Here is a 72,089-nt window from a genome sequence, read left to right on the forward strand (position 1 = left end):
TTGTAGGAATGTTTTGGCTTTGCTTGGTTTTGTTTTGCATGCTTCAGTTGTATAGTTGGCGTCGGCTGTTGCATCTTTTAAGCAGGTATACAACAAGGGAATATAAAGGCATGGAATATTTTGGATTTTTGAGACATATATTAGTGTTTACTAAACCTAAGTGTACTAAACCTTTTAAATGAAAGTTATTAATATTTTATCGGTAGTTTAGAAAAAAGTTATTAAGAATATTTAGGAAAATATGTTGAAATTGAAAGTGTATTGAACTTTTTATTATTCAAATTTGGAAACCAGTTTAATGTTTTTCTTTGTTGTAAAAGCAAAATTTAATTTCAGAGCATCTCCAGATGGATTCGAACAAAAATAGAAAAATAGAGAATTGGTAAGTTTTTTTTTAATTGGCTTTCTTTCAACTAGAATATTTACGTTTTTATGACCTTTTTATCATCAAAATTACAGGTTTTTAATACCTTATTTTAGTATTTCTTTAATCATTTTTTTTTGAAAACCAATGTAATAGTTTTAATGTAAAAAACAAATATTTAATTTCAGAATAACCCCTTAAAAATTTGGAAAAATTTTTAGTACCCCTTTGCTTGTAATTTAATAGTGAATTGGTAAGGATTCTTTAACTTTCTTTTAACCCTGGACAGTCATCCTTATTTTTTGTACATTAACGTCATATGGATAATTTTCAAAAGAGAACTTTCGCTTTAAAAAAAGAGAACATTTTAACTAAAAAGAGTTTACAATAAAAAAATTCTTTATTAAATAATGAATAATTTTATTGATGTTAAACAACGAAATAAATATATAATAAAACAATAAAAAACAAAAAGAATCACATTTTCTTAAAAAATAAACAAAATAAATTCAAAAATAAAACACACATGTTCCTATGATCTCGCCCACAATTGACGACGACAACGTATTGGCGTATTTACGTCGTACGTTCAATTACATATATTTCTGATTTTAACGCCGTACGTCGAAACGTCGCAATTGTGTTCCGGCCTTTAATTTGTCAACAGATTTAACCCAGTAAACAATTAGTGGCGAATAATTGTGGCGAATTCCTACTAAATAAATAAAATTCCATCAATCTAGGATTTTTTGTTGAAATAGAGTACATAAAGAGCACTGTTGGACATAAAAATACGGCACCAAAAAAAGAGATACAAACACAAAAAGAGAACATGTTCTCTTTAAAAGAGATGTAATGGACAGTGTTGCCAACTCCCCAAGGCCAAAAAGCACCAAAAATATATTATAAATTCTAACATACCACCTTCCACCACAAAATCGAAAACTAAATGCTCTACTAAACAAAAACAAAAAAACTTCCGAAGATGTATTATAGAACTTTTGTGAATTGAATTTTAAGAAGTTAAGGTGGGTATTAAGATCGAGTTTAGCTGCTAAAATAGTCATTTTTCACAATAATAATAATTCATTTTAAGGAATACAAACTTTGTGAAAATTTACTTTTGGCTATTCCCCATCAAGTTATAATAAAATTTTCAGCAAATATGCCTTTTTTACTGATATAGTTTTCACTTTAGCGGCAAAACTCGAACTTAGTACTAACCATTATGAACCGCTATTCAAGTATACACTTTGATCAGTTTTAGTGCTTTCGTCTAATTCATTTTGGTCAGTGATGTTTTTCAACTTTCAAAATATTTATATATGGAAGGAGTCTATTACTTATTTCAGTTGTGCGTGCTTTTGTGAATTTAATACAAAAGTTTTTAATTACATCTTTACCAAATTCAAAAATTCGACACTCATCGCTCGACTTTCCTACAGAATACCCTAAATAACAATATTAATTAAAAAATAATCAATACCAACTTCATAACAATCAAATTCTATATTTGGCAATAAATTTGAGTTTCTTCGGCTCTTGAAAGTCTAATCAAAATGTTTGTATTAATTAAACTTAATACTGTTCAAAATAAAAAAAAGCACCAAAAGCACTAAATGAAAATGCCAGAAAGCACCAAGTTGGTGCTTTTTTTGAAAAGGCACCAAAAAGGCAATTTGGTGCTTTTTAGAAATCGAAAAGCACTAAATTTGGTGCTAAAAGCACCAAATTGGCAACACTGGTAATGGACAGCCTAACGTCATCAGTCGTCATTTTGACTACGGCTCATTTCAAGACGCTATAATTTTCTCCGTGAGCGAAAAAGTGAACCAAACATGAATTTATTTTCTTATTCAATTTGGTTTTAATTAGTATAAAACAACAATTCATAAAACGGTCGTATTAGTATAACTTATATTTACCATTTCCCAATAGACTAAAATGCCTTCAGAAAACAGTATTTTATAAAAACACGAAATTCCTTTTTTTCCATTTTTTTTTTTCGTAATAACAAAAGTTGCTTCACAAAAGACGCTCTATCTCACAAACTAACATAATTGACTTACAGACGTCAAATTTTGACACGAACCATTTGTAGGTTGGTACTATATAAAAATAATATGCATTTAATACTAGCGACGCCATCTATGTGTCAGACCGGGGACTTATCAGTCAACCTGTTAGAAATAAAATTTTGACAAAATTCTCTTTAGATATAATTTTGAGAAAAATTTCTGAGGAAATAAATTTTTGAGAACATTTTCTATAGAAATTAAATTTTGAGAAAATTTTTGTTGAAAATAAAATTTTTAAAAATTTTCTATAGAAATAAAATTTTGCAAAATAATATTTGTTCTGTTTGTTACTTTTTTGGTCAAATTTTCTTCAACTTTTGGTAGATGATTTTTAATTCGAGTGGTAACCGTGCCCGCGTTACGTCTATTGGCTTTGCGTTCTCTATATTCACTTTTCCATGTGACCTAGCTCTTGTCGTCAGTTAATTTGCCTTTAGGTTTCCTCTTATTCCGGCATCTTTCCGCACCCATATGATGCTGATTCTGCCGTATTCTAGGTATTCGTTGATCTTGCTTTTGCATACCTTACATCACCGGTAATGAACTTGAGCTTTTTTTTTCAAATTTCAGGGCAATGGCGCAATTATTCAAAGCTTTAACGTGATTACGACAACTGATTCAGAATATATACTTTATATGGCCGGAAACTAATATTCCGATGTGTTACAAACGGAATCTCAACCTTATTATACGAGTACCCTCTCACCATTCTATGGTATGGTGGCTATAATAAGAAATTCAATAGAGACTTCCTTGCATTCCAAATACAACTCTCCACACGCAAAGAAAAAAACGTTTGGAGACGTGTACCGAAAACGTTTTTCTTTTGTTAGAGTTTTTTGATAGCTTCGAAAATTTTAAACTTTTATCACCAAAAAAATCGTTTGTTATAAAATTTTTATTTTTTCAATAAAAAAATTATTTTTGAACCAACAACACAGTCCATTTCGTTTATATCAAACACTGTTCTTTTCTGACTTTAATAAGTCTTTAATAAGTCTTTAATAATAATAGTATGTATTGTTGAACATCTTTTCGAAATCTTCCGACCATATCTGGAATATATTAAAAACAAAAAAAAAAAAAAAACAACAAATAAAAAACTTTTTGGTGTTCGGTCGAAGCAGGGATCGAACCCACGACACTTGGCATGCAAGTCGGACGTAGCAACTACTGCTCCACGGTGCCCAACTAAATTTATGCGTGTGTCAAATAAAGTTCGTTTCTATTGATGACAATAACAGCTACGTAGCCCAGTGGATAGTGTGTTGGTTTACACATTGCATGGCCCGTGGTTCGATTGTTTTTTTTTTTTTTTTTGATTTAGTCTTTATGAAATTGTTTTTACATCCTGGAAAAGAATAAACGTTTATCACAAAAAGTATATACTTTTCTTCCAAATAAACTTCCTTACAGCGAAAAGCAAATGAGAAACGAACTTTGTTTGTCTAAAATTTCGTTTGGGAAGAAAGAATTATTTTTTGCGTGCACACTGAAAAAACAGTGAACCCACCGGGAAGAAAAATTTCGGTTAATTTTAGAAAATTTTGAATATTTTTAGAAAATTTTAACTAAACAGTATAACAAACGCTGGTATCACGCCGATGTCATAAAAATAAGTAAATATTTTTCGACAAATTCAAGAAAATTTATTAGACATAATGAAGTTTTTTCACTTGTTAAAGAAAATTTTGTAGTTTGAAGGAAAAAATTGGAGTTCAAAATTGCAAGAATGTCTTTAGTGACATACGAAGTTCATGATGAATGCATTTGTAGTAAAATTTACAAATTTAAAGAAATATTGAACTATTTTGTGGAAGACACGAATTTAGTTAATCTTTATCCTTCATTTGTATATATTTTTTTCCTCGGGTTTAGTTAATTTAACTAACGTACACAAAAACTTATTAGAGTAGAGGAAACTTTCTCCAAACATAATAATTCCATGAACTAAACGAATGTTAAATTGGCTTTAGTGAAATAGAGAGTTCACTTTTTTTTGAGTGCAGTTTACTGGAAATTGATTTACCACGAATTTTATGCAACAACGTAGTCTTTTTATTTTACAATTATTTATCGTAAAAATAAAATTTTAATGCATTTTAATTTAACCAAAGAAGCTATCGACTGTATTACCAACAAAGTGCGCAGCAGTACCCAATAAATTTCCGGCTGCACCAAAGATACCAGTTGGTCCTTTCTGAGGCACCACGACTTGTTGGGGAACCACGACTTATGAGGGAACCATGACTTGTTGTGGGTACGTGACTTCTTGCGGGTATTATTGAACGGTCACAGTGCCAGTGTGATAGGTGGTTCCTTGAGCTGAAAAATAGCACAAACGAGCTTCTCTAACATATGTTCCAAACATATTTTGCAGGAAGCACATATATTATTGTATATTGCCGAAACATTACTATGTTTGTTTTATGTAAACATATTATATGTTTGGAAGCATTTTGAGCTCAAAAATATTATATGCTTGGAAGAATTTTCTCCCAAAGTAGATTGTGCTAAAAAACTATTTCTGCCTAATTACATTTTCCGTCACATCTTTATCACTTCCACGAGATTTTTTAGTTCTTTTTTGTAATACAAACAATGTTGAAGAAATTATACAATTTTATAAATTTGTTAAACATTACCTTTCGCCTGGACGGAGAATCGAAACGAGGACAACACAGTTTGTACTCTAACACACTATACACTGGGCTATGTAGCTGTTATTGTCATCAATAGAAAATTATCGTTATAAGTTATATTTATATAGCATAGTTTGCGGCGCCCACGAGCCGGAGCAAACAAAGCATTATTCAGCAGAAACATACACTTGTTTGCCACGTGGAGCAATGGTTAGCATGTCCGTTTTGCACAGCCAAGGGTCATGGGTTCAATCCCTGCTCCGATCAAATTTTATGTTTTTACATTTATTTTTACATATATTCCAAAAATTCCGAAAAGATGTTCGACATATTACTATATTAAATGTTTACAATGAAACTTCGAAATGTGTGTTATTAAAGATTTAAAGTCAGAAAAGAACAGTGATTCATATAGACGAAATGGCCTGAGCTTTTGGATATTATTTTTTTATTGCAAAAATAACAATTTTATAACAAAAAATGTTTTTGGTATAAAAGTTTGAAATTTTCGAAGAAATTCAATAACTCTAACAAAAGAAGAACGTAAAGTCGAGTATAAATAATTTTACAATATACACATAAATTTAATTAGGCGTGAACTATTTTGTTACTAGCATATGAAGAACATATTTTTCTAACAGTGTATATATAGCCATATAAATCGATCTCCCAAGATTTAAATTCGGAAGCCTCATGAAGGAACACATTTCATCTGATCCGGTTGAAATTTGGCCCTCTAATAACCATGTGAAATGTGATTCATGAGGGTTCATAATTTTATAATATATTTATTTCATTTATACTTTATTTCCTGATAAACAAAACTATACATTCAGATAAATTATATACACCCTCAAAAAAATCGCTTCTTTAACATATGCTCCAAACATATTTTGCAGGAAGCACATATATTATTGGATACACAGAAAAAAATATCACCAAAATATTTCCAATTAAAAAGTTAATTGAAGTTGAAAATTTTTCAATTAATAAATTAATTGATACAATTAACTTTTTAATCATGATAGAAACATTAAGTTAATTAAGTCAATGATTGAAATTTTTAAAATGTTTAATTAAAAAATTAATTGATACAATTAACTTTTTAATCAAATTCGGAAGACTAATTCAGTTTAAAAAAGTGCTGATTTTTTTTTTACTTTTTTAATTAAAAATGTATTTCAAACAATCATTTGTTAATCCAAATAAAAACTCTAAGCCAATCTAACTATGTAATTAAAAATAGTTACCTCTTTTAATTAATAAATTAATTGCGTTTTGCAATCAACATCAATTAAATTTTTAATTGAATCAATTAAAAAATTAATTGAATTTTGCTGAAAAAATCAATTAATTTTTTAATCAACAATTTTTTCTATGCCCAATTAAAACTGTGATTGATACTATCATTTTCGTGATTGAAGACATTTCAATTAAAAAATTAATTGGATCAATTAATTTGGTGATTGAATCAGAGAAAAAATTTTTTGTGTGTACTGCCGAAACATTAATATGTTTCTTTTATGTGAACATATTATATGTTTGGCAGCATTTTGAGTCCAAAAATATTATATGCTTGGAAGAATTTTTCCCAAAGACGATTGTGCTCATTGCCTCACATACTCGTAATTTTCACTTCCATGAAATATTTTAGTTCCTGGCACCTTTTTCTGTAATACAAATAATGTTGAAGAAATTATTCACTTTTATAAATTTTTTAAATTTTACCTTTCGCCTGCACGGAAAATCGTACCGAGGACCATACAGTTTGTAAGCCAACACACTATCTACTGGATTACGTAGCTGTTATAGTCACCAGTAGATAATTATCGTTATAAGTTACATTTATATAGCATAGTTTGCAGCGCCCACGATCCCATGCAAACAAAACATTGTTTAACAGAAACATACATTTGTTTTCCACGTGGAGCAGTGGTTAGCATGTCTGCCTTGCATGCAAAGGGTCGTGGGTTCAATCCCTGCTCCGACCGAACACTTTGTTTTTAATTTACACATTTATATTTATACTATATTAAATTTTTATAATGAAACTTCGAAATGTGGGTTATTAAAGATTTATTGTCAGTAACAGTGCTTGATATAAACGAAATTGACTGATTTTTGGATAAAATATTATTTTTATTGTAAAAATAACAATTTTGTAACAAAAAACTGTTTTTGGTACAAAACTTGTTCCGGGTAACATTTCTAGCACATGCGAGACACCAGGCATCACGTTTCCAATTCCTTATGCCCATTTTAAAGAATTGCTTTGCTTAGCCGACAACTTGGGTCGACTGATCCTCATTTGTGCCGTTTGAATCAACTTTCTATCTCAAATCGTTTTGGAGATATTCGCAAAAACTTTTTTTTAAAAAATGCCAATTTATTTAAAAATTTTGAATTTCAAAAAACTGAATGTTGTGCCAATTTGTGCTAGGTTAGTACTCATTTGTGCTTTCTATCTCAAATCGTTTTGGAGATATTCGCAAAAACTTTTTTTAAAAAATGCCAATTTATGATTGCAATTAGTCAAAATTTAAAATTTTCGAATTTCAAAAAACTGAATGTTGTGCCAATTTGTGCTAGGTTAGTACTCATTTGTGCCGTTTGAATCAACTTTCTATCTCAAACCGTTTTGGAGATATTCGCAAAAACTTTTTTTTTAAATGCTCTTCCAAGAGGCTTCGGAGTTCGGAGTACTAACCTAGCACAAATTGGCACAACATTCAGTTTTTTGAAATTCGAAAATTTCAAATTTTGACTATTTTCAATCATAAATTGGCATTTTTTAAAAAAAGTTTTTGCGAATATCTCCCAAACGGTTTGAGATAGAAAGTTGATTCAAACGGCACAAATGAGTACTAACCTAGCACAAATTGGCACAACATTCAGTTTTTTGAAATTCGAAAATTTTAAATTTTGACTATTTTCAATCATAAATTGGCATTTAAAAAAAAGTTTTTGCGAATATCTCCAAAACGGTTTGAGATTCAAACGGCACAAATGAGTACTAACCTAGCACAAATTGGCACAACATTCAGTTTTTTGAAATTCGAAAATTTTAAATTTTGACTATTTTCAATCATAAATTGGTATTTAAAAAAAAAAGTTTTTGCGAATATCTCCAAAACGGTTTGAGATAGAAAGTTGATTCAAACGACACAAATGAGTACTAACCTAGCACAAATTGGTTTTTTGAAATTCGAAAATTTAAATTTTGGCGTTTTTCAAACACATATTTTTGAACTTTTTTAAAAAATTAATTTGGCTGTTTCTACTTTCTTGGACATGCATTCCAACTTTTGCGTGTGGCTTCTCATCGCCACTTTAGTTATTTTAAGCGAAAAATATGCAATACAAGCTTGAGCATTTTACACATTTTTAATCAATATTTATATTTACAAATAAAAGCGAAGTTGAAATCAACATTAATAGCAAACATAAGATACTCTATGAAACTTTATAATTACTAAGCTGCTTAGAGTGCCTAGCATATTGAAAAATTTCATATAAATACTGGATAGAATTAAACACTAGTCGTCGTAGTCCAACTCGATACGTTTTCACATCTACTTGAAATTCACAAAATTGCAAATATGAAACTTTTCGGAGCAACTTTGGCAGTCGTATTGGGTTTGTCACAAGCCGCCATCATTACTCTGAGTAAGTTTCTACCAAAATTCCATAAAGCTTGTCCTATTTCTTTAGATAGCTCGAGATCAAACCCGCAAATTTCTGTTTGTGCTATTTTTCAGCTCAAGGAACCACCTATCCAAGCGGCACTGTGACCGTTCAACAATACCCACAACAAGTCACGTACCCACAACAAGTCGTGCTTCCCCAACAAGTCGTGGTTCCTCAGACAAGACCAACTGGAATCTTTGGTAAAGTCGGAGGTTTATTTAGTTCTACTGCGCAAGCTATTGGTCATACAGCCGATTCGATCTTTGGTTAAATTAAAATGCACTGAAACTGTAACCTTGCAATAAATAATTTTCAAACTAAAAGGACTAGACTGTATGATTTTGGATGTTTTACATTGCTCCTCTTAGAAGCTCCGCAAGCCAAATCAGGGGATCGGTTTATATGGGGGCTATATATAATTATGGACCAATTTTTGCATAGTCGTTAGAGACCATATACCAACAACATGTACCAAATGTCAACCAGATCGGATGAAATTTGCTTCTCTTGAGGCTCCGCAAGCCAAATCTGGGGATCGGTTTATATGGGGGCTATATATAATTATGGACCGATGTGAATCAATTTTTGCATGGTTGTTAGAGACCACATACTAACACCACGTACCAAATTTCAACTGGATCGGATGAAATTTGGTCTTCCAAGAGGCTTCGGAGTTCAAATCTGGGGATCGGTTTATATGGGGGCTATATATAATTATGGACCGATGTGGACCAATTTTTGCATGGTTGTTAGAGACCATATACCAACACCATGTACCAAATTTCAGACAGATCGGATGAAAAATGCTTCTCTTAGAGCCTCCGCAAGCCATATCTGGGGCCCGTTTACATGGGGGCTATACGTAAAAGTGAACCGATATGGCCCATTTGCAATACCATCCGACCTACACCAATAACAACTACTTGTGCCAAGTTTCAAGTCGATAGCTTGTTTCGTTCGGAAGTTAGCGTCAGGGATCCGGAGCGGTCCATTTTTTTCGCTCCGCTCCGCTCCCGCTCCGGAGAAAAAAAAAACCGCTCCACGCTCCGCTCCGAGAAAAAAAAATCGCTCCGCTCCGCTCCTCTTCGAGAAAATTATAGTACAAACATTGTATTATTTGTTCAATTGAGTTTTATTTTATTTAGAAAAATCGGGCGGTACATATATGGGAGCTATAGCTAAATCTGAACCGATTTCGATGATTTTTTGCACATATAGTTAGTGCTATAGAAGATTACATTTCGCGAACTTTGAGTAAGATCGGTTGATAAATAAGGGTTTTATGACCTAATTTGGCAAAATCGGGCGATACATATATATGGAACCTATATCTAAATCTGAACCGATTTCGATGAAATTTTCAGACTTAAAGGGTGATACAGAAGATTATTTTGTGCTATGTGGTTAGTAAAAAAGTGCAACGTGACCCCATTTGTCGAAATCGGGCAATACATATATATGGGAGCTATATCTAAATTTGATCCGATTTCTTCCAAATTCAATAACGTTCGTCCTTGTGCCCAAAAAAACTCCCTGTACCAAATTTTATCAAAATCGGTTAATAATTGCGACCGAAATCCTGTGAACAACAAATACATGGACAGACGGACGGATGGACGGACGGACACCAAGCGCTAGATCGACTCAGGAGGTGATTCTGAGTCGATCGGTATACATTTTGTGGGGTCTAAAATCAATATTTCTTGTAGGCACATTTTTTTTTTCAGATCAAACTTATTATACCCTAACCACTATGTGGTTTAGGGTATAATGACTTTAAAACAATGTGTTGAAACATTTTATTAATTTTGAAGATTTTTTCAGAAATATTAAATCCATTTTGACTTCATTAAAACGAAATTTGCATTCATGTTAGGATACACATTTTTATGTCGAATCACTTAGCTATAAGGATAAACAGACTTCATTGAAAAGTTTAGAGACTTTTAGACAAGGAAAAACTTTTTTTCAGAGAAATACGTCTTCTATTCTAAGCAAAATTCGTATTTTAAGCAGGTGAAATATTTGGCCTCCCGACAATATTCTTTGCGGTGCACCATCTACTATTTAATATGTGATAGAAACCAAATTTATGAAAATGGACCATCGGACCAAATTTAAAAATTAGAAATCTTTTGGACCAATTTTGTTCCGATCGGACCAAAACGGCAACGCTGATTGGAATTGAAAGTCTATACACAGAGTAGAAGTAACTACTCTCCGAAAGGTTTTATACCCTTCACCACTACTGTGGTGCAGGGTATAATAAGTTTGTGCATTTGTATGTAACGCCAAGAAGGAAAAGTCTGAGACCCATCGCTTAGTATACCGATCGTCTTAGAATTAAATTCTGAGTCGATTTAGTGATGTCCGTCTGTCTGTCTGTCTGTCTGTCTGTCTGTCTGTCTGTCCGTCTGTCTGTCTGTTGATGTATTTTTGTGTGCAAAGTACAGCTCGCAGTTTTAGTCCGATTGTCCTAAAATTTGGTATAGGGTCCTGTTTCAGCTCAAAGACGATCCCTATTGATTTTGGAAAAAATCGGTTCAGATTTAGATATAGCTGCCATATATATTTTTCACCGATTTGGTCATAATTGGCGTGTATATCAACCGATCTTCCTCAAATTCAGTACATCCGAATATTTTATGAGTCTCGAAAAACTTGCAAAATATCAGCCAAATCGGTTCAGATTTAGATATAGCTCCCATATATAGCTTTCGCCCGATTTACACTCATTTGCCCACAGAGGCCAACATTTTCCTTGTAAAATCGCCACTGTTTAGTCGAAAAGTTGTAAAAATGACTCTAATTTTCCTATGACTCTAACACTCCCTTTAAACTTACAACACTATTTTATCAACGTGCGATCACAATAAATGTCACTTCACAAATGAATTTATTTATTCTTCAACAAATTTCACACGCGGCAGACATAACGGGTTTTCTCAAAGGCATTGCTTTTGAGTGTGTGTTTTAGCAATAAAAGCACAAACAACTTTGCAACGCAACAAGTATGTCCCATTTGAAGATTTTTGTAGTTTTATTTTTTATTTTTCCAAATTTTAATTAAATCATCACTTAAAAAAGTTTTTAATAATTAAAATATGTGGAAATAATGTAATTGTTAGAGTTTTTCATATAAGGGGCGGAAAAATATGTGATGAAAATTTTCTTCAATTTGATTACTGATTTCATTAAATGAATGAAAGATTTTCATCAAAATGATGGCCAAAAATTGATGTTTCTTCATTGAGTTGATGACGGTGTTTTTCAACTGAAAACAGAAAACATCAAACTGAATACAGATTTCATAAAAACAATGTAATTTCTACATCAATTTGATGAAGATTTTTTGATGATTTTTTTCCATTAATTTGATGATGTACTTTTCTTTCAGTGTACATTCTTCAATAATGAGGCTATCATGCTGAAATTTTTCATAAACTCGTGTTTTTTCTCCATCTTCGAACTTCACCTGACTTGGTCCAGATTTTGAGATAGTTCCCATACAAACCCACCCCCGGTTTGTTGCCTAGAGCAGGGGTAGTCAACCTTTTTTACTTACCGCCACTTTTTCACCACGAGTGATAGAAAAATATTTTTACCGCCCACCTAATCCACATTGTTGTTTATTGATAAACTGCTTTTATTTATTAGGTTTTTACATTTTATTAAGTAATTTTAATTATGTTAGTGGAAAATTGAGTATTTAATGGGATCCCTGCCCAGCAAAAACTGGGAAGAACTAGTGATTCTTCCAGTAATACAGGCAATCACAAACTTAATAATTGTAGTATTACCTGGGATTTCAAAATAATACCATACCTGTGTAGACCAAACGTAATTCCTGTTATTAATACCAGTAATTAAAATAATATCTTGAGGTCCAGGTTCGAATCCTCTCTCTCTCTCTGTTTTTAAAATTATTTGTTTTACTTCTTAAATATTAATTAAATAACTTTTTCTTGAAATATATATATATATATATATATATATATATATATATATATATATATATATATATATATATATATATATATATATATATATATATATATATATATATATATATATATATATATATATATATATATATATATATATATATATATATATACATATATATATATGTATATATATATATATATATATATATATATATATATATATATATATATATATATATATATATATATATATATATATATATATGATGCATGTACGACCTAAGAGTCGTGGGTTTAATCTCAGTTTTGACTGGAAACTAAAAAGTTTTTCAGCGGGGACCATCCCCTCTCAGTAATGCTAGTCACATCTCCAAGTACTTTCACCGCGATGCTAAACGCCGTTTGTATTCGGTTATAAAAAGAAATTTCCTTGTTATTGATCTAAACATAGAATTGGGAAACACTCAGTGATAAGAAAGAAGTTCACAACGGAGGTATCACAATGGACTAAAGAAATTTAGTGAGCCTAAAATGAAGTTCCAAAAAGAGCAGTGCTCATCAGGAAAGCATCTTAAAGATGGTATTGAAGTCGGACTTTACGACAGTCACAATTTTACGACAGTCACAAACCTAAAAAAATCGAACGGACCATCATCTGCTTTTAATTCTAAAAAATACGAAATATTTTATGTTTCTCAATAAACCACAAAAAGTTAATAATGGACGCTTGTTGTTGTATTTGCTAGACGTCATTTATTTCAAAGAGGATCATTGTGCACTATAACGGACTTTGAAAATAAGATTCACACTTCTTAACCAATCCAACTGAAAGCTTTACCGACTGTATTGTTCCATGCAGACGAGATACCATTACCAACCTTTTGCAAAAAACTGGGATCATCCTCATGCGGTGCTTCTGTAGTGGTGGTAGTAGTTTCGGGAGCTGGACGGAAATTTATGGGAACACCATTGAGCTTAAAGATGGGGCCATTTGGGCCTTGTTCTATAGCTACGGCACCAGAATTAATGGGTTGGCCATTATTAGCTATAATATTGAAAAATATGGATTATCCTGTAAGGGTAACATAGAACATATTTGTGGAACATTTGACGCCAACTTACTGAGTTGTATGGTTGCAGCCTGTGACAACCCAAATATTGTGGCCAAAGCTAAGCCAGTGGAGAACTTCATAACTTTTGTTTTTGTTGTAGACTTTCAAATGAACTCGGAAAGAATCCGCAAGCGACTATTGCGACCTCCATAAATTTCCATTCAATATATATAGCACATTACACATTTTATTTTTCATTTCTTGTATGTGTTGAAGACAAAGACTATACTGATATTTGACGAATTTAGAAAGACAATAAATGCACATTTTTTGCAATTATTTGCATTGCAATATTTATCTTCTAACATATTGCATATAGTCTTTAATGTGTACATTAAAACATCTGTATTTATTTAATAAGCTATTCATAAAGCAATAATTGGCAAAACCCAACATTAGGCTTAATTTAGTGAAGTAAACACTAAAAGTCTTCTTGCAGATCGAAAGGACGCTAGCCAACGTGACATATGCTTCCTTTCAAAAAATATATGCCTACACCAAATAAAAAACGATGATTTGAAAGATTTTGAATTTCCCTTAAGGATTTTGGATTCGAACCAAAAACGCAGATTTTTTAAAAGAAAGATAGTTCAGTACATTTTATATATTACGCTCATTAGCAGATCCATAGAAAAATCATGAACGGCGTGCATGTTTCAAAACGAGTGAATCAAAATACCCGGAGAACAGACGGTGTCATTTTGAAAACTATAATATGACACCATGCGTTGTCAAAACAACAACCAGTGTTCATGATCTGAAAATGTAATGGTTACGAATTTATTAAAAACAACAAGTAAGAAAAGTCTATAGTCTGGCGGGACCGACTATATTATACCCTGAACCACTTTGTAGGTCCACATTTTCGATACCTACACTCTAAAAAATCGCTTCTGTAACATATACCCCAAACACATTTTACTTCAAGCATATGTATTTTCAGGATTGGTCCAAACAAAATGTTGTTTGTATTGTTCAAACATATTATGTTTCACCTTAGGCATACACGGGTAGAAAAAAATTTTAATGAAATTTTATTTATGTATATATATTTTTATGGCACCAATTGGTTACTTCCATTCTTTTACTTGCAGCATACTCTCTAGGTCTCTCTTCCTAAACACATATATGTTTATAGGCTATGTCTAAATTAATATATGTTTGTATCCAAGCATATTATATTTACAAACATTTTATGTCCCAAACATAACATGTTGTAACATTGTACGGTGCAGTCATAGTTGCTGCGGGCAATCAAACCAAAACATATTGCATACAGTACTTCCTATTGCTCTCATCATTTCCTATCGTTAGCACAACTCTCATTACTGGCTACAGAATTACAATAACACATCTAATATGCAAATATTCGTTGACTTTTGTATACCAACTTCACTCATAACTGTTCCAAAATGTTTTTCTATTTTTTTTGTCTTTATTACCTTTGAACAAACCAATTGATTCGAAAATATTTTTGTACACTTTTTTATTTGGAAATTTTTGGGAGAAATCTGCAAAAAGGCTTGCAGATTTAAACAAACATATTAACATATATGTCCCAATCATGTTATGCTAGTTTATGAACATTGTATGCTTGAACTCAAAAATATTGTGTTAAACAACTTGAATTCCGAACATATAATTTTTACACCCAAACATATGAAAACAGTCTTTTTCGTCCGTGTACTATATCAAAGCCGTCAAATGTGTTATGTGCTGTTATAAGAGTGTATGTTCCCATATACATATATTTAAATCAGATCCGATCTGGATAAAAATTTGTTAGACGTCTACAAAATCAATACACCTAAAATTTTAGTCGGCTAATGTCCAGGGGTGGAACACAATGTTAGTAAAAAACAAGTATATAAAGCAGTAAATTCGGCCGGGCAGAATTTTAAATACCCACCACCATGAATCAAATATGATAGTTTACTTTGAAAACTCTTCGTCGTAGTGGGTACCATTTGCTACTCGCAAACAAATCGGCTAGAAAACATAGTCTCTAGACGCCCAAGAAGTAAAAATCGAGAGATCAGTCTATATGGGGGTTATACCAAAAAATGGGCCGATATACCTCAATTTCGGCACACTTATTTGTGGTCTAAAAATACCTCTAGATTTCGAATTTCAGCAAATCGGGTAATAAATACAGTTTATAGAAGCTCAAGAAATTCAGGCAAAGCGGATGGTAAATATAGTTTCTAGAAGCCCAAGAAGCAAAATCGGGAGATCGGTCTATATGGGGGCTATACCAAAAAATTGACCGATGGGCACCATTTTCGGCACACCTTTTTATGGTCCCAAAATACCTCTAGATTTCCAATTTGAGGTAAATCGGATGGTAAATATAGTTTCTAGACGCCCAAGAAGCAAAATCTGGAGATCGGTCTATATGGGGGCTATACCAAAACTTGGACCGATACAGACCATTTTCGACACACATCCTTATGGTCCTAAAATACCTCTAGATTTTAAATTTCAGACAAATCGGATAGAAAATACTGTTTCTAGACACCTAAGAAGCAAAATCGGGAGATCGGTCTATATGGGGGCTATACCAAAACATGGACCGATACGGACCATTTTCGACACACCTCTTTATGGTCCACAAGTACCTCTGGATTTCCAATTTCAGGCAAATCTGATAAAAACTACGGTTTTTATAGGCCCAAGACCCCAAATCAGGAGGTTGGTTTATATGGGGACTATATCAAAACTTGGACCGATATAGCCCATCTTCGAACTTGACCTGCCTGCAAACGAAAAACTAATCTGTGCCAAATTTGGGGACGATAGCGCTACTATTGAAGGCTGTAGCGTGATTACAACAGACAGACAGACAGACGGACAGACGGACATGCTTATATCGTCTTAGAATTTCTCCCTGATCAAGAATATATATACTTTATATAGTCGGAAATCGATATTTCGATGTGTTACAAACGGAATGACAAACTTATTATACCCCCGTCACCATTTTATGGTGGTGGGTATAAAAAAATATGGGAAATATTTAAATCGGAGTCAATTTTGAGGCAACTTTGTACTTATGATTTATCGGTCAATAGATGTAAATTAGAATTATAGGAAAATTGGATTTTTTTTTTCCAGTGGAGCAAGTTTTCCACTTAAAAGTGGCGAGTATTTTGGCGATTTTTCTCAAATTGGAAAAACACATATATGAAAGCTTTACTAAATCTAAACCGATTTCAACTAAATTTGAAATGCATACCAAAAATGTTAATTCTACTCCCTGTGCAAAATTTCACGTAAATCGGATTACAACTTTTACTTCTGTGGTCATTTTACGAAAGATATGTATGGGAGGTATACCTAAATCTGAACCAATTTCAGCCAAAATTAGCGTGCACATCAAAAACCTTAATTCTACTCCCTGTGCAAAGTTTCAACTAAATCGGAATAAAACTTTGGTATCTGTTGTTATATGTGTCTAAATCGGGCGAAAGATATATATGGGAGCTATATCTAAATCTGAACCGATTTCAATAAAATTTGGCATACTTGACTTTAGTACCACTTTTTCTCTTTGTGCAACCAAATTGAGGTAAAACTGTGGCTTTTGGGGCCATATAAGTGCATATCGGGCAAAAGATATATATGGGAGGTATATCTAAATCTGAACCGATTTCAATAAAATTTGGCATATTTGACTACAACAATTGCTCTCATAGTGCAAAATTTCAAGCAAATAGATATATATATCTAAATCTGAACCGATTTATTCCAAAATCAATAGGGTTCTACTCTGACCCAAAACAGGAACTTGTGGCAAAAATGTTATTTCCATTCCCTGTGCACAATTTTAAGTAAATCGGAGGGAAATTTTGATCTACGGACGACAGATATATATGGGAGCTCTATCTAAATCTGAACCGATTTCAACCAAATTTGGTACGTATATTGATTATACTCCCTGTGCAAAATTTCACGTAACTCGGAGTAAAACTTTGACCTCTGGGGCCATAGGAGTGTAAATCGGGCGAAAGCCATATATGGAAGTGACATATATCTAAATCTGAACCGATTTCAAGCAACTTGGGTGTGCATATTTACAATGTTAATTCTACTCCCTGGGCAAAATTTCACGCAAATCGGAACAATATATTGGCCTCTGGGTCCATAGAAGTGTAAATCGGGCGAATGCTATATTTGAATCTGAACCGATTTGACTGATATTCTGCAAAATTGACGAGACTCACAATATATTATATTACACGAAATTAGAAGAAGATCGGTTGATAAATATGTCATCTATGACCAGATCGGTTATAAATATATATGGCAGCTATATCTAAATCTGAACCGATTTTTTCCAAAATCAATAGGGATTGTCTTTGAGCCAAAAAAGGACCCTATGCCATATTTGAGGACGATCGGACTTAAACTGCGAGCTGGACTTTGCACACAAAAATACATCAACAGACATACAGTCAGACGGACAAACAGACGGACATCGCAAAATCGATTCAGAATATAATTCTAAGCGGATTGGTATACTAAAAGATAGGTCTATGACTATTCCTTCTCGTCGTTACATACAAATGCACAAACGTATTATACCCTGTACCACATTATAAACAACACATTACCGTAACTCGAACCCCGATTTTCTGCTCCATACACGTTAAAAGTCGCCTTAGCACATTACATAACCGACGGAGTTGTCAAAGAAAAACGAAAGGCGTTCATGATATCGAGAACGCCCGTCGACGAAACCATGAATATTCCGGTTTTATTTTTCGTGACCGTTTCCGTTTCATTTTGTTACCGTACGTTCACGATTTTGAAACGTAATTTTTTCTATTAGTGTACAGTGTAGCAGAAACTCCGTCTGACCTTATCTTATGTATCTTCTACCATGGATTGCGCACAAAGTTATACTATAGACTGTCATCCACAATCGAATTACTTGAGTTGTGGTATATTAAACATGTTTAATATCCCAGCAAAAAAAAAAAAAAACGCCGCCAAAAAAGGAGTGAAAATGTTCCTTTTGGGCTTGGGCTTGTCATAGGACGGATCGTATCAACAGCCGTTGCACTGAACTTGCATCATTTTGAAGGTGTGATTCGAATTCAGTGTTTTAGATTTGAATAAACAAATTTTGTCAATTTTGCCAAATAATAATTTTCATAATTTTGTATGGTTTTTTTGATTTTTGGCCTCAAGTGTTTTCAAAAATTCGCAATTTTCTAGGATTTTTCGACAAAATTTTAATAATGACCCATTTGAAACAAAAAAAGGTAAAATTACCCATTAAAAATATGAGAACAGAGAGTTGAAAAAAATTAAATTAAAAGAACTTCGTGTGTAGTTAAAATAAAGAACTTCTTTCACCCAAAAAAAGTGAACCCACCGTGGAAGAAAATGTAGGTTTATTTTAGGAAATTTTAACTAAAATAATTTTCTACTTGCAACATGTTACAAATAAGTTAATACCTATTGTCAAATTGAACACAATTTTTTAAAAATAATTAATTTTTTTCTGTTGTTTAAGAAAATTTCATATGTTGAAAGAAACAAGTATATACAGTAGTAAGTTCGGCCGGGCCGAATCTTAAATACCCACCACCATGAATCAAATATAATAGTTCCCTTTGAAAATTTCAGGAGGGTTTGATGACAGACATTTTCCCAAGCAGATCAGTTCAACCAGTACGCTTCCCACAGATAAATGTTAAGATTTTACCTATGAAGACTAGATCAGATTCTGAATTTATAAGAACCATTTCTTGTTTGAGTTTTAGAGGAATCATAAACGTCTCTTGTAAGTGTGCTAGAAAATGATGGAAAACTGCCTTGATATGAAATCTATAATCTGTGGATTTTCATCCCAATTATTTAAATGACTACGAGAAGTACAATCTGGAAATTTTGCATTCAGTTTCAAGCAATTTTCATGATCGGTGCGCCTTTTATACCCTCGGTCTATATGGGGGCCTTACCAAATGGACCGATAAAACTAAATCATATACACTTTGTTATGGGTGCCAGTATATTTTCAATTTGTGGCAAATCGGATAAAATCTACAATTTCTAGAAACCCTACGAGTTAACTCGGGAGTTCGGTGTAATGGGGGCTATACCAAAACATGGAAAGATACATACAGTATTCAGCACATTTAATTGTAGTTCTAGAATCTAGACTCCAAATCGGAGGGCCGGTTTCTAAGGGGGCTATATCAAAAACTGTACCGATACTCAATATATTCGGCACATCCCTTTATGGTCCTAGAATACCTCTAGATTTCCAATTTCAGGCAAATTGGACAAAAACTACAGTTTTTATATGCCCAAGACCCCAAATCGGGAGGTCGAACTTGACCTGCCTGTAAACAAAAGACGAATCTGTGCCAATTTTCAGGACGATAGCGCCATTATTGAAGGCTGTAGCGTGATTACAACAGACAGACGGACATACTTATATCGTCTTAGAATTTCTCCCTGATTAAGAATATATATACTTCATATAGTCGGATATCGATATTTCGATGTGTTGCAAACGGAATGACAAACTTATTATACCCCCGTCACCATTCTATGAGGGTGGGTATAAAAATTGGATTTAATAATTGTTAAAATGTCTTTAGCACTGTTCGAAGTTCGAGACAGGTACAATTTTAGTAAAATTTACTCATTTGAGAGACTTATGAACTCACTTTAAGCATCTGCCATTTTAGGAAAATATGAACTATTTTATGTTTTAGTAAAATTGTGCACAATATTTGTATACAACTTTTTTTATTTTTAATGCACCCACAAAGAGTGACTGTTTGGTGCGGTTTATGGGCTGGCGGCATCATCGGGACGTATTTTTTCTAAAATGAGGCCGGTCAGACAGTTATTGTGAATGGTGTTCGCTATCGTGAGATGATAACGAACTTTTTATGGCCCGAATTGGAAGATATGGATGTGGACGAATTGTTGTTTCAGCGGGACGGTGCCACTTGCCACACAGCTCACGAAACAATGGCTCTTTTGCGCAACAAATTCAATGGCCGTGTTATCTCACGTAGTGGCGATGTCAATTGGCCGCCAAGATCATGTGATTTGACACCGTTGGACTTTTTTCTTTGGGGTTATTTGAAAGAAAAGGTGTACGTCGATAAGTCAGCAACAATTCAAGAGCTAAAGGATGAGATAATTCGGCACATTAACGGCATAGAACCTCCATTATTCCTCAGCGTCATCGAAAATTTGGACCATCGGATGGAGGTGTGCCACCGAGGTCGAGGCGCCCATTTGGCCGATATTTTATTCCATACATAATTGAGCAATACCAATATATAATAATAAAATAAAATTACAATAATTTCCTAAATAGTTTGTGTTTTACTCAAAATCAACATCGGGCCTTGAAATTTTAACCACCCTTTATATATTTCCCAAACATAATATGTTCTGGCGTTTGCAACTACCTGTCACACTGTACTATTTTCTTATTTAATCACATTATTTTTTTGTTTCGCTTTTACCTAGGAAAGTTATAAGGACCCAACAAGACAGACACACAAAAAATTATCACCAAAATTTTTTCAATTAAACACTTAATTGAATTTGGAAACGGATTCAATTAATATGTTAATTGATTCAATTAATTATTTAATCAAATCCGAATAAAAACCAATTAAAAAAATGATTGATATTTGTTACGTTTCCAATTAAAATATTAATTGATTCAATCAATTTGTTAATCAATTCAGAAATAATTTTCAATTACAAACGTGATGGAAATTTTTTCCGTTTCCAAATACACATGTGATTGATCCAATCACCTTTGTGATTGAAACTGAATAATTTTGAGCAATGGAAAGAGCGAAAAGAGAACAAGAGAATGGGTATTTATTCAAGAATGTATGATGGAGAGATCAGTCTGTGGAAGTAACTCGTAACGAACGGTTGGGTTTTTCGCGTAAATTGAAAAACATGATTGGCGACATTCTGTCTGCTGCATTCAAAATGTGTGCATAAATATTTTGAACGCAACAACAAATCATAAAAAAAAGAAATAAATAAAGTGTGCAACAACAAACGGCCACATGTAAAGGTTTGGAAAAAATATATGACAGAACGCATTTGAAATTACCTGTGTTTGTCTTTTGTGGTCTTGTAAAAATGGAAAACAATCTACGTTTATTGAAGGTAAGAAATTGTGAAATGTGAATACCGTTTTCCATTGAAGCCTGTTAACATTAAACGGACTAAAATAATATATTTTTTATTCATTGCTTTTAGTGACCAATTTTATATCGTGAAATTGACCAATCAATCCCATCAACTCCATCATTTTATCAAATATATAATAATATGTTTGCAACAAAAAAGTGGGTACCGTATTGATCTTTTAAAATTATAATTTTTTCACTCCTAGTTTTCTTAAAACCAAGAGCGGTATGGGTTTGTTGGAAGATTCACCTTGAAGTTGCGAATTAGCGTTGGCATTAAATTGCATTTTTGTTTTACCTGCCTTTTTCAGTTTGAACCCAAGTAGAGAGCAGTATATCTGGTATATAAACTAATGAGCTGAATTATGTAATGGTAAAAAAGTTCTTTCTTTAGGATTTAAAAATATGAAAATATCCGAAAATAATAAAAATATGTATTTTCCATTTATATATTTTTCTATTTCCAGAATTTGCAAAGTATCATCAATATAATACCAAATATTACATTGCTTTCCCATTATTTTTGTCTTTGATTGGTTCAAATTTTAATAGACGATTTTAATGTGTGGAAATTTCGGAAAGGAATTGTTACTAAAATTAAATTACCGAGCTCCTTAATACACCTTTTTATGCTAATAGACTACAACTGCAAAAGAAGATTATAAATCTGCAACCTGGAACTAAGAATTTAACTTGATATTCTATGCAGGTAATGTTTAACAAAATTAACTTTTAATTGAACAAAATTAAATTCGAATTATTCTGTTTACTTTCAGAAAAACTAATTTAGCTTACAGGCTGCTAATTTATTGGAAATCTAGGCGCATCTACATATTAGAAGGAACATGCTAACATGGTTATTATTATAAGGAAGATAATGATTTATATAATTTATTTTTTCGCCCTATAGTTGTTATTGATAGTACACTGTTAGAAAAATATGTTTTTCATATGTTCCGATATAAACAAAAAGTGTTTCGGGCACAATTTTTAAACACAATATATTTAAGTGCAAACATGCAATGTTCCTAAATTAACTCTAAATGTTTGGGACACATATGTTAGTATGTTAGAATATATTATGTTTGGGGCATGAATGTTTCATAAAAATAATATGTGTGAATGTAAACATATATACATTTACAAATTTCGAGTAAACATATATATGTTGTGATATTTTATTCAGAGAGCGACAGAGAGAGAGAAAGTATAGAGAAAGAAATAGAAATGGAAACCGGGAGGGTTGACGAAAGATATCAACATAACACAGCGAGAGAATCAAAAGAGAGCAACTTGTGTGAAATTGTTTGTATGTTGTTTCGGAAAACTGTTTTATGACAAGGCCAAAAATTTGATATGCTTAAGTCTAAATATTATTTAATTTGAATATTAGAATGAGTATTCGGAGTAAAGAGAATAGACATTTAAAAAAAAATAACAGCATGTAAAAAACTGTACACCCCTAAATAAATTTATGTGTATATTATAAAATTATTTATGTATGTTTATACTCGACTCCACGTTCTTCTTTTGTTAGAGTTTTTGGATTCCTTCCAAAATTTCAAACTTTTGTACCAAAAACAGTTTTTTATTACAAAATTTTTCCAATAAAAAAATAATATTTTATCCAAAAGCTCAGTCCATTTCGTTTATATCAAGCACTGTTTCTGACTGTTAATAACCCACATTTCGAAGTTTCATTATAAAAATTTAATATAGTATAAATATAAATGTGTAAATTAAAAAAAAAATTGGTGTACGGTCGGAGCAGGGATTGAACCCACGACCCTTTGCATGAAAGGCGGACATGCTAACCATTGCTCCACGTGGCAAACAAATGTATGTTTCTGTTAAATAATGTTTTGTTTGCATCGGCTCGTCGGCGCTGCAGACTATGCTACATAAATATAACTTATAACGATAATTGTCTATTGATGGCAATAACAGCTACGTAGCCCAGTAGATAGTGTGATGGCTTACAAACTGTATGGTCCTCGGTTCGATTCTCCGTCCAGGAGAATGGTAACAATTAAAAAAATTATAAAATTGAATAATTTCTTCAACATTATTTGTATTACAGAAAAGGGTGCCAAGAACTAAAAAATTTCGTGGAAATGAAAATTATGTGAGGGAATGAGCACAATCTTCTTTGGGGAGAATTCTTCCAAGCATATAAAATTTTTGGGGTCAAAATGCTTCCAAACATACAATATGTTCACATAAGACAAACATATTAATGTTTCGGCAGTATCCAATAATATATATGCTTCCTGCAAAATATGTTTGGAACATATGTTAGAGAAGCGATTTTTTTTGAGGGTGTAGTTGTATTTGTAAGTTATGTTAGAACAATACACAAATGACAAGAACCAAATTTATTTGTCTATTGCATAATTCAAAAAATAATAAAATATTAAATATGTTTTATAAAAAACACATATTTTCTTTTATTTCAAAAGAAAAAAAAACTAAATACGATTTTGGGGTCGCAATATATAAATTTTTTGATCGAAATTTATAGCCAATTTCAATTAATTATTTAATTGAATGAATCAAGTAGTTGATTGATTTTTGTCGCGAAATTAATTAATATTTTAATTGATTCAATTAAAACTGTGATTGAATTTTATGTTAAAAATCAATCACGTTTTTAATTGATTCAATCACACAATTAATTGATTCCGTGACAAAAGTCAATTAAATTTTTAATTAAAAATCGTGTTGGGTTTCAATCAAAATGGGTGATTGATACTATCATTTTCGTGATTGAAGACATTTCAATTAAAAAAATGATTGAATCCGCGATTTTCGTGATTGAAATCAAAAATTTTTTTGTGTGTAGAAACTTCTACGAAAGACTGTCATCCACAATCGAATCACACATCGTTTTCTAAATTGTGAGTTAGTCCATACGTGGTATATATTAGACAAAAATGTTATGTGTAGTTAAGTCTACAAATAATTACAAATCGATATGGACTTTTTGCACGGTACGTAGAGAACCAGAATTGAAATATGGGGGTCGCTTATATGGGGGCTATATACAATTATGAACTTGATATGGACCAATTTTTGTGTGATTGGAAATCGATTTATCTGAGGGATATATATAACTATAGACCGATATGGACCTAGTTACACATGGTTGTTAACGACCATATACTAGCGCAATGTACCAAATTTCAACTCCCTCGGATGAAATTTGCGCCTCCAAGAGGCTCCAAACCCAAATCTCGGGATGGGTTTATATGGGGGCTATATATGATTATGGACTGATATGGACCACTTTCGGCGGTTATTAAATATCATATACGATCACCACGTACCAAATTTCAAGCAGATCGGATGAATTTTGCTTCTCCAAAAGGGGGGATCGGTTTATATGGGGGCTATATATAATTATGGGCTGATAGGAACCAATTCCTGCATGGTTGTTGGATACCATATGTTGTTGGATACCATATGCTAACACCATGTACCAAATTTCAGCCGGATCGGATGAAATTTGCTTCTCTTAGAGGCCTCGCAAGTCAAATCGGGGGATCGGTTTATATAGGGGCTATATATAATTATGGACCAATGTGGACCAATTTTTGCATGGTTGTTAGAGACCATATACTAACACCATGTACCAAATTTCAGCCGGATCGGATGAAATTTGCTTCTCTTAGAGGCCTCGCAAACCAAATTTGGGGGTCCGTTCATATGGGGGCTATACGTAAAAGTGGACCGATATGGCCCATTTGCAATACCATCCGACCTACATCAATAACAACTACTTGTGCAAAGTTTCAAGTCGATAGCTTATTTCCTTCGGAAGTTAGCGTGATTTCAACAGACGGACGGACGGACATGCTCAGATCGACTCAGAATTTCACCACGACCCAGAATATATATACTTTATGGGGTCTTAGAGCAATATTTCGATGTGTTACAAACGGAATGACAAAGTTAATATACCCCCCATCCTATGGTGGAGGGTATAAAAACGGATCGTAGGTATATCATTGTGCAATTTTATCGCAAACTTATGTCATAGGCGTTTGTTTGGAATAATTCGATAAAATGGCTGCCAAAAATTATAATCAGGATATTATTATTATTATTTTTTAAAGGCGCTTTTGGGATGAGAACAACTCATATACTATTCTACCAAAATGACCGATAGAAGCATAAAACATTTCCTTATTTGGTGTTCTAAAAGAAACAAGGAAAAAAATGGGAGGAGTCTAGAAAAACAATTTTACAACAAAAATAACATTTTTGGAAATTCCAAATTGTGGAGTATACAACTTTTAATCTTAAGCACACAGTTTTTTCTTTTAAAATCCGTAAAATTTTGTAGGGAATGCAGTTAAGAAAAGAAAATAAAGATCCGTCCAAAAGCGACCCTACTTTGTTGAAATTTTGCGCAAACTCGCAAACTATAACAAATACTCGCACACGCAAGTTCTATCGAAAGCGGTTCATAATTGCGGATTTGACAGCTAAAACATAATTTCATACACCGAGGTGACCAACTTTCAAAGACTACAGGTCAGGACCCACAAACTTACAAGCTTAAAGTAAAACACCTCAGATTTCATACAAAAACTTTTGCTGATATCTTTATCCGTTCAAAAGTTTGCAGAATTATTTCCAACAAAGCGATTGGGAACCACTGTGCGCCGCTACACACATATTAAGCACCCAACGCTCTTAGCGAAACAGATGATAGGGTCAAGGCCGAATTCAGGGGGGGGGGGGGTGAGGGGGATCAAACCCCCCCGAAATGAATGAATATTTTTATATAAATAAATATATATTTTTAGCTGCATAGAAACATTTTATCGAAGATGTTGAAGAAAAGCTGGAGGTTTTATTTTGAAAAACGCTTACCTATAAAACTTGCACAAATCATAGAATACTAGTTGAAAAGCCCGTCAAACGACGGGCACCACACCACAAATTTCATTTTTGGAAAATGTATTTCTGCTTTTTATGTGTGTAAATCTGCAGGATTGGTAAGGGTTCTAGAGAAATGGAAAATGGAAGCTGGTGAATCTGGTTCCCCAAAAGATTGTACCCAAAGGTATAACTCAGCAAAATCCAATCCAATGGTCGAAATATGGAACGGAAAAAATGTAATCGAATAAAGGCAGGATTAGCACGGGAAGCAAATTCTCGATATAGTAGTTGAGCGGTTCTAGGATTTCTTACCAGTGTTGTAGTGAAAGACGGATAAAAGCGAAGGTTTTTTCAGCAAGACGGAATTCAACTTTATTGTTTGAAGGTGTTAACAAGATTGATTTAGTGATACTTCAGTACGCCATTTCAATGTATTGTACATAGGTAATTTAACGAAGTAGATAAGTTTTTTCTTACGAACTAAACGACCTCTGCAGGTGAGGTTTTTTTTACAGAGATGGGAAACGTTTTTCACACGAACATTTCCGCCTCCTCTTGCAGTAATGCAATTCTTAAAACAAAAATTAGGATATATTACTTTACTTCAATAGTTGAAATTAAAAAAAAACTTAAAAAATTGATTTATGCGTTAATGAAATTCAATTTGCAAATTTGGTAACTTATGAGACATGTGAGAAATGGTAAATAAATTGATCTAAGCGGAACAGGAACCGGAAAGGACCCATCCAAAAATGGTGTTTAACGCAACGGGTAGACCCGAGTTACTGGTGATTAATCCAGGCTGAATTATTTTAGAATATATATCTGCGCCAAAGACCAGCGCAAAGGGTCCACTTTTGTAGAATTGAGGGTCGGCTAATGTCAAGTTGGGAAATTTAGATGCGGTCGATTTTGGCAGAGATTTCTTTGGGGTGTCCATAGAAATTCGATTGTTGACAATCATCATTGCTTCCACGGATATGTAAGGAGGTTGCCGAGATCGAATGGTTACGGGACATATAGTTTCCTCACCGAGTGTCGTCTTCGGAAGATTGAGATCTTCAACTAGGCGGTATGAAATTTTGCTAACGGAAGTACATTGGTCTATAACTGCCCTGACTGGGTGCCGTTTGGTGCCATGTAAAACTTCGACTATTGCGGTAGGAAAAAGCGTTGTTGAGTTGGGGCTAGTTATAGACTCAAGACTGAGAGTTTTCGGAATAGTTGAAGATGACTTCCTTCTTGATGTAGATCGGTCAACACGTAACTGTTTTTCACTATGGAGGGGAATCTGAGTATGGCCTTTTTGATGGATATGCAACGAGGAATGATGATTGCCACCACAGTGTTTGCATCCAAGTGATGAAAAACAGGATCCGGAAGAATGTTTATGGGCAAGGCAATTGGTGCAATAATTGTGTGAAATGACAACTTGCAATCGTTTCTCAACCGACATCTTCTGGAACTTTTGGCATTTGCTTAGACCATGGACACCTTTGCAAATCCTACATGAATATTGCCTCTTAACATGGGGGATCTTCGTAACTCTGCTTTGGACGGAAGACATTCTGTAATGATAGGGATTGATATTATACGAATTTTAACATGGAGGAAGAAGTACAATTTTCACAAGGGGACGAGTAATTATTCCTTTTGCCGTCAGAATATCTACTACTCGAACTAAATTATCTTTCCCTGGATATATTTTCGAAACTCTTCCCAATTTCCATTCAGTCGGAGGTAGGCAGTCGTCGCGGATAACAACCATGGAACCTACTTCGATATTTTTCTGAGGTGTTTGCCATTTCATGCGTTTATGCATTTCCTTTAAATACTCATGCTTCCATCGAATACTGAATTGTTGGCACAAAGCTTTTACTTTACGCCACCGGTTCATAACGGATAGATTAGTTTCAGATTCAGATGGCTCACATACGGAAAGGATCGGACCACCAGTTAGGAAATGTCCTGGTGTTAAGGAGAGCATATCGTTTGGATTTTCAGACATTGGGGAAATCGGTCTAGAATTCAGGCACGCTTCTATTCGGGCTAAAATTGTCGAGAATTCTTCAAATGTAAATCGATGATCCCCCGCTATCTTTCGGAAATGCTGTTTAAAACTTTTTACCCCAGCTTCCCAAAGACCGCCCATATGCGGAGCTCCAGGTGGAATAAAGTGCCATGAAATTTCTTGATGAGAGAAATGAGAAGAAATAGATTCTCGCGAACATCGGATTACATTTTGTGCAAGTTCTCTGGACGCACCCACAAAATTTTTGCCATTGTCTGAGTAAAGATTTTTCGGACAACCACGGCGTGAAACAAAACGATGAAATGCTGCCAGGAAGTCTGGAGTCGAAAGGGTGGAAGTAATTTCTAGATGAATGGCTCGAGTTGCGAAGCACACGAAAATGCAAACGTACCCTTTTGAAATGAGACGTGAACGGCCAGCATATGCCTTGATGTCGAAAGGACCAGCAAAATCTAGTCCTGTATTTGTAAACGGCCTGGAAAGCGTTGTTCGCTCAGGGGGTAGAGTGCCCATTAACTGCTTCTGGAGTTTGTGTTTCGAAATGACACATATTTTACAGTTATGGATTGTGGACTTTATAAGGTTCTTAGCTTTTGGAATCCAGAACTGAAGCCTTAGCATTCGGAGCATTAAATTATTTCCTCCATGTAATGTGATCTGATGAATGAATTTGAGCAACAATCTCGAAAAATTGGAATTATATGGTAATATTATTGGATACTGCTCGTAGTATGTTAGACTTTCAGATCCAGCAATTCGACTACAAACTCGCATAAGGCCAGTGGAGTCTAGGAACGGATTGAGATTCGAAATCGAACTGGACGGAGGAATGACTTTTGATTGTGTTAGATTTTTATACTCATTCGGATATGTATATTTTTGTGCCAGCATGATTAAACTATTCCTAGTTTTTTCAATGTCTTCTCTTTTCAATTGAATGGGGTCGGATGAGGGAGAAATTTTGCGAATTTTGGAAATAAATTTGTAAACGTATGATAATACTCTTAGCGCTCGTCCGAAAGAAGAAAATCGAGCTAGAGGATCATCGTATTCACGAAAGTAGGCGAAATGAGAAGAAATCTTTTTCTCCAGAAGATTTTCATCGATTTCTTCGGTTATTGAATTCGGCCATAGGCTTGCGGAAAGTTGTAACCAGGAGGGACCACGCCACCATAATTCGTTCTCGAACATTTCAGACGGATATGCTCCACGGGATGCTATATCAGCCGGATTGTGCTTGGATTCGACATGAAACCAATTGTCAACATTGACTATTTCGGATATTCTAGAAACACGGTTTGCTACGAATGTCTTCCAAGAAAAAGCAGGCTTTTTTAACCAGGCCAGAACAATCATAGAATCGGTCCAGCAAAAGATTTTAATATTAGGGAAGGGAAAAATCTCCATCAAGGACTCAATAGCATCAGCAAGCAAAACTGCTCCGCACAGCTCAAGACGTGGAATGGAAATAGTCTTGAGAGGAGCAACTTTTGATTTTGCCGTGAGCAAGTGTATTTGAACGACACCATCAGGTGTTTCAGATCGAATGTAGATTGCAGCGGCATAAGCTTTCTCGGATGCGTCGCAAAAACCATGCAACTGCACCTCGCAACCGGGTTGGTATTGAACCCAACGAGGAATTCTTATTCTCTCAATGGACGGATAGTTTTCTAAGAAATTTTTCCATGTCGCTAGTAATTCACATGGTATAGGATGGTCCCAGTCGACCTTGGACGACCATATATCTCGCATCAACAGTTTGGCTGTAACGATATAGGGACACAACCACCCTGCAGGATCGAACAATTTCGATATCTCGGATAATATTTGTCTTTTCGTCGGGGATTTGGAGGATTTAATTGCCTGAGCGTGGAAATAAAAGTAGTCGTTCTTGGCGTTCCACCTTACACCTAAAGTTTTCGCCAAACTACTATCGTCAAACTGAAGGAAGTCTTCGTTAAGCAAATATTCCTTTGGTATAGTGCGGAGGAATTCTGTGGAATTTGAAGTCCATTTCCTCAACGAAAATCCAGCGGAATTTAAAGCGGATGTCAGTTCTGTCTGTGCCCGAATGGCCGAAGAAATATCAGGACTTCCGGCTAGGATATCGTCCACGTACATGGAAGACATAAGGATTTGACTGGCCAATGGAAAAGTATTTTTCACATCAGTAGCCAGCTGCTGTAAAGTGCGAAGTGCCAAGTACGGAGCACAATTCAAGCCGAATGTTACCGTTTTCAATTCGTACTCACGTAAATCTTCGGTCGGATTATTTCGATAAATAATTCTTTGAAAGGGAGTGTGTTTTGGAGCCACGGAAATTTGACGATACATTTTTTCAATATCGCTGTTAAAAACGATTTTGAAAAATCGCCATTGAAGCAAAAGACTCGTTAAGTCAAGTTGCAAGGAAGGGCCACAATGAAGGACGTCATTCAGACTGATTCCATTTGAAGTCGGATTTGAAGCGTTAAAAACCACTCGAAGCTTCGTTGTAACGCTGTCGGGACGGATTACGGCATGGTGAGGCAAATAGTATCGATCGACATTTTCCAAAGGATGGGAGAGAATTTCTTTCATATGACCTAGTTGCAAATATTCACTAACAACTTCGTCATATTGATTTTTGAGTTCAGGTGTACGAAGCAAACGATTCTCATTACGGAAATACTGTGCAATTGCATTTTTCTTCGAGTATCCCAGTTTTAAAGTCTTTTGAAATTCTTCCTTGAATGGTAATTGCACGATATAGCGCCCAGACGGATCCCTTTCTGTTGTTTGGGAATATAAGTTTTCGCAAAACCTATCTGCTTCGGACATATACTTCCTTTTAGGAAGGTCTTCCACCTCAAAAAATTTAGAAATTTGTTTATCCAAAGCCAATTCATTGAAATAGGAAACGATTGTGCGAAAAGACGAAATGTTTTCGGATTGAATTGGCATTGGACCAGTCAAAATCCAACCAAATATCGTTTCTTGGGCCATAAGGGACCCACAAACTTGCCGCTTTATTCCGTCAAGCATGACTTGTGGAATGAGATCGGCGCCAATTAGAACATCGATATAAGATGTTTTGAAAAACTCCGGATCAGCTAATTCGATATTTGGCAGATGGGAAAACATTTCCATGTTTGTCGAAAAGGTTGGTAACGATGAGGTGAGTTGTGGAAGTACAATGGCAGTAGTGTTAATAGAAATTTGGGAGTTAATTGGAGAACTTATACACAGATTGCATATTTTTTGAGAACGTGCTGAAATAGAACCATTGAGTCCAGAAATATGGGCCGATATTTTGTTGGCATTGAGCTTGAGAAGTTGGAAGAAATGCTCGGAAATGAAGGAGGCCTCAGAGCCCGAATCGAATAATGCTCTTGCCTTGAAAATATCGCCTTTGTGTAGAACATGAATAATAGCAGTCCCTAGCAACACTTGTCTAGAACTTGTAGCCGCGAACGACTGAACAGATTCTTCTCCGTTTTGGTAAGAGGATTCGGAAGTGGACTGTATAGCTTGAACGGAAGAACCGGATGTCGAAGCGGAAACGGAGTCGGTTTGAGGATTAGTTGAGGATGTACACAATAACGTATGATGTCGTCGCTTACACTTAAGACAGTTAAAAGCGCTTTTGCAATCCTTCACCGCATGATTCTTTGCAAAGCAGTTCAAACAAAGTTTGTATTTTTTTATTAAGCCCATTCTGTCGTTGTAACACATGTTTACGAATTTCGGACAAAGTCGGATGGAGTGTGATTGATTTGGACAAAGTTTGCATAAAGGAACTGCAAGGCTATTTTGATACGAATTCACTCGTTTTGGAGCGGAAACCTTTGGGGCTGTCACTTTCGGCACGTTTTTGGGAAAATCGTTTGGCTGCGAATTAGATGGATGATCACTTAGATCGAGCACCGTCTCCAATGTTTGATAACGACGAGTTAGGAATTCATCGAGCTCTCTCCAAAACGGGCATTCTGTCTTATTAACCACAGATTGTTCCCATAAGGATAATGTGGTTTCTGGAAGTTTTGTACAACACAGATAAACGAATATCGGATCCCAAGTCTGAATGTCTATATTGTACAACTTTAAGGCCGATATAATCCCATTAATTGTATTTTGGATTGACTTTATGGAATCTCCGGACTCGAGGGGAATTTTCTTTAAATTGAATAGGACCCTTAGCTGACTATTAATTAATAACCTTTTGTTTTCATAACGGACTTGGAGAGCCTTCCATGCGATGTCAAACCCCTCATTGGTCAACGGAGCCTTCCGAACAACTTCTCGAGCCTCATTCCTTGTTTTATTGTTTAGGTGAAAAAGCTTTTCAACAGGAGATAATCGTGAATTTCGGATATATATGGCCGTAAAGAGGTCTCTAAAAGATGGCCAAGAGAGGTAATCACCGTGAAATAATTCTGTATCGCACGGAGGAAGATGTAAAGTGGATGTCTCATGTCGGACTGAAGATGATTTGGAAAGTGATTGCAAGGATTGCTGAGATTCAATTGCCTCCCCTATTTTGGACATACATTCCACATAAGTCATATAAGTAGTCCGCTGTCGTGCTCTAATAGTCTCAAGATCGGCTCTGGCATCCTCGTCTTTAGAAGCCATCAGTTCTTGAACACTTTCTTCGTATTGCGGCTTAACTTGTCGCCAAATGTCCCGAAGTTCCTCCCTGTGAACTTCTAAGGTGTGGATCGAAGATGTGTTAAGAGATTCACCACAAATTTCAGCATTGAATATAATCAAGGCGTCCGAAATTTGGGTGAATTTGGTTATAGCGGACATTTCTAATCAGAAACAAGTAATACGAAAATGGAACCTCACAAATAAAGAAATATGAGGGAAAATTTAGAACAGAATTAAAAAAAAACAAAAATTATGGAAAATATATACGAAGAGTGGATAAGAACCCGTTTCTTTTATCTAAAATCGAAAGTTACAATTGAGCACCTTTCCAAAACGATAACTGTGACAAAGTTTAACAGAGTTGAAGGACTTCAAGGGTATTTTTGATGTTCGATGACAATTATGAAATAATCCGAAAGTATTTTTTAAAATAATAATTGACTATTGTGTATGAACAGGCGAAAGAAATCCAATATAAACTTTTTATCCCCCGATCATAAAAAAAAAAAAAAAATTCTCTTTTTTTGATCAGAAGATTTTAATTTCAATTTCCCGAAAAATATTTGATTTGTTTGATCCGACGATTTTATACTAATTTCACAAAAAATAGTCAATTTTTTGTTTTTTAATTATTAAGGATTTGTTATTTTTTTTTTCCAATCAATTTTAGTAGATTGAACTCCCACAACGGGTACGAATTACATTGGTTTCTTTTCCTCACGTGATATCTGGAAAATTTTGCTGAAATTTTGAATCGCATTTCACGATGAAGGAATTAATTCTGGAAATATTTTTTCATTTTTGAATAAAAAATGAAATAAAAACTCAACGCCGGACGTACGTATTGGAATATTTCTATTTCCTATATGTTGAATATCAATTTTAATTGGGAAAAGAAACGTTTGCATAGGCAATAGGATATGAGAGACGAAAAAAAAAAAAAAAAAACAAAAAAAAAAACAAACAAATATCGAAACCTCTATCGAAAATTCTAGACTCTTTTCCTTTGAGTGTCACACACGGAATTGATTTTATGGCACAAGCCAATAACAGCTTAGTAGAACTTTGGAAATTTAAATGTTTCACTCGAACTTGGGTTGGAAATTTTCCTGATGTGGAAATGTTATTCCATTTGGCGGAGTAAACCCTTAATATGGGACGGACGTTTTGGAGTAGGTCAGGTATTAAATATGAAATTTCATTCGCAGAAAAAAATTCGAGAATGAACAATAATAACATAAGCAATTGTGGGTTAGGAGTAAAAAAAGATTAGGTATCAAATCTTCCACACGAATTTTAAATCATCATTAGCTTTTTCGAAATAGTTTTTCTTTGAGTTTCAAAACTCAAATTTTAGCAAATTTCAAAAATTTTAAATTTCAGTTGAATAGTCCATTAGAAGTTCATGTTTCCATTTCTCTCAATTTTTGTTCTGTAGAAGTTCATATATGCCACATACAATAAAAACAATTTACATCCAAGTCGGAATTAGGTATTATGTAAACAAATTTCGAAATATATTTCCCCTTTTTTTGGCTAGAAACTGTTCCGTATTAGGGTTTCGAAGCAAACCAAAACCGAAAGAAATAACAATATTAGAAATTGTCACTAGGTTTCATTACCAAATTTACTTTCACTTCTCGGAATTACACAGTGTAGGAAGGGAGCAAACTACCATACATGAAGCTGGATGTAACTTGATAGTTTCTCTTTAGGTGCCGACAAGGAGGCCCCTCGTAATAACAATTTGGGAACCACTGCTTTTAAAAAACTATTCTGTATATTGGCAAATTAAATTTTCATAGCACGATCTTTCTAGTCAGACAAATATATTGGGAATTAAATTCGCAGATTTGTTCAAAAAACTCACTCCTTATACATTCACTTCACCTTCACTGGGACCCTTTTAAAGCAGATAATTTATGTTAGAATTCGGGACCAATGTTTTTTATAATAAATAAACTTAAAGAAAAAGACCAAACAACATATAATGCAGTTTTTTTTTTCTCACTGACAATTCGTGCCTTATGATCCAGTTATGCTGTAAATTCAGCTCGTGTTCCCAATTTCACTGCAAATTATTCACAAACCGTCGAATTTGTCGTATTTCTGCTCTATTCACTTTTGGGCGATTATCACGAATTTCTCCGGATTTTTGTAGAATATTTATCTTATTGTTATTTCTCTTTTAATAAATACAAAAATTAATTTCTTCCATCACCTTCACAAAAAACGTGACATTATCGTTCTCTCGGTATTACTTAATGAGATTAACTACGCTGCTATATTTGCTACCAGAAGTATGGAAGGGGAACTTGCGAGAGGTTGAAGTGTTATACGGATCAAGAGAGCTACTTATAACATAAATATCCCAGTGAGCAACAAATTAAGGGGCAACGAATAAACTGTGATACATATGTTCTCTGTGGAGGGGAAGTCTATTGCTGTGTAGTGATACCGTATGACGCTTCTCGCTTGAAGCTGTAGCTAGCATACGCGTAGGGGAGTAGCAATGGTATGACACTTTTGTTTCTCACTGATTGGGCAATGGTTTGCGGAGAATGTTATACCTACTGCATGTTTATATAGCAGTTTTAACACCAAAAGGTATCGAAGGGGAAATGCATGTGGGGAATTCGAAACGAACACTGCGCGATCAGTGGAGAAAACTAGAAAAAAAAAATCAAAAAGGGGAATTGCTAGAATTTGAGTTAGGGAAATTTGAAATTTGGTGAGAGCGGACAATATGATCTATATGTATATATAGATTAATGAAGTAACGAAAAAAAACTTGAGCAATTTTACATGTGATTTCTAATGATCGTTTTGGTTTTATTTTCCCTTATTTAATATTTGTATGACAAACCTCACCTTTTTCAAGGTGAACTTTAACGGAGGAGAAATTTAAGTGTGGATAACCTAAGTCTTGGATTTCTGACACAAAGCACTTATTGAAACGAAGATTGAATCCTTATCGAAACACGGAATTAAATAATGGACAACAATAGAAAGTTGGGAAATAGGTTTGAGTTTCTGACGGACTTTTTTTTTATTGATTTTCCTTATGAAAATTTTAAAGAGCACTTTTCCTTTAACACACAAAATGGTATGGTACTCACGGAAATTTTCCTTCTCTTTCGTTTGGGCGAATTTTACCTTTACAGCAATGGAATCAAATTGGACAGGATTACTTAGTTTTCTTTCAGGATATCCAGATCCGGTTCGAAGGACCTTGTAAATCTGCAGGATTGGTAAGGGTTCTAGAGAAATGGAAAATGGAAGCTGGTGAATCTGGTTCCCCAAAAGATTGTACCCAAAGGTATAACTCAGCAAAATCCAATCCAATGGTCGAAATATGGAACGGAAAAAATGTAATCGAATAAAGGCAGGATTAGCACGGGAAGCAAATTCTCGATATAGTAGTTGAGCGGTTCTAGGATTTCTTACCAGTGTTGTAGTGAAAGACGGATAAAAGCGAAGGTTTTTTCAGCAAGACGGAATTCAACTTTATTGTTTGAAGGTGTTAACAAGATTGATTTAGTGATACTTCAGTACGCCATTTCAATGTATTGTACATAGGTAATTTAACGAAGTAGATAAGTTTTTTCTTACGAACTAAACGACCTCTGCAGGTGAGGTTTTTTTTACAGAGATGGGAAACGTTTTTCACACGAACAATGTGTGTTTGTTGTTCTTTTTGTGAACATGACTCGCTTTGTTTGGCCATTGCAACAACAACGAAACAGCCAAACACACATGTGTAAATGAAATGGCGCAAAACCTGCGAAAAGAACCTGCATAATTCAGCGATGGAAGCAATAAAGAGATATTTCCAAACGTGCATATTCTTTTAAAAATTTTGGTCACTTTGCCAGTTACTCAGGGATGGAAAATACAATTTTTAAGAAAGTACAAAAAAGGTATTTTTTGAGCGGAAAGGTACTTTTACTAAATTTCACTGGAAGATTATTGTCAAGAGACTGAAATTTAAAGAAAATAAAATTTTGACAAAATTTTCTATATAAATAAAATTTTGCAAACATTTTCTATAGAAATAAAATTTTGCAAAAAAATTCTATAGAAAAAAAATTTTGCAAAATTTTTTCTATAGAAATAAAATTTTGCAAAAATTTCCTGTAGAAATACAATTTTTACAAAATTTTCAATTGAAATAAAATTTTGTCAAAATTTTCTATAAAAATAAAATTTTGCAAAAATTCTATATAGAAATAAAATTTTGACAACATTAAAAATAAAAAATCGATAATATAGAATCGCATTCTTTTTTCGACTAAAACATTCTTCAAGTTCAATGAAATCCTGTGTTTGACTATGTCTTTTACAAAATCGAGATTTTCTTCCCACATGAACATGTCTGTTTTGCCATATTTGTAAAAGACTATTAGCAAATAAGGTTGATAAAGACTTTCTCAAAATATTAAAATATTTTTTCAAAGCTATTGTACCATAAATCTGATATCGACTCAAAAATGTCTACACAAAAGGTACTAACTCATTCGCGGGGGTACTACGGTACTGACCGGGGTGAAAAAGTTTTGAAAAAGTACTATAGTACTGCATTTTCCATCCCTGCAGTTACTACGTGCTCATCCGAACGCTCATTTTCAACAATGAAGAGATTAAAGACGTATCTTAGAAATTCGACTAGCGAGAGTAGACTCAAAGGATTGGCATTAATGTCGGTTTATCACCGAATAAATGTGCCGACATAAGAAGTCATTGATTTATTTGCTGCCCAAAAAGCCCGTCGGCTCAATTTAATATTATAACAAGTAAGGAAAGTCTAAAGTCGGGCGGGGCCGACTTATTATACCCTGCACCACTTTGTAGATCTAAATTTTCGATACCATATCACATCCGTCAAATGTGTTGGGTGCTATATATAAAAGTTTGTCCCAAATACATACATTTAAATATCACTCGATTTGGACAGAATTTAATGGACTTTTACAAAATCTATAGACTCAAAATTTAAGTTGCCTAATGCACTGCTCCACAGTGTGGAGCAGGGTATAAATATGGGAAACATTTAAATCTGAAGCAATTTTAAGGAAACTTCGCAAAAGTTTATTTATGATTTATCACTCGATATATATGTATTAGAAGTTTAGGAAAATTGGAGTCATTTGTACAACTTTTCGACTAAGCAGTGGCGATTTTACAAGAAAATGTTGGTATTTTGACCATTTTTGTCGAAATCAGAAAAACATATATATGGGCGCTATATCTAAATCTGAACCGATTTCAACTAAATTTGGCACGCATAGCAACAATGCTAATTCTACTTCCTGTGCAAAATTTCAACCAAATCGGAGTTAAAAATTGGCCTCTGTGGTCATATGAGTGTAAATCGGGCGAAAGCTATATATGGGAGATATATCTAAATCTGAACCGATTTCAACCAAATTTGGCACGCATAGCAACAATGCTAATTCTACTCCCTGTGCAAAATTTCAACTAAATCGGAGCAAACAATTGGCCTCTGTGGTCATATGAGTGTAAATCTGCCGAAAGCTATATATTGGAGCTATATCTAAATCTGAACCGATTTCAACCAAATTTGACACGCATAGCTACAATGCTAATTCTACTCCCTGTGTAAAATTTCAACCAAATTGGGGTAAAACTCTGGCTTCTGGGACCGTATTAGTCCATATCGGGCGAAAGATATATATGGGAGCTATATCTAAATCTGAACCGATTTCTTCCAAAATCAATAGGGATCTATTCTGAGCCAAAACACATACTTGTGCCAAATTTGAAGTCGATTGGACTAAAACTGCGACCTAGACTTTGATTACAAAAATGTGTTCACGGACAGACGGACATCGCTATATCGACTCAAGAGCCCACCCTGAGCATTTTTCCCAAAGACACCATGTGTCTATCTCGTCTCCTTCTGGGCGTTGCAAACATATGCACTAACTTATAATACCCTGTTCCACAGTGTGGAGCAGGGTATAAAAATATTGTATACATACCTATGCATAAATAAAATTTTCTACACATGAGATTATATGAATATTTTTCAGGCAAATTGGACAAAAACTACAGTTTTTATATGCCCAAGACCCCAAATCGGGAGGTCGAACTTGACCTGCCTGTAAACAAAAGACGAATCTGTGCCAATTTTCAGGACGATAGCGCCATTATTGAAGGCTGTAGCGTGATTACAACAGACAGACAGACAGACGGACATACTTATATCGTCTTAGAATTTCTCCCTGATTAAGAATATATATACTTCATATAGTCGGATATCGATATTTCGATGTGTTGCAAACGGAATGACAAACTTATTATACCCCCGTCACCATTCTATGAGGGTGGGTATAAAAATTGGATTTAATAATTGTTAAAATGTCTTTAGCACTGTTCGAAGTTCGAGACAGGTACAATTTTAGTAAAATTTACTCATTTGAGAGACTTATGAACTCACTTTAAGCATCTGCCATTTTAGGAAAATATGAACTATTTTATGTTTTAGTAAAATTGTGCACAATATTTGTATACAACTTTTTTTTATTTTTAATGCACCCACAAAGAGTGACTGTTTGGTGCGGTTTATGGGCTGGCGGCATCATCGGGACGTATTTTTTCTAAAATGAGGCCGGTCAGACAGTTATTGTGAATGGTGTTCGCTATCGTGAGATGATAACAGGGATCCGGAGCGGAGCGGAGCGTGGAGCGGAGCGGAGCAAGCCCTTTTTTTGCCGGAGCGGGAGCGGAGCGGGAGCGGCATTTCTAAAATCCGGAGCGGAGCGGGAGCGGAGCGGTTTCCAAATGAAAAACCGCTCCGCTCCGAATAAAATATTACTTGAATGAAATGTGTAACTTTGAAATTACACTGTGTAGGTAATTTCAAATTTAGCTAGTACTTAGCGTAGTGTGAGTAAACGTTTAAAATGTACGATATGTATTTTTGTACGTACGTACATTGGGGCAAACACAACGTGTTTTTAGTAATTGTTTTCAAAAACGGCAAATGTCAAAATATATATCTAGTATGTGTTGTAAAAGTAACAATAGTACTTTCGATCAATTTCATCCCGTATTACTACAAAGATGTTTGTAATGAACGTCAAATAAATGCAATTAAACGATCTTATTTATATTTAATTTTTTAGTTTTCTACACTGAAAAAAATATTGTCGTGAAGTCAGAGATTCCATGTCCGTAGAATAAGAATGCAAATTTTGCTTAACATGGAAGACGTATTTCTCTAAAATAAAGTTTTTTTTCTTGTCCAAAAGGCAATAAACTTTTGAATGAAGTTGTAATGTCCTTATAATTAAGTAATTTTACTTAAAAATGTGTATCATAACATGAAAGATAAAATTTTTGAGGTAAGGTCAACGTGACTTTAATAATTAAGAAAAATTCTTTAAAATTAATAAAATTGTCTTTAAATTTGTTTCCTTTTTGCATCTTGCCTACAAAGCAAAAAATCGTTAAAAAATAAGACATGTTTTTCAACACTTTATTTTAAAGACGCTTTTTACTTGAAACATAGCATAATTTCTACTGGAAGTCGGGTCTTAATATGAAAAAAAAATAACTCGTTAACTCGTTTTTAAAGGATTTTGATAACAACTGACGAAAAAAAATTTAAAAAAATGAAAAATTAACATTTGCTTCCTAGAAGCAAGTACATAACCCCCAAATTTAAAAGAGAATTCCGTCTTTAAAGTATCCTTACTTGTATTCTCCGCTTCTTTGGCTCGGAATTAATACCCAAACTGTTAAAGTAAAGACAAAATCTTTGGAACCGGGCATGCTTTTTATACCCTAAACCACATAGTGGTTTGGGTATAATAAGTTTGATCGGCCAAAAAATGTGCCTACCAGAAATATTGATTTTGGACCCCATAAAATATATACCGATCGACTCAGAATCACCTCCTGAGTCGATCTAGCGCTTGTTGTCCGTCCGTCCGTCCGTCTGTCCATGTATTTGTTGTTCACAGGATTCCGGTCGCAATTATTAACCGATTTTGATGAAATTTGGTACAGTGAGTTTTTTGGGCACAAGGACGAACGCTATTGAATTTGGAAGAAATCGGATCAAATTTAGATATAGCTCCCATATATGTATCACCCGATTTTGGAAAATTCGCCCCTAATAACCTTACGTTTGACCATACAGGCCTCATTTCTTAACTGATCTTACTCAAATCTTGCACAAGGTAACCTTTTGTGGTATTAATCAAACCCGCAAAATATTATGCAATTTGGTTCAGATTTAGATATAGCTTCCATATAAATACATCGCTCGATTTTCCCAAATTTGGCCATAGTACCCTTATTTATTAACCAATGTTACTCAAATTTCAAATTTTGATGTACTAGCCGATCGTACTTATACGTACTTGTAGCTCTTACATAAGAATATTGCTCGATTTTTACAAATTTGTATTTATTACCCACACGATTTTTTCTTTTTTAATAATGGGCTCAATATTAGTGGCATACTAACCCCGTAGGCGCAATATCAACACAGCCAGTGTTGCTAGAAATAGGGGAAATTCCCTATATGTAGGGTTTTTCTAATATTTAGCGTCTTATAGGGACGTAGGGCCACAATGTAGGACATTTTCACTCAACATAATTTGTAATAATTTTTACATTTTGGTGGCTCTAGAGGAGGAAATTAGAAGCCGGCAAGGCTTGATCTTTAATAATGTGTGGTAAACTTTATTCCTGTAGAAAATTTTGTCAACATTTTATTTCTATAGAACATTTTGTCAAAATTGTATTTCTATAGAAATTTTTGTCAAAATATTATTTCTATAAAAAAATGTTCTCAAAATTTTATTTCTGTGGAAGTTTTTCTCAAAATTTTATTTCTATAGAATTTATTGTCAAAATTTTATTTCTATAGCAAAATTTCTCACAAAAATGTTTATAGAAACTTTTTCCAAAATTTTATTTTTATAGAGATTTAACAAAAAAGGTTACTAATTTGGGTAGAATTCTACCAACTGTGGCAACCGTGGTGGTAATACAAATTTATATTCTAAGTTATATACGTTGCATGTTCATGTTTTAAGATAATAAAGTACTTAGAACCATTTTTGTTTTGTAAAATTTTTTAAATTTAACGAAAAATATAGTAGGGAAAATTGTTTGGGAATGTATGGGAAAGTAGGGAACTTTTTTTGTCCTTGTAGGGTAAACCGAACATTTTCCCTGGCAACATTGACTATGAGCTATAGTCAGATTGACACAAAGCACCCATAGACATGTACCTCTTAATTTTCTTAAATATGTAACTGCGGTTTATCTCCCAGACCTATATGTTACCCTACACAGAGAATACAGATTGGTTGTGATAATCGAATTTATTGCCAACCTCATTTTGGAAGTTGCAGCAACTATCTGTTGGCAGTTGTGTCACCTAACTAATTGGGTCGACACAATCGAATGATGGGAGATGCGACTAATACCACTTCTGGTGTTGGTTGTGTCAGCCGATGAAAGAGGTTATGGGTGACTTCGTTATTCGATTGTACCACCCAACCACATTAATACACCCTATCGAATTGAAAAGTAGATACATATATTTTATTAAATTACAAATTATAGGCTTATTATTATTTAGAGCATAATACAGAAGCACACAAAATAATTATATGTTAGACGGCATACCCGGCCCAAGGGAAGTACATATGCCACAAGAGATTGAAATTTGCGAACGAAAATCTTTGACTTTTCATCATTACCCATGACACAAACACCTCCTCAATGAAACATTTGATGAACAGTTCAACGAATGATATAGCCTTTAAAACGCCTTCAAAATAAAATCCGAATCAAGTTAGCGCCCATAATCCACCGTAGTATGCTTTACGGTCCAAAAACTAAACTTGATATCCTCAGGCCGCATTTGATGATTTCATTGATCCTTAAGCATAAACAGTTCAGCTACAAATCATTGTTTGTTATTCGGTTTCAGTCCATTGCGAGCTTTTGAAGATAATACCTTGTATGCGGCCCATGGAGGTTTTACATCTTGGCAGTATTTTCCACCATATGTACTGGTTTTGAATTGAAATCCATGTTCACATGTTATGGATTTAATAATACAAAATATAACGAATTTAACAATGATGACATTGACATTTGAAAAATTATTCAAATCGAATTCGGCTGTGGTTACCAAATGTGAGTGATGATTACTAAATAACAGTTGAGAAATTTCTTTACGGTAGGTCGTATGTACCGATGTCAGGAAATATTTTTCATAGAAGAGACATTTGGTTGCCACAACTATTTATCTTGCAACACACAAGAAAACTTATTGGAATTTTCACCAAATGGTTGTAGGGGACAAAAAATATTCTACAATACTGGGAAACTATTGAGACAACTTATATTATGTTCTGCGTGTCGAATATTAATTACTGCAAACGTTATCCAACCAATCTGTTTTCTGTGTGTACAAATGCTTATGATTACTAATTCTGTAATGGTGGTTTAGGGTATGATATAGTCGGCCCCGCCCGACTTTCTACTTTACTTACTTGTTTTCATTCACATTTGCTTTACTATTGTACTATATCCTAGCATTCTCTTATTTCTGATATTAGTTCTCGAAAATTTAATTAAAATTATGGATAGTTTCAATTTTGGTTGAAAAATGTGCGCATATACATTTATTATACAATAAAGGGGAAAAAAGCGAAATTAGGTAACACTAGATCTGAGTAAGAATATTCGTAGGTATACCACGGACTGATGTCGATGGAGGTTGTTGCAAACATAAACATACACACACACATTACAAATATAACAAAACCTCTTCTCTACGTCTGTTGCAAAACAAAAATAACTTTCGGAGAGTAGTTACTTCTACTCTGTGTATATACTTTCAATTCCAATCAGCGTTGCCGTTTTGGTCCGATCGGACCAAAATTGGTCCAAAAGATTTCTAATTTTTAAATTTGCTCCGATGGTCAGACCAAACAGAATTTGGTCAATTTTGGTCAATTTTCATAAATTTGGTTTCTATCACATATTAAATAGTAGATGGTGCACCGCAAAGAATATTGTCGGGAGGCCAAATATTTGACATGCTTAAAATACGAATACGAATTTTGCTTAGAATAGAAGACGTATTTCTCTGAAAAAAAGTTTTTCCTTGTCTAAAAGTCTCTAAACTTTTCAATGAAGTCTGTTTGTCCTTATAGCTAAGTGATTCGACATAAAAATGTGTATCCTAACATGAATGCAAATTTCGTTTTAATGAAGTCAAAATGGATTTAATATTTCTGAAAAAATCTTCAAAATTAATAAAATATTTCAACACATTGTTTTAAACTCATTATACACTAAACCACATAGTGGTTAGGGTATAATAAGTTTGATCTGCCAAAAAATGTGCCTACAAGAAATATTGATTTTAGACCCCATAAAATATATACCGATCGACTCAGAATCACCTCCTGAGTCGATCTAGCGCTTGGCGTCCGTCCGTCCACCCATCCGCCTGTCCATGTATTTGTTGTTCACAGGATTTCGGTCGCAATTATTAACCGATTTTGATGAAATTTGGTACAGGGAGTTTTTTGGGCACAAGGACGAACGTTATTGAATTTGGAAGAAATCGGATCAAATGTAGATATAGCTCCCATATATATATATATATATATATATATATATATATATATATATATATATATATATATATATATATATATATATATATATATATATATATATATATATATATATATATATATATATATATATATATATATATATATATATATATATATATATATATATATATATATATATATATATATATATATATATATATATATATATATATATATATATATATATATATATATATATATATATATATATATATGTATTGCCCGATTTCGACGAATGGGGCCACGTTGCACTTTTTTTACTAACCGATCGTCGTCAAATTTAGCACAAAATAATCTTCTGTATCACCCTTTAAGTCTGAAAATTTCATCGAAATCGGTTCAGATTTAGATATACGTCCCATATATATGTATCGCCCGATTTTGTCAAATTAGGTCATAAAACCCTTATTTATCAACCGATCTTACTCAAAGTTGGCGAAATGTAATCTTCTATAGCACTAACTATATGTGCAAAAAATCATCGAAATCGGTTCAGATTTAGCTATAGCTCCCATATATGTACCGCCCGATTTTTCTAAATTAAATAAAACTCAATTGAACAAATAATACAATGTTTGTACTATAATTTTCTCGAAGAGGAGCGGAGCGGAGCGTGGAGCGGAGCGGAGCGATTTTTTTTTTCTCGGAGCGGAGCGAGGAGCGGAGCGGTTTTTTTTTCTCCGGAGCGGGAGCGGAGCGGAGCGAAAAAAATGGACCGCTCCGGATCCCTGGATGATAACGAACTTTTTATGGCCCGAATTGGAAGATATGGATGTGGACGAATTGTTGTTTCAGCGGGACGGTGCCACTTGCCACACAGCTCACGAAACAATGGCTCTTTTGCGCAACAAATTCAATGGCCGTGTTATCTCACGTAGTGGCGATGTCAATTGGCCGCCAAGATCATGTGATTTGACACCGTTGGACTTTTTTCGTTGGGGTTATTTGAAAGAAAAGGTGTACGTCGATAAGTCAGCAACAATTCAAGAGCTAAAGGATGAGATAATTCGGCACATTAACGGCATAGAACCTCCATTATTCCTCAGCGTCATCGAAAATTTGGACCATCGGATGGAGGTGTGCCACCGAGGTCGAGGCGCCCATTTGGCCGATATTTTATTCCATACATAATTGAGCAATACCAATATATAATAATAAAATAAAATTACAATAATTTCCTAAATAGTTTGTGTTTTACTCAAAATCAACATCGGGCCTTGAAATTTTAACCACCCTTTATATATTTCCCAAACATAATATGTTCTGGCGTTTGCAACTACCTGTCACACTGTACTATTTTCTTATTTAATCACATTATTTTTTTGTTTCGCTTTTACCTAGGAAAGTTATAAGGACCCAACAAGACAGATTAAACGTACAAAAAACAAGTATATACGGCCGTAAGTTGGGCCAGGCCGAATCTTATGTACCCTCCACCATGGATTGCGTACACACAAAAAATTATCACCAAAATTTTTTCAATTAAACACTTAATTGAATTTGGAAACGGATTCAATTAATATGTTAATTGATTCAATTAATTATTTAATCAAATCCGAATAAAAACCAATTAAAAAAATGATTGATATTTGTTACGTTTCCAATTAAAATATTAATTGATTCAATCAATTTGTTAATCAATTCAGAAATAATTTTCAATTGCAAACGTGATTGAAATTTTTTCCGTTTCCAAATACACATGTGATTGATCCAATCACCTTTGTGATTGAAACTGAATAATTTTGAGCAATGGAAAGAGCGAAAAGAGAACAAGAGAATGGGTATTTATTCAAGAATGTATGATGGAGAGATCAGTCTGTGGAAGTAACTCGTAACGAACGGTTGGGTTTTTCGCGTAAATTGAAAAACATGATTGGCGACATTCTGTCTGCTGCATTCAAAATGTGTGCATAAATATTTTGAACGCAACAACAAATCATAAAAAAAAGAAATAAATAAAGTGTGCAACAACAAACGGCCACATGTAAAGGTTTGGAAAAAATATATGACAGAACGCATTTGAAATTACCTGTGTTTGTCTTTTGTGGTCTTGTAAAAATGGAAAACAATCTACGTTTATTGAAGGTAAGAAATTGTGAAATGTGAATACCGTTTTCCATTGAAGCCTGTTAACATTAAACGGACTAAAATAATATATTTTTTATTCATTGCTTTTAGTGACCAATTTTATATCGTGAAATTGACCAATCAATCCCATCAACTCCATCATTTTATCAAATATATAATAATATGTTTGCAACAAAAAAGTGGGTACCGTATTGATCTTTTAAAATTATAATTTTTTCACTCCTAGTTTTCTTAAAACCAAGAGCGGTATGGGTTTGTTGGAAGATTCACCTTGAAGTTGCGAATTAGCGTTGGCATTAAATTGCATTTTTGTTTTACCTGCCTTTTTCAGTTTGAACCCAAGTAGAGAGCAGTATATCTGGTATATAAACTAATGAGCTGAATTATGTAATGGTAAAAAAGTTCTTTCTTTTGGATTTAAAAATATGAAAAATATCCGAAAATAATAAAAATATGTATTTTCCATTTATATATTTTTCTATTTCCAGAATTTGCAAAGTATCATCAATATAATACCAAATATTACATTGCTTTCCCATTATTTTTGTCTTTGATTGGTTCAAATTTTAATAGACGATTTTAATGTGTGGAAATTTCGGAAAGGAATTGTTACTAAAATTAAATTACCGAGCTCCTTAATACACCTTTTTATGCTAATAGACTACAACTGCAAAAGAAGATTATAAATCTGCAACCTGGAACTAAGAATTTAACTTGATATTCTATGCAGGTAATGTTTAACAAAATTAACTTTTAATTGAACAAAATTAAATTCGAATTATTCTGTTTACTTTCAGAAAAACTAATTTAGCTTACAGGCTGCTAATTTATTGGAAATCTAGGCGCATCTACATATTAGAAGGAACATGCTAACATGGTTATTATTATAAGGAAGATAATGATTTATATAATTTATTTTTTCGCGCTATAGTTGTTATTGATAGTAGTTGTATTTGTAAGTTATGTTAGAACAATACACAAATGACAAGAACCAAATTTATTTGTCTATTGCATAATTCAAAAAATAATAAAATATTAAATATGTTTTATAAAAAACACATATTTTCTTTTATTTCAAAAGAAAAAAAAAAAACTAAATACGATTTTGGGGTCGCAATATATAAATTTTTTGATCGAAATTTATAGCCAATTTCAATTAATTATTTAATTGAATGAATCAAGTAGTTGATTGATTTTTGTCGCGAAATTAATTAATATTTTAATTGATTCAATTAAAACTGTGATTGAATTTTATGTTAAAAATCAATCACGTTTTTAATTGATTCAATCACACAATTAATTGATTCCGTGACAAAAGTCAATTAAATTTTTAATTAAAAATCGTGTTGGGTTTCAATCAAAATGGGTGATTGATACTATCATTTTCGTGATTGAAGACATTTCAATTAAAAAAATGATTGAATCCGCGATTTTCGTGATTGAAATCAAACATTTTTTTGTGTGTAGAAACTTCTACGAAAGACTGTCATCCACAATCGAATCACACATCGTTTTCTAAATTGTGAGTTAGTCCATACGTGGTATATATTAGACAAAAATGTTATGTGTAGTTAAGTCTACAAATAATTACAAATCGATATGGACTTTTTGCACGGTACGTAGAGAACCAGAATTGAAATATGGGGGTCGCTTATATGGGGGCTATATACAATTATGAACTTGATATGGACCAATTTTTGTGTGATTGGAAATCGATTTATCTGAGGGATATATATAACTATAGACCGATATGGACCTAGTTACACATGGTTGTTAACGACCATATACTAGCGCAATGTACCAAATTTCAACTCCCTCGGATGAAATTTGCTCCTCCAAGAGGCTCCAAAACCAAATCTCGGGATGGGTTTATATGGGGGCTATATATGATTATGGACTGATATGGACCACTTTCGGCGGTTATTAAATATCATATACGATCACCACGTACCAAATTTCAAGCAGATCGGATGAATTTTGCTTCTCCAAAAGGGGGGATCGGTTTATATGGGGGCTATATATAATTATGGGCTGATAGGAACCAATTCCTGCATGGTTGTTGGATACCATATGTTGTTGGATACCATATGCTAACACCATGTACCAAATTTCAGCCGGATCGGATGAAATTTGCTTCTCTTAGAGGCCTCGCAAGCCAAATCGGGGGATCGGTTTATATGGGGGCTATACATAATTATGGACCGATGTGGACCAATTTTTGCATGGTTGTTAGAGACCATATACTAACACCAAGTACCAAATTTCAGCCGGATCGGATGAAATTTGCTTCTCTTAGAGGCTTTGCAAGTCAAATCGGGGGATCGGTTTATATAGGGGCTATATATAATTATGGACCAATGTGGACCAATTTTTGCATGGTTGTTAGAGACCATATACTAACACCATGTACCAAATTTCAGCCGGATCGGATGAAATTTGCTTCTCTTAGAGGCCTCGCAAACCAAATTTGGGGGTCCGTTCATATGGGGGCTATACGTAAAAGTGGACCGATATGGCCCATTTGCAATACCATCCGACCTACATCAATAACAACTACTTGTGCAAAGTTTCAAGTCGATAGCTTATTTCCTTCGGAAGTTAGCGTGATTTCAACAGACGGACGGACGGACATGCTCAGATCGACTCAGAATTTCACCACGACCCAGAATATATATACTTTATGGGGTCTTAGAGCAATATTTCGATGTGTTACAAACGGAATGACAAAGTTAATATACCCCCCATCCTATGGTGGAGGGTATAAAAACGGATCGTAGGTATATCATTGTGCAATTTTATCGCAAACTTATGTCATAGGCGTTTGTTTGGAATAATTCGATAAAATGGCTGCCAAAAATTATAATCAGGATATTATTATTATTATTTTTTAAAGGCGCTTTTGGGATGAGAACAACTCATATACTATTCTACCAAAATGACCGATAGAAGCATAAAACATTTCCTTATTTGGTGTTCTAAAAGAAACAAGGAAAAAAAATGGGAGGAGTCTAGAAAAACAATTTTACAACAAAAATAACATTTTTGGAAATTCCAAATTGTGGAGTATACAACTTTTAATCTTAAGCACACAGTTTTTTCTTTTAAAATCCGTACAATTTTGTAGGGAATGCAGTTAAGAAAAGAAAATAAAGATCCGTCCAAAAGCGACCCTACTTTGTTGAAATTTTGCGCAAACTCGCAAACTATAACAAATACTCGCACACGCAAGTTCTATCGAAAGCGGTTCATAATTGCGGATTTGACAGCTAAAACATAATTTCATACACCGAGGTGACCAACTTTCAAAGACTACAGGTCAGGACCCACAAACTTACAAGCTTAAAGTAAAACACCTCAGATTTCATACAAAAAATTTTGCTGATATCTTTATCCGTTCAAAAGTTTGCAGAATTATTTCCAACAAAGCGATTGGGAACCACTGTGCGCCGCTACACACATATTAAGCACCCAACGCTCTTAGCGAAACAGATGATAGGGTCAAGGCCGTATTCAGGGGGGGGGGGGTGAGGGGGATCAAACCCCCCCGAAATGAATGAATATTTTTATATAAATAAATATATATTTTTAGCTGCATAGAAATATTTTATCGAAGATGTTGAAGAAAAGCTGGAGGTTTTATTTTGAAAAACGCTTACCTATAAAACTTGCACAAATCATAGAATACTAGTTGAAAAGCCCGTCAAACGACGGGCACCACACCACAAATTTCATTTTTGGAAAATGTATTTCTGCTTTTTATGTGTGTTTGTTGTTCTTTTTGTGAACATGACTCGCTTTGTTTGGCCATTGCAACAACAACGAAACAGCCAAACACACATGTGTAAATGAAATGGCGCAAAACCTGCGAAAAGAACCTGCATAATTCAGCGATGGAAGCAATAAAGAGATATTTCCAAACGTGCATATTCTTTTAAAAATTTTGGTCACTTTGCCAGTTACTCAGGGATGGAAAATACAATTTTTAAGAAAGTACAAAAAAGGTATTTTTTGAGCGGAAAGGTACTTTTACTAAATTTCACTGGAAGATTATTGTCAAGAGACTGAAATTTAAAGAAAATAAAATTTTGACAAAATTTTCTATATAAATAAAATTTTGCAAACATTTTCTATAGAAATAAAATTTTGCAAAATTTTTTCTATAGAAATAAAATTTTGCAAAAATTTCCTGTAGAAATAAAATTTTTACAAAATTTTCAATTGAAATAAAATTTTGTCAAAATTTTCTATAAAAATAAAATTTTGCAAAAATTCTATATAGAAATAAAATTTTGACAACATTAAAAATAAAAAATCGATAATATAGAATCGCATTCTTTTTTCGACTAAAACATTCTTCAAGTTCAATGAAATCCTGTGTTTGACTATGTCTTTTACAAAATCGAGATTTTCTTCCCACATGAACATGTCTGTTTTGCCATATTTGTAAAAGACTATTAGCAAATAAGGTTGATAAAGACTTTCTCAAAATATTAAAATATTTTGTCAAAGCTATTGTACCATAAATCTGATATCGACTCAAAAATGTCTACACAAAAGGTACTAAATCATTCGCGGGGGTACTACGGTACTGACCGGGGTGAAAAAGTTTTGAAAAAGTACTATAGTACTGCATTTTCCATCCCTGCAGTTACTACGTGCTCATCCGAACGCTCATTTTCAACAATGAAGAGATTAAAGACGTATCTTAGAAATTCGACTAGCGAGAGTAGACTCAAAGGATTGGCATTAATGTCGGTTTATCACCGAATAAATGTGCCGACATAAGAAGTCATTGATTTATTTGCTGCCCAAAAAGCCCGTCGGCTCAATTTAATATTATAACAAGTAAGGAAAGTCTAAAGTCGGGCGGGGCCGACTTATTATACCCTGCACCACTTTGTAGATCTAAATTTTCGATACCATATCACATCCGTCAAATGTGTTGGGTGCTATATATAAAAGTTTGTCCCAAATACATACATTTAAATATCACTCGATTTGGACAGAATTTAATGGACTTTTACAAAATCTATAGACTCAAAATTTAAGTTGCCTAATGCACTGCTCCACAGTGTGGAGCAGGGTATAAATATGGGAAACATTTAAATCTGAAGCAATTTTAAGGAAACTTCGCAAAAGTTTATTTATGATTTATCACTCGATATATATGTATTAGAAGTTTAGGAAAATTGGAGTCATTTGTACAACTTTTCGACTAAGCAGTGGCGATTTTACAAGAAAATGTTGGTATTTTGACCATTTTTGTCGAAATCAGAAAAACATATATATGGGCGCTATATCTAAATCTGAACCGATTTCAACTAAATTTGGCACGCATAGCAACAATGCTAATTCTACTTCCTGTGCAAAATTTCAACCAAATCGGAGTTAAAAATTGGCCTCTGTGGTCATATGAGTGTAAATCGGGCGAAAGCTATATATGGGAGATATATCTAAATCTGAACCGATTTCAACCAAATTTGGCACGCATAGCAACAATGCTAATTCTACTCCCTGTGCAAAATTTCAACTAAATCGGAGCAAACAATTGGCCTCTGTGGTCATATGAGTGTAAATCTGCCGAAAGCTATATATTGGAGCTATATCTAAATCTGAACCGATTTCAACCAAATTTGACACGCATAGCTACAATGCTAATTCTACTCCCTGTGTAAAATTTCAACCAAATTGGGGTAAAACTCTGGCTTCTGGGACCGTATTAGTCCATATCGGGCGAAAGATATATATGGGAGCTATATCTAAATCTGAACCGATTTCTTCCAAAATCAATAGGGATCTATTCTGAGCCAAAACACATACTTGTGCCAAATTTGAAGTCGATTGGACTAAAACTGCGACCTAGACTTTGATTACAAAAATGTGTTCACGGACAGACGGACATCGCTATATCGACTCAAGAGCCCACCCTGAGCATTTTTCCCAAAGACACCATGTGTCTATCTCGTCTCCTTCTGGGCGTTGCAAACATATGCACTAACTTATAATACCCTGTTCCACAGTGTGGAGCAGGGTATAAAAATATTGTATACATACCTATGCATAAATAAAATTTTCTACACATGAGATTATATGAATATTTTTTTTTTAAGTTGAACCCCCCCGAATTAAAATCCTGGCTACGGCCTTGGATAGGGTTATCGTAGACAGCACTGTTAGAAAAATATGTTACCACATGTTCCGATATAAACAAAATGTGTGTTCGGGCACAATTTTTAAACACAATATATTTAAGTGCAAACATGTAATGTTCCTAAACTAACACTAAATGTTTGGGACACGTATGTTAATATGTTAGAATATATTATGTTTGGGGTTTGAATGTTTCATAAAAATAATATGTGTGAATGTAAACATATATAAATTTACAAATTTCTAGTAAACATATATATGTTGTGATATTTTATTCAGAGAGCGACAGAGAGGGAGAGTATAGAGAAAGAAATAGAGATGGAAACCGGGTTGGTTGACGAAAGATATCAACATAACACATTGAGAGAATCAAAAGAGAGCAATTTCTGTGAAAGCGCTTTTATGTTGTTTCGGAAAACTGTTTTATGATAAGGCCAAAAATTTGATATGCTTAAGTCTAAATATTATTTAATTTGAATATTAGAATGAGTATTCGGAGTAAAGAGAATAGACATTCGGAACCAAGAGAATAGACATTTGAAAAAAAAAGCAGCATGTGTTTTCGCCTTGAGAGCAGCATTTTATGTATGTGTTGACATGTGTTTTGTTTATCATTTTGGCATTATTGGCACAATTTTTTTTTGGTTCGTTAAAAGAAATCGGAACATACGAGGAGTAAGTCAAAATATTCAGGCAAAGGAAATTAAAAAAAAAACAAACCGGTTGAAAATATACAAAAATTACAAAGGGATCTTCATAAAAATAAAGAAAGGGCACTATACTATTTTTAAAGTTGGAACCGTAAAATGAAAAAAGGAAGAAATAATGAAAAATTAAACCGTAAAATGTATAAAAACAAAGTTTAGTTCCTCCTTATTAATAAGTAGTCCAAGAGGAGTTGACGGACACCTTCCAATATAAAAGCGGGCATTAAGTTTTGCAGCTAATTTTCTTTAAAATGAATTATTAAAGAAAAGTAAAAGGCAAAACAGGGTAATTTTAGAGCGATAATGCCAACTTAATACAGGCCTTAAAGGTAAAAATGAGATTAAGTACAAAACCCGATAAGTTTTAAATGCATTTAAAATGGCGTTATATGCTAGTAAGAAGCTGTTCACGCCTAAATAAATTTATATGTATGTGTTTTATACCAAAAAGTTTTTTGTTACAAATTTGTTATATTTGAAATAAAAAAATAATATTTTATCCAAAAGTTCAGTCCATGTCGTTTATATCAAGCACTGTTTCTGATTGTAAATCTTTAATAACCCACATTTCGAAGTTTCATTATAAAAATTTAATATAGTATAAATATAAATGTGTAAATTAAAAAAAAAATTGTGTTCGGTCGCTTCACGTGGCAAACAAATGTATGTTTCTGTTAAATAATGTTATGTTTGCATGGGCTCGTGCGCGCTGCTATATAAATGTAACTTATAACGATTATTGTCTACTGGTGACTATAACAGCTAAGTAGCCCAGTGGATAGTGTGTTGGCTTACAAACTGTATGGTCCTCGGTTCGATTCTTCGTGCAAGCGAAAGGTAAAATTTAAAAAAATTACAAAATTTCTTCAACATTATTTGTATTACAGAAAAAGGTGCCAAGAACTAAAAAAAATTCGTTGAAGTAAAAATTATGTGAGGGAATGTATAATCTTCTTTGGGGAAAATTCCAAACATATTTATAATATTTTTGGGCTCAAAATACTTCCAATCATATAATAGGTTCACATAAAACAAACATAATAATGTTTCGGCAGTATCCAATAATATATGTGCTTCCTGCAAAATATGTTTGGAACATATGTTAGAGAAGCGATTTTTTTAAGGGGGGAGGCTATTTGTAATGGTTGGTACCTACGAGTCATTCTGGTCGCAATTTTTGCCATCTTGTGTTATTTGGATCTCTCTGTATGGACTTTTTATACATTTTTGGCTTTTCATTGTAGTAGAAGAGACATTACATTTGACATCACCAGAATCTAAGGTCGGAGTTCCCCTAACCCATGAACACCCCAATACAACTCAATTTGCATCATATGTAGTAGTCGACGACAACATATTGGGACACACTTTATTTTATGCATATCCTGTCTTGGTTACTCCTTCTTTTGCACGGAAACAAAGGAAGACATATACTTCCGGTGTCTTGTAGCATATGCTAACATAGAAAAAATATTCAACGGATATACACATGCACCACCAACCCACTTTTTTGTCAGAATGATTTTTGCAGTTTCCGGAACAATGTCATCTAAGTAGTTGGACAGCTGTTCAACCTACAAGCTGTAGATGTAGCCCTGTGTCACAGTTAATGGTAGCTTTTAACAATAAATTTTGGCAATATGTATCTTTACCACACTATTCCGATTTGCTCGTCAACCGACTACATCTCCCTCTCACCACACAAATCTAACAGGCAAGCTATCGTCCCAATATTTCCGTCTCCAGTCTATTCAGTTATCGTTGTTTCTTTTGTTCTCTCCATAGTCATATTCTTAGATTTTATGGTATCATCAATGTTTTGGCTACATTATCCGCACAATAACGAAAAAATACATAAATGTAACAAATTACGGGTTGACAGGCGGATTGCACGAGAAGAGAGCAAAAAGCAAGCCAGAAAGAGAAGCTAAATTTTCGGTTACGGATATGCAAGTTGGCAAAATTAAAATGGTAGCGGAATGTATAGGAAATATTGAAAAATGCTGAAGCAGCATTACCCAGCCAATCGAACACACACACATTGTGTTGAGCAAAATCTTTGATTCACTAACACATTCATATGCAAGTATATCTTTATTTTGGGATGTGCAGATTGTATTCTGACCATCTTAGGATAGTTTGTGTAATAAGTTTGCCTTTGCAACACAATAATTTAAGCTAGCTCTCAATCAGTTCATCGCATGGATCGCTTATATTGTTGACTGTTGCCTTACTGTACGAGGGCGGTTCGGAAACTTCTTAGCCTATCAATGAAAGAGAATAGTTAGTTTTTCAAACATTTTTTTATTTTGCAATATAATCTCCTGAAAATTCAATACACGTAGTCCAACGCTTTTCTAGCAATTCTATCCCTTGATTAAAATAGTTTTCCTCAAGGTCTTCAAAATAGTGGTTTACAGCTGTAATTGCATTTTCATTTGAGGTAAAACGCTTGCCAGCAAATTTTTTTTTAGATTTGGGAACAAGTAAAAGTCACTGGGAGCTAAATCAGGAGAATAAGGTGGGAGGTCAAGCAACTCTTATTTTAATTCTTTGATTGTAGCCATTGTTAAAACACTCTTGTGCGCTGGTGCGTTGTCTTGATGAAAAATTATTTTTGTGTGTTGTGAGCCAGGACGTTTTTCTCGAATTTGTACATTTACTTGATCCAAAAGGTTGCAATAGTACTCTGAATTTATTGTTTTACCCTTTTGCAGATATTCAATCAATAAAATACCTTTGAAGCCCCAAAAAACCGTTGCCATAACCTTACTAGCCGATTGAATTGTTTTTGTCTTCTTTGAGGCACTCCTCCAGCTTCAGTCCATTGTTTGGATTGTTCTTTTGTCTCTGAAGTATAGTGGCGGATCCATGTCTCATCAACATTTATGAAACGACGCTTAAAATCCATTTTATTTCGCTGAAAACGATCCAAACAAGCTTGAGAAATGTTTATTCTTACGCGTTTTTGATCGACTGTTAACAAATGCGGCACCCATCTTGCAGAAAGCTTTTTCATCAGTAGTTCTTCATGCAAAATTAAATGGACTCGATCGTTTGAGATGCCCATGATATGATTGTCAAGTTTTTCCAAAGCAGCTCTGCCCAGGAATAAATTTAAAACGGCAATATTCACATAAAACCATAATGAATATTCGCTTTAAAATACACATACGTTTTATTTTAATTTCCTACAATCGTTTTGGTATTGCTATTGTGGGTTTTTATACAGAAATTTATGAAAAACGCTAATGTTATGATATTTTCCGACGCAAACGGCAGCACATTTGAGAGACACGTCGACGCAAACTTTATGATATTTTGTTGGCAGAGTCCTCTGGTGCATCAGTTTTGCTATGACAAGACTGCAAGTCCTCTGGTGCTTCAGTTTTGCTATGACAAGACTGCATCTTCTTCTCAATTATCTTTGGTGTTTCTATATGAAGGAGTTGCCAGATCGAAACAAAATTTAACATGTGTTCATAATAGAGATGGAAGTTTCCAAAACACTTAACTTTTTTCTGTTTTACCGCGCTTTCTGTGCTATGCTAAGAAGTTTCCGAACTGCCCTCGTACACAAATAGGTGCTAATCGTTCTACGTCTGAAGAATTTATTAAATAAATAGTACTGCAGAGACCTTCGGACCTACCGTTCGTCCACAGCAGAGATGGTCTGTCGAAAACTGTAAGGTATTTGACATACATTTAAGACGTATTTTATCATACGTCAAAAACATCGTAGACCTTCGTAAAAAAGCTTAGTTTGTTACAATATAGGAATTTGTACAGTACAAGTTTTTTTAGAATAATTTATTTCATACAGTTTTTTTTTTTAATTTTTCTCAGACGTTTTTATGCCCTCTGCCATTGTAACACATCGAAATTTTGGTCTCAGATCCCATAAATTTTGTTTAAAACCCATATATTTCAAGTGATATGAAGCTATTGGAAATTAAAAAATATTTTAATTTCGATTGAAACTGCATTAAGACCTACGAAACGTTTTTATTTTAGAAAAAAAATTCTGTAAATTTCAAGTAAATTCGAGAAGTTTAGTTTTTTTAGCACTGTACTTTAAAAGAAGTCGGACAAAGGAAAGGTCCCCCTCTCCGACCAAATTTCGAAAAATAAAGAAGCGGATCTTTACCTAGATGCCACCACCAACCTTCTGTGAAAATTTCAAAGAAATTTTGAATTGCCCTAATTGCACCAAATGATCACCCCCTATGTCCTCTGAAATAAATCGGTTCAGCATTTCCGAGCCTCCCCGGAACGTGCAAACAAATAAACAAGCATAATTAGAATTTTTATATATACAAAGATGACGTAATTCGTTATGTTTTTGTTATGTTTTTCAATTGCAAAGTGGCGCATATAATATTATTTAGTTATTTTCTTTGCTTTATTTTTAACCAAAAAATATATTTTATTTCAATTATTTCAATCATAGAAAATTTTTAAATTAAAGTTCCTATTATTATAACTTCTTTTTGCGAATTCTATGTCTTTTTTTACAAATGTATACACTGAAAAAACAGTGAAACCACCAGGAAGAAAACTTTTGATTACTTATAGAAAAGTTTGAATATTTTTAGAAAAGTTTAACAAAACAGCATTACAAGCGCCCAGCAAAAAAAGCGTCGCCAATAAAAGTAATGAAAATGTTCTTTTTGGATCCGGAAGTGGTGCAAAATTGACGCAGAAGCGATGAATTTAACATGGGCTTGTCATACGACGGAAGTCCTCCATTTCAAACAGACGTTGCACTGAATTTGCATCACTTCTTTAGGTGTGATACGAATTCAATGTTTTGGATGTAAATTAAAAAATTATGTGATATTTTGTTAAATAAATAATTTTTATAAGTTTTTATAATTTTTAATGGATTCTAACGCTATTCGGAAACGTTTGACCTCAAATATTTTCAAAAATTCACAATTTTTTCAGATTGGATTTAGCATTTTTGTCGACAAAATTTAAATGATTTGTACCATTTTATGAATTCTTACTCTGTTTTTAACCTATTTGAAACAAAAAAGTTAAAATTATCCATTAAAAGTATGAAAAAAAACAAGTTATAAAAAATTGAATTAAAAGAACTTCCTGGGTAGTTAAAATAAAGAACATCATTGGGAGTGCATCTTCTGGAAGTGCTTTTAAAGTTGTGCCTTTGGAAGAACTTCCAATTTTTTTGCTGGGCGCTGGCATCACGCCGATATCACAAAAGTAAGTAAACATTTTTCCACAAATTCAAGAAAATTTATTAGACATAAATATTTTGTTTTACTTGTTAAAGAAAATTTTTTAGTTTGAAGGAAAAAAAATGGAGTTCAAAATTGCAAGAATGTTTTTAGTGACATACGATGTTCATGATGGACGCTTTAGTAGCAAAATTTACAAATTTAAAGAAATAATTAACTATTTTGTGAGAAATACGAATTTAGTAAATCTTTATGCTTAATTTGTGGATAATTTTTCCCGTTTTCTAGTTCATTTAACTAACGCAAAAAATTATTAGAGTAAATGAAACTTTCTCCAAACATAATAATTTCACGAACTAAAATATACAGTGCACTCGTGGTAACGTGAACTAATTAAAACCAAGAGAGTTCACGTTAGCGAACTTCAGCGAATTTCAGAACAAAACATAGCCATATTCGGGAGTTTTACACGTTCTAGCGTGATAGTTTTTTTTTTTTATTTTTGTTATTTGTAATATTAAAAACTTAATATTACAGGGAAAAAAGTATTTTTATAGGTTAAGTATAGACATGTCTAGAACTATTACATGGTCATAAAGAACATTTACATTTTTTTCGCGACCATTTAATTTTTTAACATGTCTGCAGCGAAGAGAATTTTATAAAAACATTGAGCAGGTACACACGATTTTCATTTTGCGCGTCAGTCGTGTGTTGATTGTGTCTTGGAATGGGCGGAGAATACGGATTTACTGTGTTTTGTGTTAATTTATTTATTTAGAAGTGGCACGTGGTTTTATGTGAACACAAAAAAAGAAAGTGTAATTGAAAAAATTTACCAAAAACGCGTCCATCATGAACTTCGTATGTCACTAAAGACATTCTTGCAATTTTGAACTACAAGTTTTTCCTTCAAACAGCACAATTTTCTTTAACAAGTGAAAAAACTTAGTTATGTCTAATAAATTTTCTTGAATTTGTCGAAAAATATTTACTTATTTTTATGACATCGGCGTGATGCCAATGTTTGTAATACTGTTTAGTTAAAATTTTCTACAAATATTCAAAATTTTCTAAAATTAACCGAAAGCTTTCTTCCTTGTTGGTTCACTGTTTTTTCAGTGCATGATTTGGCGCCAAAGATTTTTTTCATCTAGATAAGTTCATGATTTTCTTATAAATTAGTTCATGTATTGCATCGTATTTTAGTTCATTATTACTATGCTGTGGGAAGAATATAGTTAAACTCATTCAAAATATTCTAAATGAACAATTTTTTGGGAAACCTGTATTAAGAAATTGGTTTGAAATAAACTGTTTGTCAGTATAATTTTTAAAAAAGTAGAGAAATTGAGGAATCCAAGCTACAACAAGCCTGTATACAACTAAGAAATTTTTCGTACAAAACAAGTCAATTTTCTATTACCACCAGTATTTTATTTCAAAAAATTATTATTATATTACACAAAACTATGGGTTATGATATACAATAAAGGAAATATTTTTATTAGAAGCGTAATATTCTATGTTATTAGGACTAAACTAATTAATTTAAATTTCCATGTTTTCTATCCATATGAAAGATATATGTGGCATAAGTTGCTATATTCAATTGAACTGTCCAATTTCATCGATTTTGGCTAACTTTTGTTGGGCGGATTTGTCTTATAAGCATCTGAAATTGCAAAGTTATACAAAATATAAGAAAAATATCTAAATCCAATAAGGATATCAGCTTAATTAGCATTAAACAGTAAGAATATTCAAAAAATTACAATTACAAGACCTGTCTACCTGCAAGTGAAAATAATTATTTTTAATAAATTGAAATTTTGGTTTTATTAAAAACGGACAAAATACCGTTTATAGAAAAACTAATGGGACGTTTTTGAAATTATTCTCAGAATATATTTGAAATAAAAAATATTATAAAATTAGACATAATTTCCACTTGTCAGTATACCATTTAGTATTTAAGGTGTATATTAAGTTCGAGTTTAGAGGCTAAAATCGCAATTTTCATGATAAGTTTTCTTTAATAATCCATTATATATATTTGTATTTGTATCGAAGACGTATAATTTTATACTTTTCTTAGTGATTTATTTTTAATTTTAGCGGCTAAACTCGAATTTAGTACTCACCTGTAGGAATTGCTGTAACATAAAAAATATAGATTCAAAAAAATGGTTGCATCTCCAACCTGTGATCCAGATGTAGAACAAATATAGATCATCCTATTACCACTCATGTTGTATATTTTTTATGTAAATCAATTAAAAATTCGCACTAATTTTAAACTATTATATATATGCAGTTCCTTAATCTGTTTTTTTTTATCAATAAAAAGCGATTTTGATTACTCTAACATCACATCATTCACTTCTCAGTTTCTAAAATGTTCCGAATAAATGTATTTTCATTAATAAACACCAATACCGCACGTACAATTTTGTAAAATTAAATCCACGTGTGCACTTCATAAATGCATCAACATAACTGAATGCAACAATATGCGTAAAGAAAAACAACTCCACACACACACGATCCCTTTCTGATCTCGCTATTGCAAGAAAACAACTCTCACTACAAAAGATACCAACAACACACAAGGAACATTCCATTGTCTCTAGAATCAAAACAACCAACAACAGCATAAATGACGCAATAACAAACACAAACAATCATACGAGATATACACAAAATATCTCTAAAAACTCCCTCACATGATGAAACCACACATTTTCCAGTAGCACGTTTATTGAGTAGTTGGAATTCTATCTATAAGTTAAGTTAAAATATATACCAAATCTACGAGGAATCTATAAAAAATTATATACACCCGGCAAGGATTATATTAACTACTTTTTATTCCACTTTATCTAAAATTTTCAATGTGAGTAAAAACACTCCAACATATAATAAAAAGGGAAATAATCTGTAGGTAGCCATCATACGAATCGGTAATGTCGTTAAGTTAATTTTTACAAAAAAAATGTTTTTCCATACAAAATTGTTTCTTAGTAAATTGTCCACATTTCGTAGTAAGATTTTTATATTGCCCATGTATTTTTATAATAAAATCAACGATGCATTAACTACTGTGTTGGAAATTTATTTAAGGAAAAATCCTTCCCATTTCGTAGTTAGTGAACTAAAAAACGTTTACTGAATTTTTATAAGTTTTCATTTAGCTAAGTTAATTTTCGTTGTGGTTACGAAAAATGAACTATATTACAGTAAATTTGTTGAACTATGTGAAAGTTAAAATGGTCCTTAAATTTACAAGACACTTTTTTTCTGTGTACGTATATATGGGAGCTATATATAATCTGAACCGATTTTAACTAAATTTGACATGTATAGTTAGAATAATAATTCTGCTATCTATGCGAAATTTCACGTAAATGGGAGTATAACTTTGGCCTCCCTGGTCATATGAGTGCAAATAGGACGGAAGATATATATGGGAGCCATATCTAAATCTGAACCGATTTCAACCAAATTTGGCACAATTACCGATACTACTAAACGCACTCCTTGTGCGAAATTTGAAGCAAATCACGGCAAAACCCTGGATTTTGAGGCCATATAAGTTCAAATCGGACGAAAGATATATATGGGAGCTATATCTAAATCTGAATCGATTTTGACCATATTTGGCACATACAATAGTATCGTTAAAAGTACCGCTTGTGCATAATTTGAAGTAAGTCAGGGCAAAACTCTGGCTTTTGAGACCATATAAGTCCAAATCGGGCGAAAGATATATATGTGAGCTATATCTAAATCTGAACCGATTTTAACAAAATTTGACACACTTAACGATACTATTAAACGTACTCCTGGTGCAAAATTGGAAGCAAGTCAGGGCAAAACTCTGGCTTTTGAGGCCATATAAGTCCAAATCGGACGAAAGATATATATAGGAGATATATCTAAATCTGAACCGATTTTAACAAAATTTGACACACTTAACGATACTACTAAACGTACCCCTTGTGCAAAATTTGAAGCAAATCACGGCAAAACTCTGGCTTTTGTGGCCATATAAGTTCAAATCGGACGAAAGATATGTATGGGAGCTATATCTAAATTCGAACCTATTTCAATCAAATTTACCAAGCATTGGTAGAATGTCCATTCTACCCTCTGTGCAAAATTTCACGAAGATCGGTAGTAAACTTTGGCCTCTGTGGTCATATGAGTCTAAATCGGACGAAAGATATATATGGGAGCTATATCTAAATCTGAACCGATTTGGCTGATATTTTGCAAGTTTTTCGAGATTCATAAAATATTTGAATGTACGGTATTTCAAGAAAATGGGTTGATAAACACGCTAACTATGACCAAATCGGGGATAAATATATATGGCAGCTATATCTAAATCTGAACCGATTTTTTCCACAACCAATAGCGATTGTCTCTGTCCCAAGAAACGGCCCTATGCCAAATTTGAGGACGATCGGACTTAAATTGCGAGCTGTAATTTGTGCACAAAATTACATATACAGACGGACGGACGGACAGACGGACATCGCTAAATCGACTCAGAATTTAATTCTAAGCCGATCGGTATACTAAAAGATGGGTCTATGACCACTATTTCTTGGCGTTACATACAAATACACAAACTTATTATACCCTGTACCACAGTAGTGGGTATAAACAGGTACATTTTTTATACCCTAAACCACATAGTGGTCAGGGTATAATAAGTTTGATCGGCCAAAAAATGTGCCTACCAGAAATATTGATTTTAGACCCCATAAAATATATACCGATCGACTCAGAATCACCTCCTGAGTCGATCTAGCGCTTGGTGTCCGTCCGTCCGTCCGTCTGTCCATGTATTTGTTGTTCACAGGATTCCGGTCGCAATTATCAACCGATTTTGATGAAATTTGGTACAGGGAGTTTTTTGGGCACAAGGACGAACGCTATTGAATTTGGAAGAAATCGGATCAAATTTAGATATAGCTCCCATATATATGTATCGCCCGATTTCGACAAATGGGGTCACGTTGCGCGTTTTTTCAAACGGATCGTCACCAAATTTGGCAAAAGATAATCTTTTCCATCGCCCTTTAAGTCTGCAAAATTTCATCTAAATCGGTTCAGATTTAGATATAGCTCTCATATATATGTATCGTCCGATTTTCCCAAATTTGGCCACAAAACCTTTATTTATCAACCGATCTTACTCAAAGTTGGCTAAATATAATCTTCTATAGCACCAACTATATGTGCCAAAAATCATCCAAATCGGTTCAGATTTAGATATAGCTCTCATATATATGTATCGCCCGATTTTCCCAAATTTGGCCACAAAACCTTTATTTATCAACCGATCTTACTCAAAGTTGGCTAAATATAATCTTCTATAGCACTAACTATATGTGCAAAAAATCATCGAAATCGGTTCAGATTTAGCTATAGCTCCCATATAAATGTACCGCCCGATTTTTCTAAATTTGGCCATAAAACCCTTATTTATCAACCGATCTTACCCCAATTTGGCTAAATGTAGTCTTCTATAGCACTAACTGTATGTACAAAATTTCATCGAAATCGGTTCAAATTTTGATATAGCTCCCATATATGTATCGCCCGATTTTGAAAAATTCGCCCTTATAACCTTATGTTTGACCATACAGGCCTCATTTCGTGACTGATCTTACTCAAATCTTGCACAAGGTAACATTTTGTGGTATTAATCAAACCCGCAAAATATTATGCAAATTGGTTCAGATTTAGATATAGCTTCCATATACATATATGCATCGCTCGATTTTCCAAATTTGGCCATAGTACTCTTATTTATTAACCGATCTTACTAAAAGTTGGCTAGATCCAGTCCTTTATAGTACTAACTATATGTGCAAAATTTCATCGAAATCGGTTCAAATTTAGATATAGCTCCCATATATGTATCGCCCGATTTTGAAAAATTCGCCCTTATAACCTTATGTTTGACCATACAGGCCTCATTCAACTTAAAAAAAAAATATTCATATAATCTCATGTGTAGAAAATTTTAATTATGCATAGGTATGTATACAATATTTTTATAATATTAAATTGAACCGACGGGCTTTTTGGGCGGCAAATAAATCAATGACTTCTTCAGTCGGCACATTTATTCGGCGATGAACCGACATTAATGCCAATCCTTTGAGTCTACTCTCGCTAGTCGAATTTCTAAGATACGTCTTTAATCTCTTCCATGGCTGAATAAGGAGGTTGAATCACGATAACAAAAACAACAAATTTCAATATGTTGTTTACAATTTTAAGAAGTCAAAATCAGCTGATAAAAGAATCGTTTGGCATTGGTAAAAGTGGCAATTATTTATTCTTTCAATTGTCCTGAAAAAATAATTCAAATCCAGAGAAAAATAAAGGTTCAAATTTAATTGCGTCACCTATGAGTTATTGTGAAGTGGATAATTCATCTGAGGAACGCCGATATGAGACCAAAGTTAGTAATGGAAGTCAGTCAAATGGATATTCGCCATCTCTTAACAAAACCAATTTATGATGCAGTTTAAAAACTGATGTGCGTGGTATTTTGGGTCTGGAATATGTTATCAAGATACTCAAGTCATCTTTGAACAATTCTCCAGCTATGAATGCGCGAGTTTCTTTGAGGTGCATTTGCTATGCAGTGTCATTTGGAGAGCTGCAATCACCATAAACATATGATTTTGACATCTTAAAATTTGGTCGAAATAAAAAAATTGTAATCATATGGCCCCATGATTTAACCTTCTTGTTCAGCCATGAATCTCTTCATTGTTGAAAATGAACGTTCGGATGAGCACGTAGTAACTGCAGGGATGGAAAATGCAGTACTATAATACTTTTTTCAAAACTTTTTCACCCCGGTCAGTAACTTAGTACCCCCGCGAATGATTTAGTACCTTTTGTGTAGACAGTTTTGAGTCGATATCAGATTTATGGTACAATAGCTTTGACAAAATATTTTAATATTTTGAGAAAGTCTTTATCAACCTTATTTGCTACTAGTCTTTTACAAATATGGCAAAACAGACATGTTCATGTGGGAAGAAAATCTCGATTTTGTAAAAGACATAGTCAAAAACAGGATTTTATTGAACTTCAAGAATGTTTTAGTCGAAAAAAGAATGCAATTCTATATTATCGATTTTTTATTTCGGCCTACAAAATACGATGGAAAGTTCCTTAAAAAATTTCTTAACTGGTAGTTAAAAATTCGTTTGTCATGCTATAAAACCACTTGTGAAATGTAAAGTATTTTCTAAATAATAAGTGCAATTTACCATAAGATTTTTTTGTATGAGAAAATATATATATATATATATATATATATATATATATATATATATATATATATATATATATATAGAAATAAAATGTTGTCAACATTTTATTTCTATATAGAATTTTTGCAAAATTTTATTTTTATAGAAAATTTTGTCAAAATTTTATTTTTATAGAAAATTTTCTCAAAATTTTATTTCAATTGAAAATTTTGTAAAAATTTTATTTCTATAGGAAATTTTTGCAAAATTTTATTTCTATAGAATTTTTTTGCAAAATTATTTCGGCATAAGCCGGCTATCATACAAAACCTTTTTTCGGAGGGTTCAAGTGTGGTTCATTGTTGGGTTTAATGAACTGCCTGAATTTATTCTGATAATTGGTCGATAGTTTTGCTGCAAATAGAGGATGCTGATAAGGAATGTGGTAATTCCGAAACCATCCAACCATCTTGCAGTCTATAGGTCTTTGCCCAAATAAATTTGACAAACATTCTTTTCCTCTGTTGGTTAAACTACACTTGTAGTTTAGTCAATGTATGGTTTTAAGCTGCAACAAAAAAACAACAATGCTTAAAGATCAAAACCAACAATAACAAAACAAAACGAATAGAAAATTTTTGCAAATTTTATTTATATAGAAAATTCTGTCAAAATTTTATTTTCTTTGAAATTCAGTCTCTTGACAATAATATTCAAGTGAAATTTTTGTTGAAATTTAGTAACAAGTACCTTTCCGATCAAAAAATACCTTTTTTATACTTTCTTAAAAATTGTATTTTCCATCCCTGAGTAACTGGCAAAGTGACCAAAATTTTTAAAATATGCACGTTTGGAAATATCTCTTTATTGCTTCCATCGCTAAATTAGCAGGTTCTTTTCGCAGGTTTTGCTCCATTTCATTTACACACGTGTGTTTGGCTGTTTCGTTGTTGTTCTATGGCCAAACAAAGCGAGTCATGTTCAGAAAAAGAACAACAAACACACATAAAAAGCAGAAATACATTTTCCAAAAATGAAATTTGTGGTGCGAGAACAAAAACAATTTGTTTTTTTCGACCGTCGTTTGACGGGCTTTTCAACTAGTATTCTATGATTTGTGCAAGTTTTATAGGTAAGCGTTTTTCAAAATAAAACCTCCAGCTTTTCTTCAACATCTTTGATAAGATTTTTCTATGCAGCTAAAAATATATATTTATTTATATAAAAATATTCATTCATTTCGGGGGTGGGTTTGATCCCCCTCACCCCCCCCCCCCCCCCCCCAAAATACGGCCTTGTATTACCCACACTAATTTAACGATTTTCTCTTTTTTAATAATGGGCTCAATATTAGTGGCATACTAACTCCGTAGGCGCAATATCAACACAGCCAGTGCTAATAGAAGTAGGGGAAATTCCCTATATGTAGGGTTTTTCTAATATTTAGCGTCTTGTAGGGACGTAGCGCCACAATGTAGGACATTTTCACTCAACACAATTTGTAATAATTTTTACATTTTGGTGGCTCTAGAGGAGGAAATTAGAAGCCGGCAAGCCTTGATCTTTAACAATGTGTGGTAAACTTTATTCTTGTAGAAAATTTTGTCAACATTTTAATTCTATAGAACATTTTGTCAAAATTGTATTTCTATAGATTTTTTTTTTTCAAAATATTATTTCTATAAAAAATTTTCTCAAAATTTTATTTCTGTGGATTTTTTTTCAAAATTTTATTTCTATAGAATTTATTGTCAAAATTTTATTTCTATAGAAAAATTTCTCACAAAAATTTCTTTATAGAAACTTTTTCCAAAATTTTATATTTATAGAAATTTAACAAAAAAGATTACTAATTTGGGTAGAATTCTACCAACTGTGGCAACCGTGGTGGTAATACAAATTTATATTCTAAGTTATATACGTTGCATATTCATGTTTTAACATAATAAAGTACTTAGAACCATTTTTGTTTTGTAAAATTTTTTTAAATTTAACAAAAAATATAGTAGGGAAAATTGTTTGGGAATGTATGGGAAAGTAGGTATTTTTTGTTGTCCTTGTAGGGTAAACCGAACATTTTCCCTGGCAACATTGACTATGAGCTATAGTCAGATTGACACAAAGCACCCATAGACATGTACCCCTTAATTTTCTTAAATATGCAACTGCGGTTTATCTCCCAGACCTATATGTTACCCCACAAATGCTTATGATTACTAATTCTGTAATGGTGGTTTAGGGTATGATATAGTCGGCCCCGTCCGACTTTCTACTTTACTTACTTGTTTCAATTACACTTTCCTTTTTTGTGTTCACATAAAACCACGTGCCACTTCTGAATAAATAAATTAACACAAAACACAGTAAATCCGTATTCTCCCTCCATTCCAAGAAACAATCAACACACGACTGAAGCGCAAAATGAAAGTCGTGTGTACCTGCTCAATATTTTTATAAAATCATTTTCACTGCAAAAATTTAAAAAATTAAATGGTCACGAAAACAATGTACATGATCTTTAATGGCTCTAGACATGTGTATACGTAACCTATGAAAATACTTTTTTCTTCGCAAAAAAGTAAACAAATTGAATGGCCAGGTACATGATTTTCCCGACCATGTAATGGTCTCAAATTCTATCATTTAAATAAAGTTATTTTTACAAAATACATGATTTTCGCGACAATTACCTACTCTAGATAAGCATTAACTGGATGCGGCAACCATGTCCAAACATGTTTTTTCTGTGCGTGTAAGTTTGTTATAATTTGAGAATGTTTTGCATACGCAATTTGTTGTTTGTAATCTGAGAAAAATTATTTTTTTTTAAATATTTTTCTTGACATTTTATTGACATTCCTGATTCCGATCGATGGCACATGACATGGCTGATCAGCATTTTCGTTCTTATTAGGAAGCCATTAGGGCATTAATCCAAAGACGTGGTATCCGTGTGTTGCCAGAAAGATTGGAACAAATACACTGAAAACAGACCGTTGTTAAACTAATGCTTAAACTAATGTACGTTTATAACAAAAAAATATTTTGTTTCCGTTAGTTTTTAAAAGATTTTAAGAAATTTTCTCCAGCCCAATGAAATTTTCCTTATTTCAATGGCAACTAAATCAGTAGGAACTTCTCAAAAATAGTATACACCGTATGGTTTATATGGCAATGATTTGGCGCAAATGATTATTTCTTTATTTTTGCTTCACTTTTACTTTTACGAGAAGAAAAGAATTTTGTGAATGCTAGTTAAAAAATTCAAAAAATTTATTTTAACAACGTATTATGAAAATCTTTTATTTTAACAACGTAAAGGGTGATTCTTTTGAGGTTAGGATTTTCATGCATTAGTATTTGACAGATCACGTGGGATTTCAGACATGGTGTCAAAGAGAAAGATGCTCAGTATGCTTTGACATTTCATCATGAATAGACTTACTAACGAGTCACAACGTCGAATTTTCAGTGAATGGGCCCTAGAAAAGTTGGCAGAAAATCCGCTTTTTTATCGACAAATTTTGTTCAGCGATGAGGCTCATTTCTGGTTGAATGGCTACGTAAATAAGCAAAATTGCCGCATTTGGAGTGAAGAGCAACCAGAAGCCGTTCAAGAACTGCCCATGCATCCCGAAAAATGCACTGTTTGGTGTGGTTTGTACGCTGGTGGAATCATTGGACCGTATTTTTTCAAAGATGCTGTTGGACGCAACGTTACGGTGAATGGCGATCGCTATCGTTCGATGCTAACAAACTTTTTGTTGCCAAAAATGGAAGAACTGAACTTGGTTGACATGTGGTTTCAACAAGATGGCGCTACATGCCACACAGCTCGCGATTCTATGGCCATTTTGAGGGAAAACTTCGGAGAACAATTCATCTCAAGAAATGGACCGGTAAGTTGGCCACCAAGATCATGCGATTTGACGCCTTTAGACTATTTTTTGTGGGGCTACGTCAAGTCTAAAGTCTACAGAAATAAGCCAGCAACTATTCCAGCTTTGGAAGACAACATTTCCGAAGAAATTCGGGCTATTCCGGCCGAAATGCTCGAAAAAGTTGCCCAAAATTGGACTTTCCGAATGGACCACCTAAGACGCAGCCGCGGTCAACATTTAAATGAAATTATCTTCAAAAAGTAAATGTCATGGACCAATCTAACGTTTCAAATAAAGAACCGATGAGATTTTGCAAATTTTATGCGTTTTTTTTTTAAAAAAAGTTATCAAGCTCTTAACAAATCACCCTTTATTATGAAAATCTTTTATTTTAACAACGTATTATGAAAATCATTAAATTCTAGTTTTGTAGGAGGTGGATCATTCTTCCATTAAAACAGTTCACTGTTTTTCTGAGCAGCAAAAAGAAAATGGCAAACGTTGTTCACTGGTATAATATTTTTTTTCTGAGAGGAATGCAATATGTTTTTATTAACCTACAGCTGCATTGAAAAAAGTAAACTAATTTCGTCTAATATCTCAAATTTGTCAAAACAATACAAAATTCAATAAATTACATCGTCTCACTATGTTAATTACCCCAATACACAGAAAAAAAGTGTCTTGTAAAATTAAGGACCATTATGACTTCCACATAGTTCAACAAATTTACTGTAATATAGTTCATTTTTCGTAACCACAACGAAAATTAACTTAGCTAAAGGAAAACTTATAAAAATTCAGTAAATGCTTTTTAGTTCACTAACTACGAAATGGGAAGGATTTTTCCTTAAATAAATTTCCAACACAGTAGTTAATGCATCGTTGATTCTATTATAAAAATACATGGGCAATATAAAAATCTTACTACGAAATGTGGACAATTTACTAAGAAAAAATTTTGTATGGAAAAAAATTTTTGTAGTAAAAATTAACTTAACGACATTACCGATTCGTACGATGACTACCTACAGATTATTTCCCTTTTTATTATATGTTGGAGTGTTTTTACTCACATTGAAAATTGTAGTTAAAATAGAATAAAAATTAGTTAATATAATCCTTGACAGGTGTATATAATTTTTATAGATTCCTCATAGATTTGGTATATATTTTACCTTAACTTATAGATAGAATTCCAACTAATCAATAAACGTGCTACTGGAAAATGTGAGTAATCATGCGAGGGAGTTTTTAGAGACATTTTGTGTATATCTCGTATGATTGTTTGTGTTTGTTATTGCGTCATTTATGCTGTTGTTGGTTGTTTTGATTCTAGAGACAATGGAATGTTCCTTGTGTGTTGTTGGTATCTTTTGTGGTGAGAGTTGTTTTTTTGCAATAACAAGATCAGAAAGGGATCGCGTGTGTGTGTGGAGTTGTTTTTCTTTACGGCAGGTATGTATCCCTTATGACTATTTGTGTCTTTGAGTTTTATTGTTGCATTCAGTTATGTTGATGC

General features: G+C 33.4%; 3 protein-coding genes across 3 annotated transcripts; all 3 read right to left on the reverse strand.

Moving 5' to 3' along the window:
* Positions 1-13,445: 13,445 nt before the first annotated feature.
* On the reverse strand, positions 13,446-13,975 carry LOC142241434 (uncharacterized). Its single transcript, XM_075313208.1, has 2 exons — positions 13,841-13,975; positions 13,446-13,763 (listed from the first exon to the last, which is right to left on the reverse strand). The coding sequence occupies exons 1-2, from the start codon at positions 13,908-13,910 to the stop codon at positions 13,531-13,533; spliced, it is 303 nt and encodes a 100-aa protein (XP_075169323.1). The 5' UTR covers positions 13,911-13,975; the 3' UTR covers positions 13,446-13,530.
* Positions 13,976-27,046: 13,071 nt separating this feature from the next.
* Positions 27,047-37,195, reverse strand: LOC142221693 (uncharacterized). The gene is made up of 2 exons (XM_075291456.1): positions 36,690-37,195; positions 27,047-28,474 (listed from the first exon to the last, which is right to left on the reverse strand). Exon 2 carries the CDS (start codon positions 28,471-28,473, stop codon positions 27,622-27,624), a length of 852 nt encoding a protein of 283 aa, XP_075147571.1. The 5' UTR covers position 28,474; positions 36,690-37,195; the 3' UTR covers positions 27,047-27,621.
* LOC142231093 (uncharacterized) lies at positions 28,507-33,729 on the reverse strand. Its single transcript, XM_075301713.1, has one exon. It carries the CDS (start codon positions 33,727-33,729, stop codon positions 28,507-28,509), a length of 5,223 nt encoding a protein of 1,740 aa, XP_075157828.1.
* Positions 37,196-72,089: the final 34,894 nt, after the last annotated feature.

Source organism: Haematobia irritans, chromosome 1 (genome assembly GCF_050003625.1).
Source record: "Haematobia irritans isolate KBUSLIRL chromosome 1, ASM5000362v1, whole genome shotgun sequence".
Lineage (NCBI taxonomy): Eukaryota > Metazoa > Arthropoda > Insecta > Diptera > Muscidae > Haematobia > Haematobia irritans.

Bases quoted from the DNA above. Each gene is read 5' to 3' on its own strand.
- LOC142241434 (XM_075313208.1), bottom strand. From the start codon at position 13,910: ATGAAGTTCTCCACTGGCTTAGCTTTGGCCACAATATTTGGGTTGTCA. The intron at 13,764-13,840 runs GTAAGTTGGCGT...TCAATATTATAG, and splicing joins GGCTGCAACCATACAACTCA to CTAATAATGGCCAACCCATT.
- LOC142221693 (XM_075291456.1), bottom strand. From the start codon at position 28,473: ATGTCTTCCGTCCAAAGCAGAGTTACGAAGATCCCCCATGTTAAGAGG.
- LOC142231093 (XM_075301713.1), bottom strand. From the start codon at position 33,729: ATGTCCGCTATAACCAAATTCACCCAAATTTCGGACGCCTTGATTATA.